At 37.1% G+C, this 72,089-nt stretch overlaps 1 protein-coding gene across 1 annotated transcript; it reads right to left on the reverse strand.

The window, feature by feature from the left end:
• Positions 1-17,108: 17,108 nt before the first annotated feature.
• On the reverse strand, positions 17,109-51,652 carry LOC308631538 (tetratricopeptide repeat protein 8-like). The gene is made up of 13 exons (XM_081262846.1): positions 51,539-51,652; positions 50,307-50,370; positions 50,039-50,198; positions 49,739-49,828; positions 47,498-47,542; positions 40,165-40,250; positions 36,452-36,539; positions 33,345-33,455; positions 24,469-24,608; positions 22,817-22,991; positions 22,396-22,518; positions 19,700-19,783; positions 17,109-17,737 (listed from the first exon to the last, which is right to left on the reverse strand). Exons 1-13 carry the CDS (start codon positions 51,621-51,623, stop codon positions 17,621-17,623), a joined length of 1,368 nt encoding a protein of 455 aa, XP_081118972.1. The 5' UTR covers positions 51,624-51,652; the 3' UTR covers positions 17,109-17,620.
• Between the last annotated feature and the right edge of the window lie 20,437 nt (positions 51,653-72,089).

Here is a 72,089-nt window from a genome sequence, read left to right on the forward strand (position 1 = left end):
TATTCCTGTTGGTACGGATGACATCCCAAGGCCCTAAGAGATGCACTACTCAGTAATGCAAAAAAGTGAACGAACTAATAAATGTGTATTAGAAATGTCAGTTTGGAAGGTTAATAGACAACAATTTTCTTATTTATCTTTACTTAACTAGAAAATCCAGTTCCCCTCCATTATCATGAATTCTGTTAAGAAGGTTTAACAAGAATTCTGTTACTTGAAGTTTAACTTTACTGTGTTTTTAGAAGTGAACAGCTAGAACTCTCATTTTGGTTGTTAACACCACCTATAAGAGGCTGGTCTAATGAAGCATACTCAGTCACCGCCTTCAAATTCCGTGAAATGCCCTCCCTGTTTTATGGTGGATTCTTGATTCCTCTCATTGTCCCACTTGCTTCTTGATTCATGCTCATATTCCAGCACAATGCCAAACTAAAAGGCAAAGGCTTTGCAAAAGTTATGAGCGGTCCAGGTTGTTCCATCCCAGAACGTACTCAGCACGTAAGGCAGGATGGCCATTCAACGAAGGGCATCTGATGTGGCCCAGAAACCTGGTTCCCCTGGGCCAGGGCTGGTCTTAAAACTTAGGACAAATTTTTTCATCTGAAATTTACAGGATGAAATGCTCTGCCAACTCTTCTTCCTCCAAACCATGATGACTGGTCAGCTGCTGCGGAGCCTGTGTTCCCCACCCCGACAAATAGAGTCAAAAGAATGGATTCTACCAAGTGCGTAGGGAAAGAAAGAAACTCTTTGCCTCTGTGAGCATCCCTGAACTTTTACCAAAGAATATACTTTTGAGATAAAGGAATCATCCATGAGGGCAAGTGACTAGTTGAGAAGCACAATTATTAAGGTTTATGTGTAGAGTTGTTTAAAAGTGGAAGATGTTTCAACTTTTGTCCTTTGATCAATAGTTTCTTACATAAATCCCCAAAGCAATGCCTTTTCCTGGATATCTAACAAAACCTACTGTTTCTTTTCTCCTGCTCTTTCCACAACACCTGATGTGACCCTGGCTAAGGAATCACCCTAGATGAGTAGATTTTAGTAACATCTTTCATGTTGATTTTGTCTGATTCTCTGAGCCTCTTACAAAGTTTGATGTGGCCTCTTTAACTTGAGGTATAATGCCTAATTATTTTACATCAGTACCTCATGCTTTAGCTAGCCTACTGCTTGAAGCCACGCTGTCATCTTCATATGAGCTTACACACATCTTTTTGAGTAAACAACCAAAGATCTGCTGTCTATATTTGGTATTTAAGCTTTACTTTAGGAGAGCTACACAAGCTAATCCAGTGCCTGGCACATATACTGAGTGATAAATAACTGACACCTAGGTATTTTCCCCAGATGATGCCTTCCAACTACCAACCAAATACCCCTTTTCTTTTCAATCATTCCTGCCCCCAGAACTTTGAGCTTATGCAGTCACCACAGACAAAGATTCAGGCCCCAATTCTATGATACTCTGCTATATAGGTAATGGCCCTGATTTCTCTCCACAGGTTTTTGTTACCATTACCTGGACTAACATAAACATGGTCCCTGAAGTGGTGTAGTCTTCCTTTGAGCCAGAGTTGTTTATCAAGGACATTAAGAAAAGTTGAGGAGGTTCATTTCTTCTGGGTCTTTCGTGATGTGCAGCCAGTACCTCTTCAATTTTCAAAAATAATCTTCAATTTCCTTTATTGAAAGACACTTCCTACTAAGGCCCACTAGGCCCAGAGCAGCATTCTACCTCACACCATCTGCAAAGACCCTTATGCTCCCATTACCTTAATATCCTCTTCCAGAGATTGCTGATCCCAGTAAAGATGATGAGAGTGACTGACTTCATTCAGACAATTAGACCATCATACCCCAGTAGTGAATGAAGAGTATCCTTCAAATAGTCACATCCACCTGGAACCTAAGCATATGGCTTATTTGGTTATAGGAACTTTGTAGGTAAAATTTGTTAAGAAGCAGTGATACTAGAGTAGGGTGGACCCTGTATTAGTTCATTTTCTGTTCCTACCATTAAATACCTGAAATCAGATATTGAATAAAAAAAAAGTTTCATTCAGCTCATAATTTTGGAGGCTGCAAGTCCAGGATTGGGTAGTCCCATCTGTTGAGCATCATATCATGGCAGGTGGCATCATGGGATTGTGTGCAAGAAGGGAAAAATCATGTGATAATACAGGAATCCAGCCTTGCTCTTTTTATAACAACAAGAGAGAACTTGTTGCAGGAGAACAGCATGAACCCCTGTTGAGGGTGATGGCCTCAATGGTGTAATTACTTTGCAATCAGCCTCACTCTTAGAGACTCTACCACCTCAACACTGCCACGTGGAGGCCAAGCCTCCATTCAGCACATGAACTTTTAGGGAACACACTCAAACCATATTCAAACCACTGCAGGCCTTGGCACCAATGATTGGCATTCTCATGAGAAAAGGCGAGGCAAAGGGAGGGGGGAGTGGGGAATGTCCAGGATTGTCTACCATTCAGGGAGAATGAGGAAATCTCTTCCCCAGAGCCTGGGGAGCGGGGCAGAGGGCTGCTGATACCTGGGCTTCAGTCTTCTAGCTTCAAGTACTGTGAAAGGCCCAAAAAAATTATACTAAGAAAAAAAAAAACTGTTATCCTGGATTCTGTCCCATGACACTATAGAATGGAAGGTCACTGAAGGCTTAGACCATCGTGAGGGGAAGGAAAAGAGAAGGGAAGAGAAGCCTAGCACACTCGGCCCTAATGGGAAGCACAGAGCTAAATGTTTTATGTGTACATATATGGACTTTTATTTAATATTCAGATCAAAACCCTGTGAGCAATTTCAGAGGAGGGAAATTTGTCAGAACCTGACAAATTTACTAGGCAAAAGGCAGTAACTATACAGATGTATCTAACCATAAACAAAATTAAGTGATTTTCACATTAGAGAAAGAAAAGCATCTGATGTCCCTCATACAGAGAATATCCACTTTTATTTGTCCATGAATCATACACCAAGTGAAAGTTAAATCTCCCTGAGAATTCATGACCAGATGTCATTCATCTCGAGAAGATGAACAAGGAAATTACTAATCATATAAGGTAGATCTAAACAAGTATTAGCAACAATAGTATCTAATTAATGTATTTTTTGAGTTGTTGATGGACCTTTATTTTTTTATTTGTTTGTTTGTTTGTTTGTTTATATGTGGTGCTACAAATGGAACCAGTGTCTCATACATGCCAGAGAAGTGCTCTACCACTGAGCCACATTCCTAGCTCTAAATACTGTTTTGAAAGGAAAAAAAAAACAAAGTGAAATTAAAGTACTGGGCATAGAATATGTTAACTTGTGACACTGGAGGATTTTGAATAATTTAGGAAATGGGTGAAAACATTAAGTTAAATATAGACTTAAATTAGGTATACTTCTTAAATATTAAGAAAGCTATAGAAAAGACAAAAAGGGATTGTAAAATTTCAGTGTTAGTAAGCTTTCCATTGCTGTGACAAAATACCTGAGGAAATCAACTCAAAGAAGGAAAGATTTTGATTTTTTGATTTTGGCTCATGGTTTCAGAAGTTTTTATTCATGTTACTTGGCTCTGTCTTTTATGGGCCTATGGTGAGACAGAATGTCATGGCAGGGAGCCTAGAGTAGAGTAAAACCACTTACCTCATGGCAGACAGGAAGCAGAGAGAGGGAAGGAGCTGGATCCCAATTTACTCTTCAGGGGAGCACTTCCAGTGACCCATTTCCTTCAACTCCTAGTTTCCACCACCTCCCAGCACCAATGTATGAGCCTTTGGGGGTCAATTAAGCCCCAAACCACAACTTCCAAAACAGTAGAGAAACTAAACAAAGTATTCCCCAACTCTTCTCCAGAGCTCCTTGGACTCATCTATACCTTTCGGTTGTGCAACTACTATTTGACAAAATCAAATTAGTGGTGCCCAGCCAAAGAATTTGCTATCCCTGGTCCCATTAGCTGTGGCCAAAGGGAGGGGTAGGGACATGTCAAAACAGTGTCTTTGGATAGAGAGCTGATCCCTCCGAAAGTATGTCTGTTCCATGTGGCACATCGATGCAGCTAATATGAAACCCCATGACTGTGAAGTTCGCCTCTACATTGAAGGCAAAGAGAAGGCTGATTTCTCAAGCGGTATTGAAAGAGCAACTTTGAGGATCTGCAGATTCACTTGCAATTTAGAACTCAAAAAGAATATGATTCCCTCCACCATACTTTCACCTACATGTGGGTGCAGGCACGTACACACGGTTACACAAAGAAAATTCCCCACATGGCCCCGAAGGTGTAATCTACGTGGTACCATGTGGGCAGCAGAGGATGTGTGACAAAAACCGGTGCAGAAAGTGTCTCCAAACACTTATTCATCCTCCCACTGCCTTCCAAAAACATTGGGTTGAGTTTACAGCTTTGAAAATGTAATTAACACTTTTACTCCTGGGAGACTGGATCCTGAGAGCTTCAACAGGACGTACCAGGAACAGATTTAAACTCAATGAGCAATGGCTTACTCAAAGGGTAAACCAAGTATAGCCACAATTTTCTGGTCTCCTAGGAACCTGGAGACTAATAGGGGCTTAGGTCAATCTTTCTTTGACTCACACTTTCATTGTTGTTAGATTCCCCTGTTTTAGTCAGCTTTTGCACTGCTGAGACTCAAAGACCCGACCTGAGCAATTTCAGAGGAGGGAAATTTTATTTGGAGGCTCCTAGTTTCAGAGGTCTCAGCCCATAGGCAGCTGGCTCCATTCCTCAGGGCTAGAGGTCAGGCTTAACATCATGTGGAAGAGTGTGACGAAGAGAAGCAGCTCACACGGTGGTCCGGAAGCAGAGGGAGATTCCACTCACCAGACACAAAACATTTTCCCCAAAGACACACCCACAAAGCCTGCCTCCTGGAACCTTCCGTTACCGTTCAGTTAATCCCCATCAGGGAGGTCATTCACTGATTGGGTTAAGGCTCTCATAACCCAATCCTTTCTCCTCTAAGCCTTCTTGCATTGTCTCACACATGAGCTTTTGGGGGACACCTCACATTCAAACCATAACATCCCCCATCCGGTCTGAAAATTAAACGCCACCAAGTATAGCCTCCAAGCAATCTTAAATAGTGAGAGTCTGGAAAAGTTATTAAAAAAAATGGTATCTAAAACCTTGTTTTTCTGCTGTGGTAACTTCACCAGCTGCTCTCTTTTCTGTGGGATTTGCAAGGAAAGTATCTCTGGGAGGCAGTTGTTTTCACAGTTTGAGTCAAGGGATGGCATGAGGCAAAATATCTAGCCCCAAATACCTCTCCCAGAAGACTGCCATGATGCATGAAATCCCCTGTGAAAATGTAAAATCTTTCACCTAGAGAGAGGAACATAAAACCATCCTGAAAAGATGGTAATTTGTCATGGTCACCCAGGACAGAGACACTGAAAGGGAAAATCTTGATGAGCGGAAACAAGGATTCAGCATAGGAGATACTTCTGGGCAGGGAGGGGAGGATCCTGAGCCCCCTTGTTCCAGAGCAACCTGGATCCAATGTGTGAGAGTCAGCTGTCAGGCGACCAGAGGAAGAGGCAGGCAGACCCAGGACAGCCGAGTGCAATTTATCACATAATGAAACATGATTTGGGTGGCAGCAAGAGAGGCGAATGGATCCCTGTGATTTGGTTTATGTAATGACTAGGACAAAAATGACTTCCTCTGAGCCAGAATATACCTAGTTGATGGCAAGCAAGAATCAATGAGTCAGGCACATTCCTGATGCAGTCGGCACCAGGGTCCAGGTGGAAAGGCTTTGTCTATTTATGGTGAGCTGGGAAACTGTGTGGGGAAAGCAGGTCAGGGTTATTCAGGGGCAGTCATGGCCCTTATGACTCGGGTTGGCTTCAGTCAGGTCAAGCTGAGTTCCTGCTCCTGCACAGGAGGAAAGAAAGCTAGAGAAGCCAAAGGCGGGTAGGCATGAGAAGAAGATGGAAAACTTAACCAATTTCACCTACTCCATTCCTCTACGTAGAACTGAGAAGCATCACATGCAGGACTGCTGGGAAAACCTAAGAGCTAAAATATTGACCCTTGTCCTAAAGTAGCTGCTACATACCAACATGTGAGCAATATGTTGTTTTTATTAAAACAAATACAGATTTGCTTGGGGATCATGGCAAGATTTACATGACCATTTTAAGTAGATAAAAACAAGAGACTCTACACGAGTGAGGCCCTGGGTTCGGATCCTCAGCACCACATAAAAATAAATAAATAAAATAAAGGTATTGTGTCCAACTACAACTAAGAAATATTTTTTTATAATATTTTATTGTTGGTTGTTCAAAACATTACATAGTTTTTAATATACCATATTTCACAGATTGATTCAAGTGGGTTATGAACTCCCATTTTTACCCCGTATACAGATTGCTGTGTCACATCAGTTACATTTCCATTGATTTATAAATTGCCTTTCTAGTGACTGATGTATTCTGCTGTCTATCCCATTCTCCACTATCCCCCCTCCCCTCAAGAAATATTTTTTTAAAAAAGAAAAAACCAGGAGACTCTAAATTCAAATTTTATGCTTACAGTGATCTCTTGGATGGTGATTGGGATACCTCAGATTTCCTTCCCCAGTTCTGTTTCCTCACCTGCTCCTGCTAATAAGTGTCACTGTATAGCTAGAAGGACTGGTAATTAATGAGATTGGGGGATATAAAACTCAAGAAGCCTCACTCTGAGAAATCAGTATCAAGAATATAGTGTGGTACTGACAACATGTATTTCTTTTGATCAGATTCCTTGAGAAATTTTTTTTTTGTGTGGAAAAAAGAAGAACAAAAACCAAAATAATCCCACTGTAAGAATGCAGAATACAACTATGCCACTTATTGTCTGTGCAACCATGAACAAGTTATAGAACCTTTCTGAAGTTAGTGCCAGCATAATGGGAAGAAAAATAAATAACTTGCAGAATTGTGAAGATCATATACAATAGACATTTGAGACCCAGTAATTACCTACTATTATGATATTCTCTTTCTATACTATTGTTGCAAATGTTTTATGAAGGTCCCATAGGGGAGGCCTAGATCCTTCTCTTTCTCCCATTACAATGCCTCCATTGGAAATGTATTGACAGATATTCTCTTTAGGCATTAGAGACCATTTAGTAAAGTGGTTCTCAACTTGAGCGTGGACCACGGCGACCACATCCCCAAATGCTAATTTGAATGTCATAACAAGTTTTGCAATGGAGAAAACTATAGCATAGGGTAAATATTAACATTTTTTGTCTTTCTTGACAATTTCTATTTGATGAAATATAAAAACATCACATAACTACTAGTCCTGCATTTGCTTTTTTAAAAAGATAACAATCTTATTGTGAAAACTATTTGTTGCAAACTGTAATTAGTGAGGCACCATCTGTGAGAGTCTGTTCTTTGCATGAGCTGTGACTATCTAGGCAAATTTTCATGCTTTTCAGCACAGATGGGAAAGAGAAAAGGGTGTAACCAAGCAGAAGTGTGGCATGAATTATCTGATCAGTTACATATGCTCTGTGGTTTAGGAATTTTGTTTATCATTTACTGCAAATATATTCATTGTCACATTCTTCCTAGAAAGCTTGATCGAGAATCTCCATCCAATTTTTTATTCTCAACCTGCTTTTAAGTATCATCTCCAGATCAATGCTGAAAAAAATACCTGTTTCCCCTCAAACTTTAGGTAAATCTTAAACTTCTTACCTTGGGTTCCAAACTTTCCAACCCAGTCCCTCCCTACCCCACCACAGCTGGTTCTCATAACAAACCTCCTCCTACTGCTATTGCTCAGCTAAATTCACATTCTAATAATGTCTCCTGAACATATTCAGCTTTGTCTCAAATGCCTCTCCATAGCCTCTCTCTTCTTTCTTGTCAAAACCCTACTGATTCTTCAAGGCAAGGCACTTCATCCAAAAATTTTCCTCATATATTCTCAGTGCTTGTTCATGTAAAAAAAATTATAGAGCTCTTAAATTTTTATAGCACCTAAAATATCTGTAAAAATAGCATGGTACTTTCGGTTAACTGGAATATTTGAATTTTTTAATAATCAGGTGTACTAAGAAATAAACTACACATAGTAAAATGGGACATCATGTCCCTGAATGCCCCTTTCTGCTCCCAAAAACCTCACCAACTTAAGGAAACAGTGAGAGCTAGCCTGGCTGGAAAGTCCAGACACAATTCCTTGAAGAGCACTGACTCTCTCCCATACACACTGTGAACTAGCGCAGTTAGTGTCATCTGTAGAAAGCTCTTTTGCATGCATGACGGGACAGTTACTCCTTGGGACGCTGGGCATTCAAGCAAAATAAGCAAGCTAATATAGATGGTGTTACTGCTTCTTCAGCTGAACATAGGAAACCCTTCTCTCAGTGGGGGTGGGGGCAGAACAGAGGACACTGTGGAGAAGATATGTGTCACTTGTGTCACGGGACACAACACTGTGAGGGAGAGAAGGCACTGCTTAGCAAAGTTCCATGAGGAACAGAGGTGTTACCGGGCCGCCTGTCACTGCCAAACTCTTTTTGGAGCAGTTACTGATCCCTTGTAAACTTTTCCCAATAAACCATACATCTCCCAAGTTGTCTCCAGGCACTTTATTTGGCCTCTCCACAACCTACCCCACTGCCCTGGCAAAACTTGTCTATGGGCAAGATACTGACTTTTGGTAAGGGTGTAGAGTTCTGTGAGTTTTTTTGTTTTTCTAAGAACCAATGTTATTAATGTATAATCAACATGTAGTACACTGCATATATTTACATGCAGTAAAATGTGATAAGATTGACATGTCTACAGTGGTAAAAACATCATCATAATTAAGATAATAAATATATCCATAACCCTCAAAAGTTTCCTCCTACCCCATTCTGATCTTTCCCTCCTGGTATTTCCTACAGTCAGGAGACCAATGATACTTCTTGTCAATATGGATCAGTTTGTGTTTTCTAGAATTTTATGTAAATGGGGTGATGGAATATGTACTGCTTTTTGTTTCACTTCTTTTACTCAGCCTGATTTTTCAATATTTTATTGATCTATCTTGTGTATTATCAATTATTAATTCATTTTATTGCTCAATTAATTCCTTTTCATAGCATCCCAGTGTGTGGATTTTCCACGATTTATTTGTCCACTCACCTGTTGATGGATATTTGGATTTGGGCTTTACAAATAAAGTTGCTATGAACATTCAAGTCCAAGTCTTTTCTTGAATGCATGCTCTCTAGTTGTTCCACATGCTAACCAGCACCTGCCATGGTCCATTTTTTAAATTTCAGCAATTCTAGTTTGGTGTTAATTTGCACTTTCTTGATGATTAATTACATTGAGCATCTTTTCATGTGCTTATTTGCCATCCATATAGCCTCTTTGCTGATGTATCCATTTATTTTGACCATATTTATTGGCATTGTTTTTAAATTGAGTTTAAAGCTACTTACATATTCTCCATGCAAATCACTTATCAGATATAATGTTGTATTTGCAAATATTTTCTCCCAGGTACTGGCTTGTCTTTCCATTCTCTTAACAATGTCTTTTTTAAAAAATATATTTTTAGTTGTTAATGGACCTTTATTTTTTTCATTTATATGTGGTGCTGAGAATTGAACCCAGTGCCTCACACATGCTAGGCAAGCACTCTACCACTGAGCTTCAGCCTTAGCCCTTAACAATGTCTTTTGATGCACAGAAGTTTTTAATTTTCATGAAGTCAAATTTATGATTTTTTTTTCTTTTTTGGATTGTGCTTTGGTGTTGTAGTTAAGAAAACACTATGCCGCCTGTCTTAGTCAGTTTTTTTCAGTGCTGCAACCAAAAGATCTGACAAGAACAATTAGAAGACAGATAGTTTATTTGGGGGCTCATGTTTTCAGAGGTCTCAATCCACAGATGGCCAACTCCATTCCTCAGGGCCCAAGATGAAGCAGAATATCATGGCAGAAGTGTGGTAGAGGAAAGCAACGCAGGACATGTCCACCAAGAAGCAGAGAAAGCACCACTCAACAAGGACAAAATATATACCTCAAGGAATACCCTCCAGTGACCCACCTCCTCTAGCCATCCCCTATCTACATAGTTACCACCCAGTTAATCCTCATCAGCGGATTAATGCACTGATTAGGTTAAGGCTTTCATAACCCAATCATTTCATCTCTAAACTTTCTTGCATTGTCTCACACACCAGCTTCTGGGGGCCACCCCACCTACAAACCATAACGTAACCCAAACTTAACAAATATTTCATGCTTTCTTCTAAATAGTTTTCTACTTACAGGTTATACATTTTATTATCCATTTGGAGTTAGTTTTTTTTTTTAATATGGTGCAAGATATGAACCAAAGTTCTTTTTTTTCTTTTTTTCTTTTTTTTTTTTTTTGCAGGTGATAGCTAATTTTCAGCACATTGAAAAGATTATCTTTTCTCGAATAAACTGTCTTGGCACCTTTGTCAAAAATCAGTTTCCCACATATATTTGGTTCTATTTCTAACTCTTTATTCTGTTCCATTGACCTATTTATTTATATTGACACCAACACCACACTGCACTGATTTTATGGTAGCATTAAAATCCACTTTGCAATCAAATGATATTAGTGTAAATTATGTTCCTCTTTTTCAACACCGTTTTGATTTGTTGATTCTTTGCATTTCTATGTGAATTTTAAAAACAGCCTATCAATTTGCTATGCAAAAAAGTCTCACACTCTGACTGAAACATTGATGAATCTATGGATTAATTTAGGTAATAACATTTTAACAGCATGGACTCTCCCAAACCATGAACATGGTATAGCTCTCCATTTATTTAGATCTTTAATTTTTCTCAGCAATAATTTGCAGATGTCTTGCATATATTTTGTTAAATTTATCCTTAAATGTTTATATTCTTGATGTCATTGTTAATAGTATTATTTCTATAATTTCAATATCCACTGTCCATTGTGAATATATGAAAATATGATTGATTTATTTTGATAATTCTATCCTACAAATTTGTTAAACTCATGTTTTATCTTTGTAGCTTTTTGTAGATTCCACAGAATTTTCCTACATAGACCATCATGTCTTCTGTGAAAAAAAAAATGTCATTTTATTTTTTCCTGTCCAAACTGAACAGTGAATATTTATTTACTTTCTGCCTTATTTCAATGGTAGTGCACCAGTATATTGTGAATAGAAGAAGGAAGAGCCAGCAACCTAACCTTGCTCTTGATCATAGAGAAAAGCAAACACCTTTGGGTAGGATGTTAATTCAAACTGAGAAATTTCTTTTATTCCTAGTTTGTGAAGTGTCAAAAATGGATGTAGGATTTTTTATGGTTGATTAAGATGACCATTTTTTGCTATTTTATTGGTTAATGTGATACATTACATTGAATGACTTTTAACTACTAAAACAACCTTGCATTCCTAGAATAAACTCTACTTGTTCACAATGTATCATTGATTTTATATGTTTTTAAATTTGAGTTACTAAACTTTTGTTAAGATTTCTTTTTATCTGTTTATAGGGATATTGGTTTATGGTTTTATTATTTGTACATCTTTGGTTTTGGTATCTACATGATGCTAGCTTTGTAGAGTAAGTTGAAAAGTTTTTGTTCTTTTTCAACTTTATGGAAGAGTTTATGTAGAATTGATATGTTTCTTGAATATTTAGTAGAATCAACCAATGAAACCATCTGAGCCTGGGAAGGATTTTGACTACAAATTCAAATTTCTCTAATAGATATAGGACTATTTGGTTTATCTATTTCTTCTTGAAAGAATTTATGTCTTTCAAGGAATTTTTCCATTTTGTCTAACTTATTGAATTTATTGACATAGAATTATTCGTGATATTCCTTTATTAGACTTTTGATGTTTATAAACTCTAGATGAATGTTACCTCTCATTCTAGATTTTGGCAATTTGTGTGTTCACCTTTTTCCTTATCTTTTTGACTAGAGGTTTATCAATTTTATTGATCTCTTCAAAGAACCAGCTTTTTGTTTCATTGATATGCTCCATTGCTTTTCTATTTTATTAATTTGTATTAGAATCTTTATTATTCCCTTTATTAGAATTCTAATAAAGATTAGAATCTTTATTATTCCCTTTATTATGCTTACTTTGAATTTAACTTGGTTTTCTTTTTCTTTTTTTCTTAAGGTAGAAGCTAGGTCATTAATTTCAGACTTTCTAGTTTTCTGATACAGGAACTTAAGCTATGGATTTCCATCTAGGTATTGCTCTAGTGAATTACCACAAATGTTAACAGACCATGTTTTCATTTTTATTCTTTGCAAAATAGTTTCTAATTCCCCTCTTTATTTATTTATTAATCCATGCATTCTTTAGAAGTGTTCTTTGATTTCCAAGCACTTGGGGATTTTAAAGATATTTTTCTATTAATGATTTCTAATTCGATTCTATTGTAGTCATGGAGCATATTTTGTATGACTTAAGTAGCTTCAAATTTGTTGAGGCAGGCCTTATCACCCAAAATGTGGTCTAATTTGGTAAATGCTCCATACACACTTGAAAATTATTGTTGGGTGTAGTATTCTTTATAGTTCTTGATAGAATTTTCTAAATATATTTGTACGTCAATCAAATCAACTTTGTTGCTAGTGTTAATTAAGCCTCTGTACCCTTACTGGTTTTCTGCCTACTCTATCACTTACTGAAAGAGGCCAATTTAAATTTCCTGCCATGTTGGTGGATTCATCCATTTCTCTTTGTTTTTTGTTTTGATTTGTTTTTGTTTTGTTTTGCTTCAAGTATTTTGTAGCTCATTATTAGGTGCACTAACATTTACACTTTTCATGTCCTTTGGATAAATTGAACCCTTTTATCATCAAATGTTCTTTCATCCCTGATAACATTCTTTGTTCTGACATCTGTTTGGCCTGATATTAATACATCATTCCAGATTTCCTTTCATTTAATATATCTTTTCTAATACTTTTAACATATTCATGTTTTTATATATAACATGCATTATTTTCTAGTATGTAGCATGTATTTAGGTCTGGCTTTTATATTCAATCTGAAAATCTCTACCTTTTGTGTGTGTGGGTTCAGCATAGTTAATTCTTATTCTTTTTCTTTTTTTTTCTTTTTTTTGGGGGGTATATTATACATAACAGTGCAGTTGATCTTTACATATTCATACACACACAATAAAACAGTATAACTGGTCAACTTCAACTTTGCTCCCCATCAGAGATGATTGCACTTAATTTACATTATTTACATTTTTTTTAAAGAGAGAGTGAGAGAGGGGGAGAGAGAGAGGGAGAGAGAGAGAGAGAGAGAGAGAGAGAGAGAGAGAGAGAGAGAGAATTTTTAATATTTATTTATTTTTTTTAGTTCTCGGCAGACACAACATCTTTGTTGGTATGTGGTGCTGAGGATCGAACCCGGGCCGCACGCATGCCAGGCGAGCGCGCTACCGCTTGAGCCACATCCCCAGCCCCACATTATTTACATTTAATATAATTATTGATATAGTTAGGTTTAAATTCATCATTATTCTGTTTTCAATTTGTGTTATTGCTTCTTTGACCTTTCTCCTCTTTTCTACCAACATTTAATCAAATGTTTTCTACCAATATTTAATCAAATATTATATAAGTTTATATTGTTTCCCTTATTAGTACAGCTCTTTCTTTTGTTATTTTAATAATTTCTTTGAGGTTTATTATACATCTTTGTATCCGTCAGTTTTGTTGTATTACAATAAAATAGCTGAGGCATGTGAGCTTTATAAAGAAAAAGAGGAAAGCATGTGAGGGAATAGTTACTGACGTGAGGCACGGTGCTCTTTTGGATAGAGCAGGGTGGTGAGTGAAGTCCACTGAAAGCACTGAAACAGAAACCTGGAGAAGAGAATATGTGTAGTAAGAGCATTTCCATCAGAGAGAACTGTTCCTGCAAAGGTCCTGGGAGGAGCTTGCTTGGATTGCTTAAGGCAGAGCAAGGAGGCAGTGTGCCTGGAGCGAGGCCTGAAAGGAAAAATTGCTGCAGATGATGAGTGCTGAAACTGTAGGTCACAGGCCATGGCAATGGTGTGGTCATTAGTAAAGCCATCCTGAGGATGTTGTCCTACCAAAAGAACCAAAACAACCAAAACAAGAATGTAAGATTTATTCCTTGTACTACTGCAACACAGCATTCAGGAGATTGCATGGATATGCTGGCAGCTCTTAGCCAAGATCACTGTGATATCAGCAGAAAGCAGAGAAGAAAAATATGAAAATCTTCTAGCTTGGTCAGAAAAGTGCAACTAAAACTGGGGCAAAGGAAGGTGTGGCTGTTAAGGAGAGTACAGCCACTAAAGAGATGCTAAGTACTTTACCTAGACACAATAGGAAAGATGGCTTGAGGGCACCTCAGGAATTAGCAAGCTCACACCCATCTCAGTCTCAAGGGTATAATAGCAAAAATTCCTTTATAAGAGACAAGGGGGCACCCTGCTTTGCACAGGGGTGCCTAGGATGTTGTTTCATTGTACTCAGCCACCCAGTCACTTACGCTATTACAGCCATGGTCCCAGGAGGCTTGACTACTGCTCAAGATGGTGGCAGATCTAGGTGTCAACCACATGTTGCTGGTTCATCAGGAATGCAAGATGTTGGAGTCAGGGGGTCATGGAAGCTTCCACCAAGACTTCAAAGGAATACCTGTGAGGCCAGACAAAGTGTAGCAACATCAGAGTCCCTACAAGCTGTCCTTGAAAGAATGATGAGTGAAGCTCTAAAGGTGAAGCCAAAGCTGGAACCAAGACCCCAGAGTTAAGATTCCAGTAATGTAGACTGCAGAAGAAAGGTGCAGGAATCAGAGACAAACCAAGAGAGAGGCCATGTAGGCTGCAACCAGTAAGACCAGAGGGGCAGAGCTACTCAAGTCCTTTGGAAAGACTTCAAAATGCCATATACCCCAGAGGCTGGCTATTCAGCTATAGGACTTGCTTGCCCAGCTGGATTTTGATCTTGCTTTGATCTCATCCCTTCATTCTATGCCTCTCTCTTTTGGAATGAAAATATTTATTCTGTGTCATTAAACATTGGATGTATGTAGCTTGCTTTTGATCTTTACTCTCACAGCTAGTCTGTGCTTTGAGTCTCAGATGAGATTTTGGACTTGGACTTTTGGGCAATACTAAACTGTTTAAACTAGGAGATTCTTGGAAATGGATTAAATGAATTTTACGTTGTGAGATAGACACAAGATTTGGGGGGCCAGGGGAAGAATGTTATAGTTTAGACATGAGGTGTCTCCAAAAGTTCATGTGTGAGACAACAAAAGAATGTTCAAAGGTAAAATGATTAGATTGTGAGTACTATAACCGAACAATGCATTAATGTGATATGGATTAATTGGGTGGCAACTTGTGACTAGAGGAGGTAGGTCACTGGGGGTGTGCCTTTCAGGTATAGATTTTGTCACTGGTTAACAGAGTGCTCTCTCTGCTTCCTGATTGCCATGTGCTGAACTGCTTTTCTCCACTACACCATTTTGCTATAATGTTCTGCCTCACTTCAGACCCATAGTTATGCAGTCCATGGATTGAACTGAAACTGTGAGTCAAAAAAAACTAAGTTTTCTTTTTAGGGTTTTTCATCATAGCAATGCAAAGCTGATGCAAAACAGGTAGTAAACTCAATGACGTGAATTCTGGTTGAACAATTCATATCTATGAATTGAACACCTAAATCTTTAGCCATGGTGGAATGCAATTGCTAATAGTCCTTCTACAGAAATATTAAAAAAGAAGCCAAGAATTACACAAAAAGTAATTTTGTTTTATAGCACCCACAGCTGCTGGTGCAGTGAAATTATGTCATTCTGCCATCACTCTGCCCTTAGCCATCCTGACTCATTCGTTGCATCAGTGCTCGCACTGAATTAACATAAATTCAAGACATAAATCTCTCCATATCATCTAAGGAATATGAAATCATTTATTTTTGTTATATAACTATTCCCTTATTATTCACTTTTACTAAAGTACACAATGCTCATTTAAAATGATAGTGGTTCTACTTATAGGAGAAACACTGAGACTCGATTCAACACAATGTTTCACAGCTCATACTAAGGAGGCCGTGCTGCCTACATTTGATCATCAGCTCTTACATTTATTAGTTTTATAATTTTTTGTTTGTGCCTCAGTTTTCTATTAGTAAAACGGGAATAATAACAGCACTTCATAGGACCACAGAGGGAATGAAATTAATGAATTCACATAAAGTACTTAGCATCATGTCCAGGGTATTCAACATCCTCAATAAATGTTAGCCATTGTTATTAGCTCTTATTTTAAATGAAATAAGAATTGACTTGCATGTAATTTGAATTTAAATATTGAATATCATATTAGATGACTGGATAGTGGTTGAGGAAATTTTTAGAGAGCTAAATAAGCATGTTACATATCATTGAGATCCAAGAAAATTTCAAGTCTGAAGTAGAGAAACAAGTTGTTGGTTCTGGTTGTGACTGTGCCACCAACCAGCTGTGTGACTCGCTCAGGTCCCCCCTGCCTTTATGTGTTCTACTAGGACTTTGCTCACATTCTCTGAAGCCCTTTCTGGTCTTTTATCCATCTGCAGGTCCTTGTATTCAATTTATTTGTTATTGCTTCTGTCAGCTAAGGAGTACTATTTACACAAATCTGAACATACTGCAAATACAAGTGATTTAACACATTTCCTCATGTGAACACTTTAATGAGACTTCCACTAAATAAGGCTGAGAAAAGTTCCAGTACTTTCCTAGGACTTCATAATACTGTGGTAGTGGGATATAGCCTTTCCTGGGATTGAATACAGGTGGGACTCCTAGTATTGTGACTCTTATTTCTAATCCTGATAGTCTTATCTTAATATGATATCCCATAAATAGCCTTTTAGGAAAAAACAAAATTAATGGCACATCATTTAAATAAGACTTTAAATACTGACTTTCTATATAAGATTATCTGAACTTTTAAAAAACTTGTTTCATCTGAGATGAATAAAATGAAAACTCATGGAAAATGACAAAATTTCGGTGTTTTATATACTGATTTATTTTAAAGCATAATATATATGTACAACATATATCACAAAGTACCTGATAAAAAAATAGTTTGAAATACAATTTTAAGCTCCAAATAAAGTCTCTACTTAGGATAAATACACATATTATTAACCATAAAAGTATAGTTTTAAAGGCAGATTTCAGACCACTTAAGCCATACAATGGCTAATGCTTAAGGACTTTAAAAATGTATATTTATAAAAATTTGAGGAAATGCATCAAAATGTTTGGAAAATATATAAACATTTACCATATAATGCATTATACCTAGAAATGCTTAAATCTGATAATTTATAATATTACCTTACAAAATTATTATTATAAAGTATTCATTATACATTCTGGTATAAACTCTGGTCAAAGTCTGCGACTCTTATTCAAATACAGCCTTCACTAGGCCTGTATAATTTATATTACATTCAGATACATACATACAGACATACATACATAGTACTTTTTCCCCGTGTGTAATGTCTCTTCATAAAAATATATTTGGGCTAAGAACAATCAGAGCATAGCAAAATGCTGCTTTAATTGTTTAATTAAATGTTGTGTATCCACATGATCAGGAAATGCTGCTTCAGACTTCTGAGCAGCAATATAACTTCTCTGTAGATCTCCAATCTGTAAAAAATGCCATAAGAAGAGCAGTATGAGACCAGAAAAAAAATAAATATGGAAGGGGGGTGAAAAAAAAAAGACATCCTGTCTGCATGCTGTAGAAACTCAAAGGGTCCTTAATAGCAAATTACTCACATATGCCACTTAAATTTTAGAACTCTCTCACCTGGATTATAATTCCATTTTGAGGAATTTGAGAAAGATAAAATAACCAATTATATAAATAATTTATGCTCCATTACAGCTATCTAGTTATGAATTCAGGAACCCTTGTTCCTTTCCCTGTCATTGATAGTACTATAAATATAAAATGACATTCGTATGCCCAAACAACCAGTTTTATACAGCTAAGGAAAAACTATAATGTACCACAAATACATATTTTCATTAGGGTATTATCTTTTAAATAGGAAATTCAAGTAAAAATTATTATATTTAAGACATAATAATATGCCTCTGAGAGGTTTTAAATAGTGCTAACAATAATATTGGCAAGATTTACGGTTTTAAAAGTTTACAAAAAAGAAAAAAGTTCATTTTCAATAAACTCTGTTAAAGTCCAGCCCAAAGAAAAACACAAAAATATGTTACTGGAATTTGTCTCAATGTATCGTGATACATGTATTCACCTCTAAAAAGACAACTTTTGGATATAAGCACATGAAAAATCTAGATAGTTCAACTCTGGTAGTTTTGGGGGTAACATATATATGTATTAAAAAGGAATTGTTTCCTTTTAAAAATCATAACATTTCTTTCTAATATACTATTTTCTCTTACAGAAATATGGTCTTCTGTTTAAAGAAACACCTTGAGATGTGAATTATTATAATGTGCTGATATTCCTGACAGCAAATAATCAAGTCTTCTCTGTGGCTTAATTAAGCAGCAGCACAGTGCAGTGAAATACCTGGGCACCACTGGAGCTGGTGTGAATCTGAAACCTGCCACCTCATGTAACTGGGGGTAGGAGGCTCTTAACCTCCATGAGGCTTGGGCTGCATTAGAACATAAGCTTCATAGGATAAATTTACTCATTGCTACATCCTCTACTTCAATGACAGGGCCTGATACATAGCAGAGGCTTTAATAAGTGAAACATCAGTTGCATGAGAAAATGAGTAAGTAAGGATACTGCACATAGGGGATGGGAGAATTTGAGAATTGTATGTAAAGCACCTTGAACAGTGGCTGGTAAACTTATCAATCACTCAAAACATTTCAACACATCAATGATAGCTTATTCTATTTTCAAAACAGAAATGAGTATGCATGGCTTCATATTTATATTATTAAAAAACAAATATTTTTACATCTTTGGTCAATAAAGACTCTTATTTACATCACAAACATTTTTATCCATTTCCTCATTCTCAAGACTGATTTACCTTCCACGTTAAAGGAGAGTTTCCAAGTAATAGGTAAGATATGCCTTTTGTTGGTTTTCATTTTATTAAAAATGGTACATAATTTCTTTTAGCTTTTGGATTTCACTGATTGGCAACACAGCTGCATTCCCCATATTGTCCATAATTAATATCTCTAATATTCCTAATTTTATAGCAATCATATCAGGACTTGGTGACAATATGATTTACAAATAATATAAAAGAATTTCATGCTGTAAAAGCCTTCTACAAATACCTCCCAAACTAAGAATTACTATGGTATTTCTTCAATGATTAAATATTAAATTTTAAAGCATAAAATATTTTATGCTTTAAAAAGCAATGCTTTAAAAAGCAACTTATAATGGTGTTTAGTCAATATCCAAAGAAAAATTAAAGCTTATTAAGTGAAGATGTTTGTGTATATAAATAAGAACTTAAAAAATTCATTTCTTCCAAATTGAAGAATCAATCTTCTGTTCAGGAACATAAGGTTATAATTTTCTTGTTTATTGTAATTTTTTAAACCTAAAGACAAGAAATATTGTATAATATAATAAATTAATAAAGAGAATACCTTATCAGATATTGTTGCAAAATTAAAATGGGGTTCATACATATGAGGTGCTAAAGTTGACGCAGTTTGCAAAAGTGCCCTTGCCTGTGATAAAAAAGGAAAAAAAAAGGCATATAAGCATACAGCAGTTCTGTATCTGTGATTTCCATTGGTAAAAGAAGCCTTTACTGGGATAGGACCTTAATAAACATGGTGCTGGAGAAATACAGATGTCATTCCTCATGAAATACAGAGACTTTTATTGAAATATAATTAACTATTGATGTCATACAAAATTATGTTAACAGTAAACATTTCAAGAGAGAAAATAAGAGAACTGAAAATTTAGAGCAGATTTTTTTTAAAGAGAGAGTGATAGAGGGAGAGAGAGAGACAGAGAGAATTTTTCAATATTTATTTTTTAGTTATCGGCGGACACAACATCGTTGTTTGTATGTGGTGCTGAGGATCGAACCCGGGCCGCACGCATGCCAGACAAGCACGCTACCGCTTGAGCCACATCCCCAGCCCTAGAGCAGATTTAAACCTATTTGAGAACCATTGTCTCATACCATTTCCATTTCAGTTTGACATACAACTTAAAATGTAATCTCAAGGCTTTAAAAAGTCTTCTCAATCCAGGTTTTGTTGGTGGTAACTGATTTAACAGGCTCCAAGTATCTGTACCCTAAGGCAATAACAACAACAAAAAGACCAAGAATCATAATGAATTTCAAAGCCCACAGCCTTGTGCTGGATGACAGTGAGTGAGCCTTTATGGTGCTGCTAACAAGTTTTCTAGCAATGAAAGACGATAGCTTTCTGTTCTCTAAAGTATGCAAAACACAAGATTCACATTTTTTGTCCCTTACAGAATCACATATTGCAGAGAGCGCGGAGTGGCACATGATGCTCATACATGCATCGTTAACACTATAAACCACTCAGTGACACTCCAACTTGTAGCTAAATCCAAAACCCATATCCATGACCTGCCAACAAATTCATGTATTTTTTTAAATGGAAAAATAAGAGGATATCAGTTCACATAGGGTGCTGGATAGTAATTTTCTAAATAATGAAGTGGGGTTAGTATAAAATCTTTTACCAGAACATTTCAAATTAATTGTATCCTTGAGAAAATACAGTATGTAGGAGGGAAAGACAATGACCAAGATGGGGGCAGAGACAATCACAGGAAGTACTTGCCTAACATGAACATGTGCCAAGTTTCAATAGAAAGCGTGCCACTTGAGAATAATGCTTATAAAATACAAATCCATCTTGTTTATTTTGGGAGCATTTATGAAATAATGCTTCAGTCCTTGGTATTTTTGTCATTGTGCTCTGAAGAGCAGGTTTGTGTCCCATGTTTACAGCTCATCATGTCTGTGACCTGAGTAAAGTTACTTACACTCAAATCTCTATGTCCACCTCTCTAAAGTGGTGGAGTAAGATTTACCCTTAATAACCATGAATATTGTAGGAGTATATTTTGCATTGTAAACTTTTTTATATATGTAAATAATAGTTCAACTTATTAAGCACAGATCACGTGCTCAAATCCACCCACCACTGTGCCAAGTGCTTTACATGCATGATCTAATCATCACAGAAACACCTTTTGGTAGGCATTATTATTACTTTACTTTTAAAGATCATCCATTTGTTTCACAAATACTGACTAAGCACACAACAGGGACTGGGCATTTCCTAATGCTGAGAACACACCAGTGACTTGTCAGGTAGGGTTCCTCTTTCATGCAGTCTACATTCTACATGTAAAGTAGGACAGTATCTGGAGCAATGAGAAGCACTGTGAAGTAAAAAATGAAAAGTAGGAAATATTCTAGCCCCCGAGGGTTCCTTTTGATGGTGTTTGAGACAGCCTTTCTAAGGAGGTGGCATTTAAGACCTGAGTGAAAAAAAGAAATGTCACTGTAAGAGCTAAGGGAAGAACATCCCAGAGGCCCTAAAAGAAGACAGAGCATTGCATATCTGCAGAACATCGAGGCAGCCAACATGCCTGGAAGGTAGTGGAAAAGGAGAGGCCAAGGACATGGTCTGAGAGAAGGCAGAGGCCAGTTTATGTGGAGTCTCACAGGTTCAGAATAGCAAGCCAGATTTTTTTTCCAAATTCAGGAGAAATAACTGGAGAATCTTATGCAAAAAAGTAATAATAAAATAATATTGTTTAATAAAAAATAATGTGGGCTGTTCTGACGAGGATGAATCATAGGGTACATTTACTTGCTGATGTAAGTGGGGGGAAAGACCAGCCAGGAGGCTCTTGTAGTTGTCCTGGCAAGAGATCGCAGCAGGGTGGGGAACTGAAGCCAGGTTCAGGATAGGACTTTTAGGCAGGACTGACAGGACCTGCTGAATATGATGTGGGTGTGAGGGGGCACAAGGAAGAAAAGAGGTGTCAAGGTTGGCTCCCAGGATTCGGGCAGGAACAGCTAGATGGTGGGTCAGGGTGGTGAATCTTAGAACAGTTCACTAACACAGGGAAGACCATGAAGGGACATGATGTCCTAATAAAATGAAGTGTTCTATTTTGGACTCAGAAAGGAAGTAACTTGCCCAGGGTCACGCAGCTAATACATGAGAGAGCTGAAATTCAAATCCAGGCCTAGAGTTCATTTTAAAATTACATAACAATAGCCACAAATAATGGCTGTTCTGTGAAGAAAGCAGACTGACTGTCGCTCCCTGACCTGTTCAACATGGCCCTTCCGCATCTCCAGCACAGCCAGGTTGTTGTAGGCCTCAGCATGGTGGTTGTTGTTGACCAGAGCCAGCCTGAAGCACTGATGGGCCAAATTCGTATCACCTATTCCCTGGAAAGAGAAGCACACGTTCACATGTCTGAGTACACATGCTTCCTCTTGCCACCTTCTCCCTTCCTTCCTCTATAAATCTTCCCCAAGACATAGAAAAAACAACACACACTGATCAGAGGGGTCACATGTAAATTCTGTGTAAGTGGAAAATGAGCTACAGTGACTCCCAGAAATCTCTCAAATTCTACATGAGACCATCATCACACTTAGATTTATAATAAATACCTGAAAATTTCTTCAAACTAACTCATGCCTACACTTTTTATTACAGAAATTGTATCAAAAGACAACCCACCACAGCTATATGTCCCAAGTTGTACCAGATGTCAGCTGTCTCTTCTTCATTTTCAGCCAAAGAAAGGGCACGTTCAAATGAGGTCAGAGTCATATCATACTGCTGGGCATAGAAGCAGCACAGCCCCAGATTGTTAAAAAGCTGGCAATTATAAACGCCCATCTGCAGGAATCGCCTTTTCAAACAGCACAAAGAAAAGTTGTGTCACACCAAATTTATCAATGCTAAGACTTCTTTTACAAAGTTAGAAATGAATTAACCTTATAACTAGTAATACCCCCACAAAGATTAGAAATGAAAGGTATTATTGTAAGTGAAAAATGTTTAAAACAAATATAAAAGCACAGCTTTCATAATAGTTAAAACGACTTCTCTCTATATATTTTCCCCAAAAGCTTTTTTAGAGAACAAAAATAAGAAATAAATAGCCACATAAAGTAAAACCCACACAGCTTTATAGAGCCTTGTTACCCACCAGCATTCACAAGACCTTCTAATCTAATTTGGAGACTATATTTTACCTCTAATTTTTCAGTGTTGCATCCTATTTTTGGCCATTTGTATTTCATGGTTAAACTGGGCTCACTGACTTCCACTGAGGAAGCCATGACCATCAACAGACCACTACATTATCCACTTAGCTTTTCCACCGCAATTCAAGAACCCCATTTTGACTCTAGGCATTAAAAATCCTAAGTGAGAAAGGACAAGAAAATTCAAAGAAGCAAATGAACATCCAGTCCAGCTGCCCTGAGAAACCCATGACCCATTTTGAGGGTAGGGAGTTGGGTCAGCTGCACATGCACCGTGCAGCATGTGTATTTTATGTTCTCAACATGTATTTGGAAAGAACCTTTGGCAGCTGCCAGTCATCTCTCCTTCATATTACCCAAGGGCTGAAGTCATAATTTAAAAATGAATTGTAGGCTGTGCACAGTGGCACACGCCCATAAACCCAGTGGCTCGGGAGACTAAGGCAGGAGGATCATGAATTCAAAGCCAGCCTCAGCAACTTAGTGAGGCCCTAAGCAACTCATCAAGACTCTGTCTCTAAATAAAAAATATAAAAATGGACTGGGGGTGTGGCTCAGTGGTTAAGTGCCCCTGAGTTCAATCCCTGGCACACATACACAAAAGAATTTTAGAGGTCACATATAGGATAAAATAAGTATTAACTCAAAAGAGACCCAGTAGCATATTTTACTTAGACTTTGAAAAAAAAATACTTGAAAAACAAATTGATAACATTTCACAAGCAGATGATTCTGTTTCAGGTCCTCATCAAGGTTCAGAACACGGAGTCCACTGTTCCTTGCAAATTTCTTCACTGTTTCTACTCTCCATATCTTTGTGATTCAGTGGTATTCACGGATGCAGTGATGATGAGAAGCATTTTAAGTAATTTAAATGCTATTGTTTGTTGATGAAATGGCTAACTTATACAGTGAGTCAAAAACACAATCATCGGGGTATGTTTCTTCAAAGTGCCAACATCTGAGCATTTTCAAATTATTGACTGTCCCTTTAATGCTCATAAAGCATCTGAGTAATGGAATTTTTAGATTCATATACACATTATAGTTCATTTATCTTCATTACTGTTTTGCCAATATTTCATGAAAGTAGTTCTACAGATTGAATGTAAAGCATACCTGTAAAACCGAAGAGCTATTTCTGGTTGATCAGAATAAAAGTGGTTGCTTCCAATGCAAGCAATGGCTTCCATGTGAGTATTATCTTGTTTTAAAACCTCTTTGTAGTATTCAGCTGCTGATGAACCATTGTTCATTTCCTGCTCAAGACAGAAGAGCAATACTGTATTAATATTGGACAAGAAATTTTTTTGTCTCACCAATTTAAGTTTATTCATTTGGCAAACGCTTACTGAGAGTCTGTCATGTGCTAGACTCTATTCTAGGCCCTAGGGACATGATAGGAATAAAAAGATCAAGTCGGGCTGAGGTTGTGGCTCAGTAGTAGAGTGCTCGCCTAGCATGAGAGGCCCTGGATTCAATCCTCAGCACCACATAAAAATATATAAATAAATAAATAAAATAAAGGTATTGTTTCAAGCTACAACTAAAAAATAAAATATTAAAAAAAAGATGAAGTCACTGTCCTTAAGGAGTTTACAGCTGGTGGAGAAGACAAACAAATAGATATATAATATCAGGTGAGGATGAGTGATATGAGGAAAAACAAAACAGGGCAGGACTGAGGGAGGAAGGGAAGAAGGGAAGGAGGGAGGGTCATGCTTCAGAAGGGTGATCATCTTGAATGAGGGGCTATTTGAACAGAAACCTAATAAAGTGAGGGTTTGGACCTGAGCACACCTGGGCAAAGCTCACTCAGGCAGAGAAACTAGCAAATATATGCTGCTGAGAGGGAAGCACTTAGAAAAACCACACAAATGCAGTGAGGCTGGAAAGAGGGAGAGTAGCACAGGAGACTAGAGAGGCTGTCAGGGCCTTTGTCAGGAATGGGAGGAGCTTCAGATGTTTTTCCTTCTAAATTGAGAGAAAGTTATTAGAGAATTAAAAGCAGAGGAGTGACATAATCATACTGTATTCACATTTTTAAAGAATAATTTGCCTGGTAAGCACAGGACAAACCCAAATAGGGAAGAGCAGCAGCAAGGAGACCAAGAATTCAGGAAAGAAATGATGGCAAACCAAAGTTCAGAAATACATATACAATTAAAGCTGAAGCCACCTTCTACAGTTTTTATATATGCTTTCTAAATACTGATAATCATAAATGCATTTATTATTATTAGAATCATCATCATCATCATCATCATCATTTGTGAGATGGGGCCCAGGCTGGGCTGAGCTAATCTAGTATTATCAATGAATGCTACATATCTCAAATACACTCTCAAGGTCTAGTTCAGGTTCCACACCCTTCATTAAGATTAATTATGCTGTGCCCTCACTGCACAGGGCTCTCTTCCGCCTCTCAACTTACATGACATTTATCATGACTTATGCACTTATTCTTATTAGAATTCAATTTTTGTGAGATTTTAATCATATTTTATCAAATCTAAGCGAGTCCACCAATTCTAAGCAGCACCATACAATGCTTCTTTAAACATAAGAATTTTTATTTGATACTCATTTTGACATTTTATTTGATACTCAGACCTAAACTATATCCCCATATCATTCTTTTGCCTTCTTTATATGAAGTAGATATGCAAAGTAAGTTGGACGTAGTATTTCCTCATGTTCAGAGTCAGTCTTCTGACTCCCTTTCTGATCTGGTCATCCAGGCCCAGGATTTTCCACACAGTGTCTCACATTGGCAATACAGCTTTTCTTTCTTTTTTAAATTTTATTTTTACTGATGATTAATAATTGTGTGTTTATATGGGGTACAATGTGATCCTTTGATACGTGTATGCATTATGGAATGTACAAATCAGGCTAATTAACATATATGCATCATCTCATATACTCCTCATTTCTTTGTGCATAGAACATTTAAAAGCTACTCGCAACATTTCTTAAAAGTGTGCCCCACTATGTTCCCAAGATTTTCTTCCAGGCTATGGACCCTCATTTTGCTGTACTGATGCCTCTGCTTTCTTGATCTTACCAGCAGGTGTCAACAAGAGCTTTCAGCCAACAAGTAGAAACAATTACCATGTTCACCACTTCACTATCTAAAGTATGATGCTGCCAAGAATAACTATCAAGTTCCCATATAAGCAGACTGTGACAACTACATGACAACTGCCACTTGGCCACAAACCATTAGAAGATGCTACCTACTCTAAGAGGCACCCCAATCTCATAGATGTCAAAATGTGGAAAACATATGTTCTTTAGAATCTATAAAATTTGATAATTTCTTTGCAACCAAGACCACGTGGTGTACCTTTTCCTTAGTGCTAAATTTAGTGCTTCTAGATACTGGAAAATTAATAAATCATAATTAAACAACTTCCCAAATTGTCTGAATTTCTCATGTTTCCACAATAACAGAGGTTCTCAAACTTTTTGATCTTAAGATCCCTTCAAAGTCTTAAAAGTTGCTAAGAATCCCAAAATTTTGTTTATGAAGGTTATATTTGAAAATATTTATTAAATTGTTCCATATAATATGTAATAAAACTATTAATATTCTTACAAAAATAATGGACTCTCCTGAATGGAGAAGGTTTGTAGGTTTTCCAATCACGTCTCCATACATGATAGATTTGCCAAACTGAGAGAGACTATTAAGTCCTTTGGTCAGAGATCTAATGCCATTCTGCCAATTCTGTTTTTATCAATAATAAAGTCGATGAATAAAGTTAACACCAAAAGTGAAAAAACAAGCTGCATATTAGAATGTATCAAATGATTCTGTTTATGGCTAAAACCTGTATAAACTGTATGTGTGCCTTTATATAAAGAAATTATTTTTCACTCTCAATGAAGTTAATGGTTTGTCTTCTATTTGTTTAAATCTCGTGGCTATCCCTCAGTTGGTTCTCAATTTGGAGGACTGATGGGCACAGAAATTAATGTATGTAATTTCAAGGAATTTTAGATTTGAAATTAGCAACTTCACATGTAGTTTTTCAATTAAGTTTTATAAACATAAAATAATTTGCCTATGCTAAATAAGTTTATATACTACAAAAGGGTACAAAATTTAAAAGAAGCCCAAATCCTAGTTGACAGAAGCTGTTAATCATTTCTTGAGTATCCTTTAAGAAATTTTGTTCATATAAAGACACATACAAAATCATTCTGTAGATTCCAATACACAGTTTAAATTAGTGTCGTGGCACTCTTTCTATATCAAAACATAGAAATTCACTTTATTACATTTTATATGAAGTAGATACTCTGTACAATACTCCATCAATACATACACCATAATTTATTTAACCAGTCCCCTTTTGATGAACCTTAGTTTATTTCCATTTCCCTTTAGAATACTTACATAGCTGATGGACAAAAATTAGTTTATGCAATTAATATTCTATAAAATCATTTGTATATATCTTTTTGTGCCTGTATGAAAAGACTCTTAAGCAAAATTCCTGGAAGTAAAATTGCCCATGCACTTTTTAAAGTGTCATGGCAGATGTAAACAGCCTCCTAATGGGCTGTATCAAAGTACACTCCCACCAGCAATGCTCATGTGTGGAGCCTGTTCTCCACACCCTTGACACCACGGAACTTTTTCATCTCTGCCAACCCAATTAAGCGAAGTACAGCATATCACTGTTGTTTTAGTCTTTATTTCTTTAATTACGATAGAGGTTAGAAATTGAACACATCAGATATTTCTTTTTCTATGAGTTTCCAATTTACTTCCTTTGCCCGTTTTCTATGCTATCCTATCTTTTCTCTTTTTATCAGTGGCATTTTATGCAGATATAACAGAATACCACTGACTGGTAATTTTAATGAACAGAAATTTATTTGGCTCTTGGTTCTGCAAGCTGAGAAGTCCCAAATCAAGGCTCCACATCTGGTGAGGGCTTTCTTGCTGCATCATAACATGGCAGAAGGCATCACAATGGGGCAGCAAGGAGTGGTAGGGACCAGGCAGTCAGACAAAGGCCAAACTCATTCTTTTATCAGGAACCTACTTACAATAATAGCAATTAATCCATTCTTGAGGACATCCCTCTTTGCCTAGTCACTTCTTAAAAGCCCCACCTCTCCACTGTTGCATGGGATTGTTTATAACAAATAAATTTTGGGGGGACACATTCAAAACCTACAGTAGTACATGAGGGGGTTGGGTAGGAAACTGCCTGGATCTGGAGGCAGACATATGGCTCAAGAATCCCTGGGCACCAACTTTGCTTTCTCATTCCAGGTGACATAAGCCCGTGCTGATATTGTCTGTAGTTCAAAAACCAGAAAAGTCCTGTCTTCATAAACAAACATGGAACATACATGGATCAATTAAGTTCCTCCAGATGGATATCATCAAGCTCTAAGTATGAAAAGCTATCGGTGTAGTCAAAATGAAGCTATAAGGGCTGGGGGCATAGTTTAGTGGTACTGTACTTGCCTAGCATGTTTGAAGTCCTGAGTTTGATCCCCAGCATCACAGGGGTGGGGGTGTGCAGGGTACATTGGGGGAGCTGGAGCTTGGCTGTTGTCTCATCTCTGGGAAGTGATTTCTCATCTCTAGGAAGGCTGACAAGAAAACAAAAGCCTATGGAAAAGCCACAAGATACATTGATCCAAAACTTCTCTGAGGAAGCATCTACTTTCCATAGTGTTTACATTCTTGATTAAATAAGCATATATGAGGGCATGTGTATGGACATTTGTTTATATGTGTGTGAGATTTGTAAAAAAGGTAAAATAAAACCAAAGTTTGGCTTTATTTAAATTTTTGTTTTTGCTATTTAGTAAACTTAACTTTTATTTTCTCAAACTTATCAGTCTCTCCTATTAAGTCTTTCTGATTGTCATGTTTAAAAAACTCCCTCATTCCAACTTATACAAATAATGCATCTGTTTTTTCTTTTGGAACTTTCACAGTTTCACTTTTTGAAATTTTAACTTTTTCTTTCTGTTGTTTGCTTTGTTTCGTTTTGTTGTTGTTGTTGTTGTTGTTGTTGTTGTTTGTTTGTTGGTTGGTACTGGGGATTGAATCAGGAGTGCCCTATCACTGAATTACATTCCTAATCCTTTTTCAAATTTACTTAAAATTTTTTAACTCACTAAGTTGCCCAGGATGGGCAGGAGCTTAAGATTTCCTGCATCAGCCTCCCAAATTGCTAGGATTACACCCACACACCACCCACACACCTAGAAGTAGTAATAGATTTTTTTAGTAAAATAAATCATTACTCGTCCACTGTAATTTTAAACTATTTAATAATCCAATAATCCACCTGGCTTCTTAGGCAATATTTATCACATCTTTAATTTTCACATGTATGAATAAATACAGACTATTTTGGTCCATTAACTTATTCCTGTATCAGAATTGTTTAAATTACACCAGATTTCATTAATGTAGATTTAAAAATAACATTTTTAAGTATGTAAATGTTACTTCAAGTAAATGAGAAACTTAATACAATCTCAGTGGTTTTCTAGCAATTATTTTTTTTTAATTATTTTATTGTTGGTTGTTCAAAACATTACATAGTTCTTAATATACCATATTTCACAGATTGATTCAAGTGGGTTATGAACTCCCATTTTTACCCCGTATACAGATTGCTGTGTCACATCAGTTACATTTCCATTGATTTACAAATTGCCTTTCTGGTGACTGATGTATTCTGCTGTCTATCCCATTCTCCACTGTCCCCCCTCCCCTCCCCTCCCCTCCCCTCCCCTCCCCTTCTCTCTCTCCATCCCTTCTACTATAAATCGTTTCTTCCACTTATATAATTTTTCTCCTACTCCTCCTTTCCTCTTATATGTAGTTGTCTATAACCCTGAGGCAATTATTTTTGAACCAATTCACAAAACACTATCTATACTTAGGTCTTAATTATTTAAAGTGAAATTGCAAATAAGGAAATAAATGTTGCTCTGCTTCTCAAACTCTGTTATGCCTCAGAATCCCCCTAATGAGCCTGTTAAAAATACAAATAAACACCTGAGTCTCCCTTTCCAGGACTTCTGATTAGTAGGAAGAGGATGGGTTGTACTTCTTACACATTCCCAGGGTAATTTTCACCCACAGTGAAGTTCAGAAAGCCACCAGAATAACCTTTTAAGAATTAGGTTTCTAATCTCAAACCTCTTTCAATAAAGAACAACTAAAAATAAGGGCTGGTCTTTCAAACAAAATGCCTCAAGAAAAATTAAAACCACCAAAAAACAATTTAGCAAAGAGAAATCAATTTTTAACAGTATCTGTACAAAACAAGCAGTGAACCGATGGCAGTACAACATGTTCATTTTAAAACAGGCAACATTTAAAAGATATAATACCAACATGAAAGTGGTAAATAAAAAAGAAGTGAACATAACGGAAGAGAATTCCCTCCAGAGAATAGCAAGACGCACATAATAAAAGTCCCTAAACGCACTTGCAGTGTAGGTCACAAGACTACGGAACAAACTCCATTAATTAACTCTAAATCCATCCTCATGTAAGAGAAAAGAATCTGCTGGAAATCTGCCTTTGGTGTAGTCAGCTTCAGCAGAAAGGAAGTGAACTGTGCACATCCAAGGGAAAATACTGCACCCAACTATTTCACATCTGTGCTTCGCCCTTGATCACCCTACCTACAGGACAGCATATTGTCCCTGCAGTTAGGATGCTTCCCTTTCTAATTCCTTTTTCCTGAAGTTTAAACTCAACTCAGAACAGCAAAAGAAAGAGGCAGCTGATAAAGACTACCCCAGAGCCACTCCCTATCCCAGCCATAGCAACTATCACTATGACAGGCTTGGGAGAAATTCTTCTGAACAGCAACCACACGTTAAAGATGCAATTGTCCTGAAGCCCTTTCTGCTAGCACTCACTTTCTAAAAAGCAAGGTGTGAAAAAGGACTGAGAAGTACAAAAGGCAAAGCCAAAAGGTCCAAGGGTGCCAATGGCATCAGGAAATCACCAATGGAAGCAGCATGAATTTCACTGATTTCTAAAACTGATTCCATTTTATATCTTTTCTAAGCTTCTTGGTCAAAGCTTTGTTCATATTCAATAACTAAACAAAAATATTGATACAAGTATTTATATTGACTGATCCAAATCTTCTATGTATCTATCAAAATTATATCTATCAAAATTATACTTCAAAAGGAAAATACATTTTATATGTAATTAAAAACAATATTTTTCATTTAAAAAGTAAAATACACAATCATGGAAAATTTGGAAAGCATAAAAAAGAAATAAATGTCAATCCTACACTATAACCCAGATATACCAACTATTACAACCTACAACTCTTTTTCAGCAAAATTTTAAAATCTCATACCTAGCATTTTCTAGAAATGTAAAGAGAACTGAGGTGCATCTGTTCAGTATTGTACTGGAAGTTCTAAACATAATGATATATTTTTTAAAACAATAAGAATAACTAAAGAAACAAAACTGTATTTGCACACAATGATTAGTTTATTTACTTAGAATATCAAAGAGAATCTATGGACAAGGTCATAAAATTTAAATAGTAGAATCAAATCAACTTTTAAGAAGTAATACATTCACCAGAAATAATCAAATAGAAATTATAAGAGAAAAAAATAGGGACTCCATTCACAGTTATACCTGGGAATACACCTGTACAGAAAAGCCCTGAATCTGCTATCCTTGGAAAGGCTCATGCCTGGGAACTCACTTGGTTCCCTACATCAGTAGAAACTTTCTCCAAATAACATGAGCAGTTTGCTACACCTAAACTCTTGGTACAAGCAGTATGGTTTTTGCTGAATACCTGTTTACTTGTGGGAGTCTGGAACTCTGATACTTGGTAGGCAGAAGTGTCTAAAAGATCAGCGCCCAACAGTGACATCGTATACTGAGTCTCTTGTGTGCTTCCCTGCCATACAATACTTCTCAGAGTTATTACAGCTTACTACAAGAGGTGTCACCTGTGTGACTCCACTGGGAGACTCTTAGAAGATGGTAACCAGTCATCCTCTGAACTTTGCCCCATTCATCTTCCCTTTTACTGATTTTGCTTTTGTATTCTTTTGTTCTAGTAAATCATAGCTGTGAATATAATTCTTTGCTGAGTCCTGGGAACCCTAGGATATCATTGAATCTCAGTGTGGTTTGGGGGACCCCCGCAACAGCCTCTTTCAGGGGATAATTACAAAAACTTCCTGAAAAAAAAATACCAATGCTTGAGAAAGGAAGAAAGGCAATGTATCTGCCCAGCCTCCACATATTCAAAGTAATTCCAGTCAACATGCCCATAAGGTATTTTTATCGTTCTTGTAAGTCAACCTTAAAACCAATATGGACTAGCAAAGAGTCAAAAATAACCAACTGTGAAGAAGAAAAACAAGGTGGTAGAATTTACCAATCTGATTTTAAGAATTAGGATAAAGCTGTAATAATTAGGTAGCAGGGAAGATAACTAAGTGAAACTTACCATAGAATAAGACAAAATGACTCTAAAATTTATAACAATAAGGAAAAGTACAAAGACACTTCTGATAAAGATGAACCCTACCAGATGGTCAGTATCATACAGATATAAAAATTAAGTGATACCATATTGGTACAAAGATGGACACATAGGCCAAAGGAAAAGAGTAGAAAGACCCAATGTACCCCCACCATAAATGGGAAAAAATTATATTTGAGGTTACATATTTTGGGGAAAGACTGATAAATGAGGTGTGGCAACTGGTCCACAAGGAAAATAATTTAAATCAGTATCATGTACCATTCTCTATACTCTTCTGTGAATCTGAAATGCCTCATAATAAAAACAGCTTGACTAAATGCAGACACTAAAATCTCTTATTCTACCAGTGAATCACAGGCCAACAATCAAAATTTTATAAACTGTTCTTCCTAACCCCTATTTAGTTAGCACATAACCTCAATTTTATATCAACTTTTAAAATACTACGAACCTTACCTCATAGATCCTGGCAATTCCACAAAGCAGGCTTACTTCTCTTGGAAACTTATCTAAGCCTTGTTTGAAAAGATTTAAAGCAGTCACAGGTTGATCCAATGAGATGTAAAACTAAAATCCAGATACATTTCAATAAAAGAATCAGCTCTTAAAATAAGAGTATTTGTATAGCAAGTTTATAATTATTTATTAGATATTAAGTAAAAAAAATTCATAAATATGTAGAATTTCCAATAATGACAGCTTTATCTCCACATGTTGTACATAAAACATTCATTCATTCATTTCTCCACCAAGTACTAATTATAGGCTTACTGTTGTCACAGGGACTGAGCAGTAACTAGACAGGAAAGGATCCAGGGGAGATCCTTCTAATAGAACAGACACATGGGCATGGTCATAAGCTGGCATTAAGGAACTAATTAGGAGGCTGAAGTTAAAGATTCGAGGGAAGGAGTGGATGCCCCTTGAAGCAAGGCCTGAGGAAACAACAGTAGAGAGGGTGGTTTTTGAGAAGACCCTTCCAAAGTAGAAAGAGACAGGTTTGTGAGGCATGGGGTGAGGGGGTTGAGTAAGTTAGCACTTGAGGGTGTCCACTTATTAGCAATTAGACAATTAGCATGGAAACACCTATACTTAATAGGAATTTCTAAAATAGAAAATTATGTTTTTATGTATAGAAACATAATATTTTAATACTTGTCTTCATGATATTATATCAAGTTTTTCTTAATGGTTAGGCTGTGCTTTGAACAAGGCCTAAAACTATTCATAATGTTTATTGCTAAAGTATGAGTAGAGGGATGGATATGAATGAAAACTGTAAAATTTTTATCTTACAAACTTCTGAATGGATTTTTAAAATATGATAAACAATACAATTAATATACTAATATAAAATATTTGATAAGATCTATTTTGAGGCAGGGTTTTGATAAATTGCCCAGGCTAGCCTCAAATTTGTAATCCTCCCACCTTAATCTCCCAAGTAACTGGGATTACAGGCAAACACCACCATACCCAGCTTTAATTTTTAACTGACAAAAACTTTTAAAAACAATGTTGTTCTTATAATCTGGTTGACTTATATTGTATAGCAAGCATTCTTTCATATAGTAAAGAAAACCAGGTTTACTCCTTGATAGTCATACAGGCAATAATGAACTTAAATAAACATGTAAAAAAATAAATAAAACCATGTACTTAACTATAATTTTAAAAAGTTTTTTTCAATTATGTGGCCAAAAATTGTCAGTTAAGAAGTTAAGAAGATGACGTCAAATAGTATAATCTGAGCCTTAATTTCAAGCTCTCCTCCAGAAAAGTTTACTATGATGCTTAGAAAGTTCTTTAAGAATATAATATAAAAGATATAGAAGATAAATTTAGATACCAAAGAGCTCCAAACATTTTTGAAAACCATTGTAAACATACTAAAATCAGAACAGCAAATTCATATAGTAGAACTTTCATTTTCTCTTTAGTGTGCTTTTATTATCATATTTAGGAACCAGGAGCACTCCCTTTTACTTCTTGGTTTAATAAATTTTATTTTTCAAATACACAGTTGGCAGTTGGTTGCCCTTTTTCAAGTGTCTTCACCAGCTGGAGAACTCCACCTTGGTATTTCTGGCATAAATTAACTCGGGCTCTGCGCTTTGAGACCAGTTGGATGAGTCCTTTAACTGAGGCACTCCTGGCCAGGGAACCATGAATATTCAGTCTCTTAGAGACCACAGCTGGGCTTACAAGCTTATAGCTGGGAACTTCCTTACAGAATCTGAAGTTGTGTCAAACAAGACTAGGTTATTGAGCTTGTCCCAAACTTTGCCTTTGGACCACTTCTTTTTGGCCTCACCCTCAGATTAGTTCACTGGGTCTTTTTCTTGGCCAACTTTCTTCTTGTAGTCCTCGGGTGGCATCCGAACCACCGTAGGCTAACTGAGATATCATACAAAAAGCTAGTGCTTCCTTTTGTAGCTTTTGAATCCTCTTTTCTGTACTTTTAATTTGAAAAATTCTTAAAGATAGAGCAAGATGTCATGACCACTACTAAATCAAATGTTTTTCTTTCAAAGTAACCTTGATGAAGGTCAAGAAACTTTATCCCAGTATAATGTGAGTATACCTTAATTTGAAATGCTTGGGACCAGAAGTGTTTCAGATTTCAGATTTTTTTTTTAATTTAGAATATATGCATAACGTGATGAGCTGTCTTCGCGACAGAACCTAAGTCTAAATGTGAAATTAATTATATTTCATCTATACTCTGTACACATAGCCCGAGGATAATTTTACACAGTATTTTTAGTGCACTTGGATTTTGACTGCAATACATCACAGGATGTTAGGTATGCAGTTTTCTGCTTGTGATATTCAAAAAGTATCAGATTTTGAAGCACTTCAGATTTCAGATTTTCAGATTAGGAATGCTCAACCTGTATTGAAAATTCTAGGTGGTCCTTCACTTCTGCTGTGACTATGAGGGGCACAGTGTAGTAGTGGGTAGCCTCTGGAGTTCAAAAGACCTGGGTTTGAATACTGGCTGTTAATAGTCCAGCAACTCTGAAAAACTTACCCTCTTGAAGTCTCTTTTTCCTTAGGAGTACAAAGGAAATTATAAAACCTATTTTGCAAGATTATTGTAAGAATTAAATTAAATTTTGTGTACAATGAACCTAATCCATTGACTTGCACTGAGTAGGTAGGTGCTCAATAAAGGGGAAGTAAGATTTTTATTTTTACAGTAGAGCTGAGTAATTAAGCACCTACATAAAAGCAGTCCCTGTGCTCTACAATCTGCTCAAGCATGAGACAAATGTGTTATAGAAAAGAGCCCTCTCTGGGGCCTGTTACACACGGGTGGTGAGCTTATGATATTTTCTTCCATTCTAATGAGCAATATTCCAAGGGGTTATCTTATTTTTCATGGCGATCAGTTTCTCTTGAGGTAGTTACCCTCCATATGTTATTTTTCCCTTGCTATAAAGAAAAACAAGTTAAATCTGAACATATTAACTTGCCAACTACTCTTGAAGGAACTGGCAACTCTTTCCATGCAATGGCCAGAATTTTGAAAAGAAAGATTTCACTCAATATTTACTTACTTTTGCCAAATAGAGAAATGTATGTATCATTTCCTGCTGCTTCAGAGAGGATTTAAACTGTTTTTCTGCTTCATGATACATTCCTAACCTAAAAACAGTCATTAAAAAAAATCAGACATTCAACTTAAAAATAAATACTATATCATTTTTCAAACACTGAGGATATAAATAGAGACAAATTCCATCTATATGAGTAAACATATGCCAAATAAAATAGTGTTGCACACACACATACGTTAACATGAATGTTAACAGAGTTTAGCAAAAAGTTGCCTGTTTCCCATACTCACTGGCTATCTAATTGCCAAATGGTGTGTAAAGAGTCTGTCTGCAGCCTAGTCGCAGCAGGACTAAGAGATGCCAGTAAGCCAGGTCATATCAGTTCACTGCCCAAAGAGCTTATGATCAGATGAACATATGGCAAGTGACCTGAATAAATGCTGAGAGTCTCCATTTTCCTGGAAGAACTAAAAGATGATATTCCTTTGAAAACATCTTCTGCTCTAAGATCAGAGCCCATTTTTCAGTTATCCTGAAACTATTTTAATTCAAGCAATAATTTCTACTTGAGAAATACAGCTACACCATTTTATTATTCTAGTAATCTTTTTTCCCCTTTATTAGGTATTTGACACTTATTGTCCCAGTCTATGAATCTGAGATTTGCTCCTTGTCTAAATGAGACTGTCCTGACACCAGTGGCCACTCCTCTGCCTGGGAAACATGTTATTACCACTAAATCAGCCACTAACACTCACTCAGCTTTCACTCAGCCTGTTATTAACAGAACTACTACACTTTCTCATAACTACTCATTCTTAGCCACCTAAGAACTTAGAGATGATAATGTTTTATTTTGTGAAATAAAATCAAAATGATGCACAATATATTCCAATGTGCTACTTTCATTCAAAGGCTTGAAAGAAGAGCTTTGATCATTTTTCATAACCTAAACCACAGGCATTGGTATGGCTGATACCCAAATAGCTGTTGGAAGATGGGATTAAAGGGATTAAAGGTGACCCCAAAAGGCTAGCCTAAAGTCAGATGACATGCAATGTGGCAAAAAGCCTCTACCTCTTAAAGGTTCCACAAATTTCACAAAGAGTATGTATAAAATGCAATCAAAGTGCTCTGAATTCTGAAAAACAATGTAATTTAGAATATAACATCAACTGAGCATGCAAGTTCTAGTCATGTGACTCAAGTACAGTCATTAAATTCTGTAAGCGCCAATTATCCATGAGAGTCCACATATTTTTATGAAGATTTTATAATTTTAAAAAATTACAATAAATGATTTTAAAGGATTACAATAAAAAGATACATGTAAAACAATAGGAAAACATAAATAGATTATTTTTAAGCAATAGAGATAGAAGGATAATCAAATTGAAAAACAAATAAATAGGGAACTAGAAATACTGAACTACATGGAAACCAAAGAAAGAAAAAATATGGATCATTTTTTCATTACTGCACCCTTAAGAGAGAATTTCTACTAGAACTATCAGGAAGGAGTTTATTACATGGATTCTTGTGCAAAAAAAAAAAAAAAAAAAAAAAGTGGAGTAGGCCATGCTCAAAGAAAGTCTAGGACTAATGAAAATACCAAGTTCATAAATCAGGCCAATATAAGAAAGTTACAGTCCAAAGAGATAGTTCCTTCCAGGGGCCAACCTCTTCTCTGATTTAATTCAACAAAATTGTCAAGCAACATCTGCATGCACATTTCAGAAAAGAGATGGAAAAATGAAGGAAATAAAACCAGGTTCTTAAAAGTAATGATAATCAAAGAGTAGTGGTAGGGAAACGTTTTTCTAGAAGTTAGTAAACTATGATGTAAGCACACAGGTGGGAAAGTACACAGCATGATAAGGAAATATTGAGCAGTTTGGTTTAATTGAGAAGGACACAATAATGGGAGTAATGAGAAACAGGGGCACACATGTAGACTGGGACCAAGATCATGATGTCACATTCAAATTCAGAATTCACTCTAGAAGTAACGGGCAGTTATTCAAGGAATCCAACAAGAGCTGTTTTTTTCACAAGAGTTACTCTCACTGGATTTAGGAAGGACAGATGGGGCAAGAGCCTGGAGGTAGACAACCCAGGTAAGAAGCTACAATCAAGCAAATGACACTAAAGGCCAGAATTCAAGCATTCGCATGGGAATGAGTAGTAAGGGGGACTTTGAGAGCTACTGCAAAGGTAGAACCAGTATAGAACTTGATCAGGACAAGGGAGAGAAATCTATTTCAGACTACATACCATAATCTATCCTTGGCCTCTTGGCCTGAAGTCAGAGGTCTGACTGGGCTCTCAGTGCATTCTGCATTTGCTTCTCTCATAATAAGAACTATACTTATAACTATTAACTGTCTAAATCATTTGAAAGAAGAAGCAATCTAATAAATCTTTGTGACCCCACTTAATGAGAGCAGTTTCTTATTAAATATTTTACCAAGTGAATGAATACCAAATACATAATAAAGATGAGCAAGTATTAAAGAACAGAGAACAATTATTTAATATGACAAGGTGTGCTCATTTAAATGCCAACATGAATGGGAGGCAGAAGAAATCAGAGTTGTGCTTTCCTTTAATTATTAAAGATTTCTGAAGGTTCTACTTAGAAGCTCAAGATTTCAAGATTGTCTTTAAGAATTGTATTCATAAGAGTTAAGTGTTTGGAAGGTCTAAATTACCTTTTGGCAGAAAGCACTTCCTCAACTAATAGAAGGAAAAAACACTTTAGAGTTCTGTGTGAGTTGCCTAAATGGAAAGTAGTCTTAATTTCAACAGCAGAACAATAAATCCTTTTTATCCCCTTTATATTCTTCTTTTCCCCATAGGTTTTAATGACAACTAAAGATTATAAATATTGCAGGGTATTCACAGTAACTGAACTCCACCTTGTTTTTGAACAAAAAAAGACATACTTACCTTTTTGAAATACAATTGTTCATCTGTCTCTATTTAACCAAATGCTAATTGAATTTCAATATCAGCAACAAGTGTTAGATTTTATTTATGAATCGCTATGCAAATGTTTCATAAAATTAACTGTGGCTTTTCTGATCTCTCAGTTTGCTTTGAAACATTTGCACATTAAGAGAATGTAAAAATATTCAGGTTATACAGAAACGATATGGAATTGTGGAAATAGAAAATAGTCATCAAAAAGTAGACCAGAAATTTTTTTCTCTACCACTTATTAGCTATATGAATTTAAACAAATTTCTCTCTTTGTGACGAGGCTCAATTTTTCTCATCTGAGAAAATCACCAATTACATCAACTACTCAGAGTGCTGTGAAATTTAAGTGAGATGATATAACATACAAACTCTTAACCACAAAGTGCCTTACAGATGGGAAGCATTAGTATAAATGAAAAGACTTAAGAGCAAAGAGATTAGGACCTGATTCAACAGGCTCAGTTCTAGCCCCAAACTAGTCCCTGATGAAAATCACAGCCACTCTCTGGCCTCAGCTTCCTCATTCAGAAAGGGAAGTTGGATCTGATGATCTCAAAGTCTGCCTCTCTCTGCTGTAGTTCTTATTGCTACTATGTGATTGTTAAGTAAATGCTTTCTCAAGTCAAGTTCTTATTTCTTCATGAGGAAATGTATCCAGAAAGGGGGTGTCAGATTTGACATTCAAAAACATATTGCCACTTCTAACCCTTCACAGATAATCGAAATTTTACCTGCAGTAACATTTCCCAATCTGCACCTTCCACCACCAGTCCGTGTACTGAGAATGCTCTGTGGAAAGGGCAGCCAGATCCAAAGCCATTGAAAACAATTCATTTTACATTAGAATTTTATTTTCTGACAATAAACAGAAAGATAAATAATGAAATAAACCATATAATTATAAGCAATCAAAACACGCATTAGAAGTCAGACAGTTGCTCATGTTTCCAGATGGCTCCACCAATTTTCCCTAAATAATCAGTTCCAGATCAGAAGGCTAACAGCAGATGAGTTAGAAACACTGATCAAAGGGAAGCAGATGTACAGTATATGGGGATACAATTTGAATATACAAGCCACAAAATTGATACTAAAAACTCCATAAGTTTTTACCCTTTCCCCACTATTTCCTGTCTAATAATTCAAAATGCCTCCAAACATAGTGGCAATCAACACTTTGGTATATCAGACTGGTGCAATCACTGTCTGCAATTTAAAGACAGATGTAGAGAAATAGAGAAAGACCAAGTAAGCAGCTAGAAAGTTTGGAGAATGGAATTATGAAGAAGAGTAAAAGGAGTTAATGGGAGTAACCACTACCTTCAATAACCATTATTCCATTATTCTGATATCACCTTAGCTTCTAGCAATTCTAAAAGTCAAACTTCTCTTTGCTGCAAACTGAGGAAGATCTCCTCCTTAACTACCTTCACTGTTTACCTCTGTTTATCCCACATCATTAATGTCCTCTAGATCGGTCTCTTCCACTACTCAAGGTCAGACAAGAGATGACCAAATAAGAATTAGGTTTTTATTCAGATAAAGTGGAAACCATTTTGACCAAGAGGAAACAAAATAGTCTTTATACATATTTATAACTCAGAAGTTTGAAGCCAATGGGCTGGATTTGTAGCTCAGTGGTAGAGCACTTGTCTTGCACATGTAAGCACAGGGTTCAATACTCAGCACCACATAAAAATAAATAAATAAAATAAAGACACTGTGTCCATGTACAACTAACAAAAAAAAAAAAATTAAAGAGAAAAACTTGAAGACCATACAAAGATTTTGTGACTAGAAGATGGAGTTATTAAATGAAAATTCTGATTTTTTTAATCTTATTCTCTCAAGGTTGAATTTTTTTATTCTGTAGCTAGTGTTAATATAACAATAATATAACAATAATATCCAACAACTCAGTTAAACTTACTCTTAGATTTTCAGTTGTTATCTCAAAATGCTTGCCTTATTACCAAACACTTCTTAATATTAACTTTTTTTCTAAAATGAATGCCAGAAGAGTGCCCTCAATCTCCTACTGCAAAATTAATTACTTTTCCATGTGTTCTTTATCTTTTCTTGCTCCAGGGGAGATCTCTAAATATACAAACCACTTACAAAGAAATGTTGTTGACATGCTGAGCCCCTAATGGACTTGAAAAAAATCAACACATTCACTTGAAAGCTATGGAAATTAAAAATAAATTACATACTACTTTCATATGCTTATTTTTCTGCCCCTCCCCTAGATAAAAATGAAGGGATAAGTATAACTTCAATTAGCATTATCCTTGGAACTACTAGGAAAATATATTTTAAATAAGTTCAATTCAGTCATGCATTGAATTTTAACTCAAACTTTATAAAGACCTTTTCCATCAAATAGTCATGTTCACTATCATATTTAATATAAACAGAACTTGCATTTTTAGCAAAAGATGTTATTCAAAAAATGTTTACATATCCCAAGGCTGGATTTAGTGCTTGTAACAACAGGCTCCTGATTTTGCATTCAAATATGGTCCTGAAACAAGTCATCTCATGGAAGACCAATGTGTTTGTGCTGATTCAATTAAGCAAAAACATAAATTATTGATTCAGAATAAAAATGGGTTTAAAATTAATTTTAATTGTCATACTTCACATGAAAAATCAGGCTGAATTAGAGAAAACATCTGTGGCAATTTCAGATGGACCCTAAGCTCCCTATGGAGAGACACCTTTCTTTTACATCTCTGCCGTGTTTTGGAATGTCACTGTGTTCACAATAGGCACTCAAGAATTATTTGTTGAAAATAGCTTAAGAACCCAACAAAATTGTCATAGTAAAAGATTCATAATTAAAAGCTACTAGCATTAAACTTTTAAAGTGGCAACAGAAGACCTATATTTTTAGAGCCTTTCCCAATTTCTACAAATGATTAACTACATTTACATTTTAAAATATTTGAATTTACAAATCTCTATACAAGGAACCTTGGTAGAGCTAGATGAGGTTTGTGTATATGTGCAACCTGTAAAGTTTTAAAAGTCATCCTTTTACTATCAGTATGCTTCTGACAACTTCAGGATGATGAAATTAAAGAGCATATGGAAATAAAGATTTCAGAATCATCAACCCATATGCCATTTTAGATTTGTCAATACGGCCAATATTGGCCAAAAAGAGAATAGGGAAAGAGAGTAATTAAAAACTCAAAGGCAGAAATACATTTTTTGTATTTTACTTTTTATTAATATTTAAATACCACTTTGAGGATTCTCTATAGGTATATATAGCATTCTCCCTGTATGTTTTTAGATAATTACAGAATTATCAAAACACATGTCACTTTAGTTTTGTCCATAGTGCCCCTGCCAAATTAGAAAGTACCAAGAGCTCAAGACAAATTTAGGTTTGATTAAAGATCAAAGATTTTATTAATAAAGGTTATTATTTATTATATTTCAATATCACTTCACAGTATTATTTATATTTATCTATAATGATGAATGTGAAATACTTTATTTAAAAAAATTGGAGGCTATCCAAAGTAACAAACATAAAAGCACTCCTGATTTTTTAAGCACATTAAGAAAAAAAAATTCCTGTTTTCTTTTTCCAGATCATGTTGCAAAATACATGGGGGGAAAGCATGCTTTGTGCTCATTATCTAAATCCTTCTTCCATTCAGAAAATAACATTTGTGGTAAAATCTAAAAATGACATTTTAATGGAACAAGCTGATCCACAAGAGCACTATAATGTGGCAAGCCAGTGAGAGAGTAAGAGAACAGCCACAGGCATCGGTCCTGCTCAGAACTCCCAGCACCAGTCATAGGATCAACTAGTAGGCACTCAGTAATTATTTGTTTAAAGAATAAGTCAATTAGTTAATTACTCAGTAAATGAATTGTGAATAAAAAGGAAAACAGAGGAATCAACAGTTTGTGCTTTTCACTAAGAAAAAACAAAACAAATTGTTTCATTAGATGTGCCATGATATAGTTACTAGGGGAAAGAAGATGAAAACAATTATTTTAATTTATTCTTGTCCCTAATTTATAGTTTAATTTATGTATAAAAAGTTATAACATTATTGTTAAATTTGGGAGGGGGAAAAAAGATAAAATTAGACTCACTCTCCCTTAGTGTCATGAGGAGCAGCTATTTCCTTCACTATTGTCATCAAGGTGCTGATGCAATGCGGGAATGTGACAAATATTTGAGGCATGAATACATCTTAATCTAATAGTACCACTATTTTCATTTTAAAGTATATATATATATATATATGTGTGTGTGTGTCTATATATATACATATATTGGTAAGTTTATATAATTCATATCAGTATGTATTTATATATACACATATGTGTGTGTGTGTGTGTGTGTGTGTGTATCAGTAAGTGTTTTTACTTTGCAGTTTTTTCACAAATCCAACTTAGTCTATGAAATATTCTATTGTTTGGTAGTTTAAAATTTTTCACTTCCTTACTTATCAAATGTCTAAAACGAATTCTCTACACAAATTTTCTTTCTTTTTTTTTAAAAAAAAAAGAGAGAGGGAGAGAGAGAGGAGAGAGAGAGAATTTCAATATTTATTTTTCAGTTATCGGTGGACACACATCTTTGTTTGTATGTGGTGCTGAGGATCGAACCCGGGCCGCACACACACCAGGTGAGCGCACTACCACTTGAGCCACATCCCCAGCCCCCACAAATTTTCTTAATATTGTCATTTAATTAATTATAGAGAGCTATCACAAAAAAAAGTCAAAAATTGTGTTTGGCACTGCTTGTTTCTAATATACTGAGTCCTTCATTATTTCTAAAAATAAAAATAAAAAATTATAAATGGGAATTTCCAGTTCACAGTAGTATTTTGTACCATTTTTTTGTTACTTAGATATACTTGAAGGCATTATTGTTGCTTCTTTTCTATTAATTCGCTGATTTCTTTCATTGGGCTGGACACGCCTCCTCTTGTTATGTGGAACTTTGGCCTTCAAGGTCTGCTAAGCCTCCTTGCTGTAGGACCCCCACTACATCCTCAGCTCCGTTTTCCTACATTAGAAGAAATACTTTCTAATGTTTCTATAGTTTTTAAATTGTACTCTATAGCAAGTAGTTCCTAATCTTGACTGAAAGTTATTACTGCCAATGGAGTTCTTAATAACAACAGATTCACCAGATGTCCCCATGGGGATTCTGATTCAGGAAGTCTAACATAGAGACAGAAACCCATTATTTTAAAATTCTCCAGTTACTTCAGACAATGAGCCTTTTTTAGCATAACAGGCCTAAGGTTTGAAGGGCTCTTGGGATAGATGGAGCAAGAAGAACCCAGTAAGTAAGTTCTAGTTGCCACACTTGAAGCACCACTTGTGTCTGCTTTAAATATTGGGATGTGGATAAAACTTCATTTGAATAAAAACAATTTGCTGCTTACATAAAAAGTTTGAAAGTCACTGCTCTCTTTGTTTAAGGTCAAATTTTTAAAAATCAATATTTATGAAGTTCTATAAATACATTCTATAATATTATTCACATAACACATAAAGGTTAAAATTTTCTAGTCCTTAGATTGTTTAGAATATAAATTCAGATGGAGCTCAATGATAGAGCACTTAGCTAACAAGCACAAGGCTCTGGGTTAGATCCCCAGCACTGCAAAAATAGTATACACACACACACACATACATACATATATGTATGTGCATATAAATACATATATATGCATACACACACACACACACATATACACACACTCATACAAATTTGGTACTGCAGGGCATTAATGCTATTTTTGTTTTGATTGAGGTTTTCTTTTGTTTTCTGGTGCCAGGGATTGAGCCCAAGGCCTCATTCATGTTAAGCACATGCTCAACCACTGAACTATACTCCAGTCCTCTGTTTTTCTGAATGTGACTCCTATTCCTCCACAAAAGGTAGGAAACATCCTCAGGATGACTTTACTAATGACCACACCATCGCCATGGCCTATGACCTACAGTTTCAGCACTCATCATCTGCAGCACTTTCTCCTTTCAGGCCTCGCTTCAGGCACACTGCCTCCTTGCTCTGCCTTAAGCAATCCAAGCAAGCTCCTCCCAGGACCTTTGCAGGGAAAGTTCTCCCTGACAGAAATGCTCTTACTACACATACATGCAGGGCTCCCATCTTCCCTTCTCCAGGTCTCGGTTTCAGTGCTTTCAGTGGACTTCACTGACCACCTCTACTACATCCAAAACAGCACCATTCCTCACGTCAGTAACTATTCCCTCACATGCTTTCCTGCTTTTTTGTTGTTGTTATTGTATGTATTACCGCAAGTCACATTGCATATTTTTGAATTTGCTTTTTCTATTCCTTGCCCAACCAGCATATAATATCCAAAAGAATCAATATTTTGCCTTCCTGCCCCTCTGTGTGATCTTAGATCTGGAATAGAGTCTAGCACACTCTTGTTGCTCCATTACAATAAATAATGAGTTAATTTTCAAAAAAAATAGTGTATATACCTTATAAAAATGTAGCAATTAGAAATTTACTCATTTATAAAATACAATCATATTAGAACATTTCCTTTGAAGACAGTACCTCTTATATGATGCATGATTTCATACATCATCACACTGAAATCCTCTAACAGCTTTATTAAGAGCAATGTGCATGGTTTCTCAGTTGCCCCTGCCTTACTTTTCCCTCTTCCCTGTGACTACATCTATGAACATTTCATCCTACTAACTCCCATACTAAACCTGGCGCAGGTTCTCACCTACATTTTAGTACCACATCTCTCGACCCATGCAATAGTGTCACCAGTTATCAAAATATCTTTAAGTGAATTACTGAATTTCTTCACAAACTGACCACGTCCCCTAATTATCCCACTTCAAATAGTAAAACCATCATTCTTATAACATCTTTAGGTAGCAGACTTGAACTGTATCTCTGCTTTGTCCCCAATATTAAACCTATCATCAAGTATTCTCTCTTCTTTCTTTGAAATATCTGTTTGGTGCTCTCATTTTTTAGGATAATAAGGCCTATTTATTTCTCATTCCAGTTTCTTCTCATTTTTGCCATTTCTTTACATTTCTTTTCCTCTGTTTCCATAAAATTCCACTTAAGTTTGTGGATCTTCCCTAATATCACCCCTTCTGAATTTTTCCCTTTGATACTTGGTAACAATTTCAGTTTGGAAATTGCTCCTTTAATTGTTTCATTTACATCAATTTTACTTCCTCAGCTAGATTGCCTGTCTTACAGAGGAAAGACAAAGTATCATATTTTAATTAGTTCTCCTACTGTAGTATGGCATCATGGTTGACACACAGAAAATGCAATTAAGGAAAACATTTTTATTTTCCTTAATATTTAACATATGAATATAAAAACTTTTTTTCCCTGAACTAAAAGGAAAATGCAGAAAAATACTACCAGATAGTGAAGAATTAACTTCATCTAACTTCAAGAAATTCATAAGGTTTCTATAATTTACATAATTTCATATAAAATTTTAAATAAATTTGAAAAGTTGCATGCATATAACCTCAAAATTCTTTGTTGAGAAGCTACCAAGATGATTAACAATTGCTGAAATTGGATGATGGGTGATAAGGGACTTTTATACTATTCTTTCTACTTTGGAATGTTTAAAATCTTCAATCATAAAATGTTAAAGGTGAGAGAGAGGGGCACACTATAAAGAAATAAAAAATATACATATTAGTAAACCAATAATACACTATACAGAATAACAAGAAATGGATCAACAGTGCTGACTATTTGTGTAAAGAATAAACTTTAACACAAGCATGCTATGCTGTATTCACAATTATCTATGTCTGGCCCTTTAGAAAAGAGCTACATTATCTATGAACCAGGCATAGTTCTTACCACTTTTATATTTATACAAATGTTCCCACTGAAACTTAAAAGTGGATTTGAAAGTATTAGTTACTCTCCAATATTTAATAATCCCATATTTTTAAAGAAAAGAAATGAACATTTTAGAATCTAAACCCCCAAAGTCAGAAAACTACAATAAAAGAAAATAGCATGAATTCACAACTTACAGTCTTAACATCATTTTCATGATGAAAGATATATTCAAACAAATCCTATAGATAAAAAAATGACAAAAACACATTAGATTGTATTTAAATAAAAGCACTCTTTGGTTATAACAAAACTCAAATATAGATTGAACCAAAAATCCAGAACACTCTAAAGTGCCTGGGATTCATAAGTAAAGGATCTAGCCATCATTTGTTAGAATCTCCCATTTTACAAGTTTTCTATTTGCAAGTGATTCCTGTTCCTACAGACTACAAACTAGAAAAAGCTCAAAGAATTGATCTTTTTTCTTGCATATTTCACATACTATTTTATTAGAAAGATACAAATGAAAAGTTCATTTTATTTCTTAGACTAAAGTTAGGATTGCAATAAAACAGTTTTTTATACTCTCTATCTTATCTAGTGATTGTGACTAGATAATGGCAATTTAGAGATGGAAAATCTGGAAGTTCCTTCTGAAACAAAGTAGAAATGAGTGCAAAGTAAGGGCTTTTTCAAATTAATTTTTAAAACTATACTTACATGGCATTTATAGTAACTGTGTGACTCAAAACACTCAGTTTCTTTAACAGAGGGCTACTCAGCCTAACTGCACACTGAAATTACATGGGGGTCCCAGAGCAGACCAATTCACTCAAACTCTGGGAGGTCCATATAGCCACTATTTTATACTTGCAAGGAGACTAGGGCCCCTGAGAGATATCAAGTTTATTAACAGAAAAGACCTGGAGGCCAATAAAAAGAAAGAAAGAAATCAGGACAAGGCCCTTCTAAAAAAAAATCATAACAATCCTTGCATTTGTCCTGTTACAAATACAAACAAAAATTAAGAGTGTAGTTGATACTACCACTGTCATGAAAAGAAGGTTACAACTCTCAAGACTGTCAAAGCATCACTGTAGATATCCCAAGAAATGCACAAATATTAGAAAGGAGTCCTGATGAGCCAAGGCAAGTTGGGGACCAAAAACAGAAAAATGTGGCATTATTTCTGTGATACACTAAAAAAAAGCACAAACTCGAGTTCAGGTTGAATTTAGCACTTAGGCCAGGTCTATCCCGCATGCATCTTAATTTAATTGTGGGAAATGCCTCCACTGACTGCACTAGCTAGCCAGTCACCTCAAGCAAATGGATGAACAAGGTAGGGAAATAGATATTCTACATGATATGTTTTTAACACTCCACTCTCATTAAGGAGAGGAAAATAAGTAAAGCTTTACCATTCTGCCAAATGCAGTTGACTAGACTGCCATCCAACAAGAATTGAAGAAAAAAAATCATGAGACTTTATATTATAGGTTGATTACCTGTCTACTTGTCTACCAAAGGCATTTCTTTTTAGAATGGAAACTTCAAATCTGTACAATTAGTGTCCATTTTTATTTACCCAAGGACATTTGATACTTGGGAAATATGTTCAACACCCTCAGAACTGGGATCAGGAATGAGTGCATCACTGCACACAGAGTTCAGAGACTTCAAGCTAAAAACTGGGCCAGGCATCAAGCACTCCTGTCTCCAAATTATTCCAAGCCCAACCCCAAATGTTTTACACTGGAAAGTCACACACATTTTCATTTTCTTTCTCTTTTTCAGTTTTTTTCTTTTTTCTCTTTCTCTCTCCTTTACACTCCCCTCTCCCTCCCACTCTTACCTTCTATCCCTCTTCTTCTAATTTTCTTTTTAAAGGAATATTTTATCTCTGAGTAATTAGAATTACCAACACAGTTGACTTGCCCACTGTCTGGCTTGAGTAATCTTTATTGATATGTCTGATTCATTGCTAATTAAAGGTACATATTTGTATTATCCTTTTGAAAGCCTTATAATCCTACAAAGAGAAAATTATTTTTCTGAGAATGGTCCAAGATGTAACACACACACACACACACTCACATACACACACACACACACACACTCACACACACACACACACACACACACACAAATTCTAAGCTTCATCCTATGATGAAATACTGCATATCTGCTTTCTTTGTTAAAAATTACTGTTCTTTATTATTTGAAAAAAAAGAATTTTCTATAATAATGGTATATTTTTTTCTGGTTGACTTTCCTTAAGACTGAGAGAATTTTTACATATTATAGTAATTGAACGTTTCCATTTCAATCAAATTGTGGCCTTTCCTTCACAAATTTTTATCTATTTCCTACACTGTCAATATCATCATACTTCTAACATTATCTTATAATTTACAATCATTTTAAGTAAATACCTTTGCCAATTTAGGTTTCTGGGAATATTTTGTTAAATTCAGTCTAGATAAATGTATAAAAGGTCCATCAGGACTTGTAAGCATGGAAGCCTATGAGGGAGGAAAAAAAAATGATAGAAGAAGAAATCTGAAATCTTTTCTTGAAATACAAATTGACTTTAACGTGCATAAAAATTATAAAGGCAACATAAGCACAAAGAATCCCTTCAAAATTTCCATACAATTTTTTTTGTAAGAATAGTAGAAAATAATATAATAAAGTTACTTGGGTAATACTATGGGAAAGCTGACAGAACTTACTGTCCCCAGCCTGATGTATCTTCCAGATGAGCTGGTGATGGGACGTGCTGTATAGGCAGTTCTGGGTGTTCTGATGGCCTGTTCCATGGTACCAGGCCTTCCACTCTGTGTGTTGGGCCTAAGGAAACCTGTAATGGGCCTTCCAGCTTGAGTAATTGGCCTGTAAAAATTGTAAGTTATTAAAATACAAAGTTGATTGATTAAGGAAAGACTCTCAAATAGTATAGTCAATCATTAGTGGCAGAGGGTATGACACAGAAGTACATACCTGACAGCTTGACTAGGCCCTCCTGTCTGATTAGTTCTAGGGAGTTTCAAAGATGTTCCAGGGCCTAGGGAATGAGATGGCAAATTCAATTTATATATTATCTATTAATCTATAAAAACTGTCAGCTAATCTAATTTTCAGAATTGTGCTGTCCTGGTGAAAAAAAGACATTATTGGCAGAAAACGTATTTTAGAGAAATGAGTTTGAGATTAATATCCAATGAGTATCTTTCATATTACTTATGCTATCACATTAACTCTTCACATTAAGTCTCTGTAAGGTAGGTAGTACGAATCCATCCATTCAATAAAGGTTGACAGAATTAAGTAAACAGGTCAACCCATTAGTAGAGCCTGGATTAAAATTCAAGACTAGCAGGCTCCAAAGTTCAAAATGATGGTCCTATACTCACAGGTTAATTATCTTTCATACAAACGTCTCTCAGTAAAAGATCGTTTACCAACCACATCTAGAATTTAGGTATTTTAAGTCTAAAATATTAAAGTAATGGGGAAGAAAGACATTTTAACATGAAACATGTTTTCTTTTCCCCCAACTACCTTTTGGAGCTTTAAAATAGTTCTTATCTTCTAAATTATAACTGTGAACTGTAACAACTAGTAAATTACCAGCAAGACCACCATAGTCATGGTAATTACCCAATACCATTTGCACTACTTACACCTGCAAGCTGGGGACTGGGCCCTGTGACAATTCCAACAGACATTTACTGACCAACAAACATATAATCTCATCAACTCACATCATGTATCAGAGCAAATCATCTTTCATTATAACAAAGAAGTGATGCTTTTAAGTGATTGTTTTCAAAAAAATTATTTTAGAACACTTCTGTTATTTGGAAGCTTAGATTCCCAGATAAACAATCTTCTGATATGTTGATAAACATTTTAAGGAGAACATATTTTATAACATCTTAAATGCATAAAATAGCTTTTACTGGAAAATTATTATACATCAATCTTACACCTTAAGATATAATATAACTGAATAGTGGAAGGAAAGCCTTTGTTTTATAAGATAGAACAGAAACCCTGTACTTAATTTTTTCATACACACACACACACACACACATATGCTTCATGTATACAATGTTTATATACAGACAGGTTGACATAAAGCATAGAAATATGTATGCATGTCATCCTGTATGTATGTAATATTCCTCCTAATAGCGTTCCATTAATTTGACCAGAGAACCAATACTTACGGGGAACTTGGGCAATAGCATTTTCATCCAGAAGCATTTCTGCAATTCCTTCCCGATCTATATCAATTTCATCTATGTATACCATTTCAGTTAAGGCTTGTGCTTTTAAAATCCAAGCTGCCTAAAAACCATGGAAAAATAAAATATGTATTAAAATAGCATTAGAAATACTAGATAGTTTACAGAAGCTAGCCATGATTTAGTACTATTTTACTTTTTATTGAACATGTTTACCATTTAACACATTATGCTAATTTAAAGGGCTATATCAAAAAACTAATGAAAGAAGGCAAGGTCATTATTAACCAAGAAACCACTAGTATGTCAATTAACTCACAAATAGTCTCCTAACATTTCTTTTTATAAGAAAGATCCTTAAAAAAGTTTTAGAGAATAATAACTTGAGTGGAAATTAATAAAGCTACAACCACTGTGCTCTTTCTGCCTTCCTCTTTCAAGGCCAAGACTTTCCTGAAGCCTTCCCTAATTCTACAACTTAAACCCATAGTCCTCTTGTCTTTCTCAAAATCTTCTCTGAACACCTCTAGTCTGGTGAATGTACTATATTTGACTACAATTATCTGGGCATATGCTTATCCTTTTTTATATTCTCAGAATGCAAGTTTTTTTTTACCTTTTCGCTTCTGAGTTTTCCATAGTACCTATCCCATGGTTTTGGTATACAATAGGTATTCAAGAAATATTGGTTTGAATTAAGCCAAGATCAATTTCTCTTGATTCCTAATAACTAATCAACCCTGGTAATTTTGTAATCTAGTCAGCAGAAAACCTGCTAGTGTGGGGATGAATACATGGAAAAGGAAGTTAAGGAATCTGACCTAGAAAATATCTTATCTGCTCTGCATTAGTTTGAGAAATTCAGTTCCCATTAAACATACAAAACTGCTTTACCAGAAACCATAACTTCTTGCTTCACTAGAGAAGTAGTGAAAGATAAGGTAGGTGTCCCATGGAGAACTCCCAAAGGAAGAAGGCAACTCTTGAAGCTGCAGCACAGACCTGACTCTAGAATCTAGCGAGAGCAGCAGCAAGGGACATTTGGGAAGGGATGAGGGCTAAATATTCTAGGGATCTGGCTGTGAAGGAGGGTGAATGAAGGCAAAGGAGCCAAGATAGGAACAGTTGAGAGCTACAGAAGGTCCAAAAATTCCTTGCATAAAAAACCCAACATGGATCCTAATTTTCCTGAATGTATCATCTAGTGGATTGAACGGCAGAGCAAAGCAGTGCTTGACAGTGCGAAATGTGTGTTAGAGGAAACAGATTTTACAGAAATTGGAGAGTGGAGATCCTTGTGAACTAAAGTTATGTGAATACACATATGAACATTTTTTAAAAGAAAATAAAAATGCTATGCTTTCATTTTAATGGGAATAAAAAAGGCTGTCTTCACAATACATTTCAGTTCCTAAAGTTAAATTACATTTGGTTAGATGACTGACTTGGGGGGTTATGCTTTTCTGGATGTGATTTGCTGATTATCAAATAACTTTTAACAAAATGTGGCAAATGTTTTGTGTGAATTTTATACAATTGAATAAATAGAACATGGACTCAAAGAACCAATTTGTTCTTTTAAAAATCAATTCCAATTTGAACTGCCTCTAGCTGTGTGAGCCACCAAAGATAAAAATGATCTGAGGTTTTCACTCATAAAAGATCAGGAAAGATGCCAGATCTTATATAGTTATTCCCAGGGTCCAGGGAAGTCATCACTGGCTTGAACTAATGGTTTAATTTTACTTCAAAGATGGAAATAAGGCATTCTGATTTATCTTAAAACTCCACAGTAGCTGCCCTGAAAGTATCTGATAGCTTAAAATTTTCAAAAGGATGTCCTTTGCTCAGGACTCTGGTGTGCAGGAAGAAGGACTGCAATACTTTCTGTTGAAACAATAAAGCAGGACATGGACTCTGCTGGTTTTCATGAATACCTACTTTAGGGCCACATCTGGGAATACAAAGAAGAAGTCATAGTTCTAGTTTTAGCTCCAAAGAATTCCAGTGTAATGGGAAGATGCAATAATAAAAATAAAAACTAAAAAGAAATATACCATGGAAGGAGAGAGGAAAGACTCCTAGCGGCCTGAAGGCAGACAGAAGTGTTTAAGAGGAAGAGTGTGGAGCTGTGGCCAGGAAAAGAAGCCACGAGGTCAAAGGCAGGCTAGTTCGGGAGCTAATGTGTTTGCAAACTCTTCAAGAATAGAGTATGGTTGAAGAATCAGGCTGCACAAAAGGAACAGTCAGGGAACAAGGCTGGAGCAAAAAGCAGAGGCCAGGTGATGACTGTATGGCACATCAAGTTTTGGGTTTTCTATCCTGATAAGGAGCTAATGAAGCTCTCAAACTATGATTTAGAGTCCTAGTTAAATTAGCTCTTTAAAAGCCAAGTTTTTATAATTAGGTATCATTTATACAGTCAGTTATTAGTCACCCAAGCACATACTTTATTTTGAACTATTTTAATGTTTGCACTGTTATCTCATAGTCTATTCTACCATACTTCTTACATCCACGCCCCTGCTAATCTCTTAATATTCAAGAGATGCACATTTTTATATTAAGCTAAAAGTGAATAATAGAAAAGCAAATCCACTATTCCTTCCCCATCAAATGAATAAATACTTTAGAATTCAAACAAAAACATCTTGTTCTATTCTCAGAGTTCTATTCACTTTTTCAAAAACAAAATAGATTTATATTTGTTTCAATTTTTAAAATCTAATTCTTAAGAAATGGATATAATAATGTGAATTTTTTTAAATTTAAAGATCTGTAATAAATTTTTAAAATTTTATCAGTTTGAGAAAAACTAATCTTCCTGATTATTCTTCTGTCCTACCAAAAAATGACCTCGAAAATCACATATCACTGCTTGATTAAATATCAAAACTACACTCAAAGAACTATGCCTGGCAATATGAACTATTCTTGAGGTTTTAATAAAAACAGCAGATGGGGCTTTAGCTTTAAAAAATGATAATTTTTTTTATGTTGGAAATAAGCCAAGTATGTTTTACAGCCCCAAATCATCTGCCTGTTTTTTTTTTAAAAGAATAATAAAACACACACAGTAATCTCAAATTGCCCCTTGAATCTAAATAAAACTATACATTTCTTTTATTAGCTATGCTTAAAACATTAATAAATGGTAGCATCATGCAACTAAAAATAGTCATTTGTGTAAATATAGTTGCATATTTATGTACTAGAAATATTAAAAAATCAAAAGTTTCTCCCAATCTACATGAATAATCATCGTATCAATTATTTCCCTTATGTCTGTAAAAAACAATCCCATTTCATTCACCTACTGAGCTAAGTCTCTAGGACATTACTTTTTTTTTTAGAGAGAGAGAGAGAATTTTTTAATATTTATTTTTTAGATTTTGGTGGACATAACATCTTTTTTTAATTTTTATGTGGTGCTGAGGATCAAACCCAGTGCCCCGCACATGCCAGGCGAGCGCGTTACCGCTTGAGCCACATCCCCAGCCCCAAGGACATTACTCTTGAGGCATATTCCTGCCAGCTAACATCAGGAAATATATTAACTTACTGGTTCTATCTATTGTGAGGGTAATCATATTTTTTAAAAAATATTTTTTAGTTGTTGATGGACCTTTATTTTATTTATTTATATGTGGTGCTGAGAACCAAACCCAGTGCCTCACACATGCTAGGCAAGCACCCTTCCATGGAGCTACAATTCTAGCCCCCAGTAATCAGATTTTAGTTATGAAAATAAACATGAAGAGGTCGAAACTACTGGCTGGGCAAAATGCTTTATTCTGTTTCTTTTTATACAGCATACAAGACAGGGACTTTTAAGGTATGTAAGAGATAATTTTGATAGATTATTATTAAATAAGTATATGAAATGAATATTATCTCTGATCTATTCAGATATCATATAAATCAGTAGTAATATTTTACACTCTGCTTACTGTATGCAAACAAAACTTTAGGCACAAGATTTTGAAGTGATATTGTAAAGTCTCATTTCTTTTCAAGTTGTAAACATGTGCAAAAAAGAAAAAAACATTTTAAGTGTGAATAGTAAGGTCAAAAAAATCCAGCCAGCCTTGTTCCCTTTTAGATCATTATCCAGTGGATAATTAAGTCTACAGGAAAAGACCAGGAAGAGAAATTTAGGTGCTACATGAAGCCTATGTGCCACTTACAAACTTTTAAATGCCATTTACAGTGTTCCAGTCATACCTACAATGCATATTGTTGGTGTTTCAATTTAATTTTAATCAAAATCTTACAAAATTACTGAAGACAAAAACTTTGTCTTTTCATAATTTAGATCCTTCTTGAATAATAAAAAAACAAGTTTCCCCCAAGCATCAGTTTGTAAACCAAGATTATGAACATACAAAAGACAAATGTCATCCTTTCAAAGAACAGAGTGCTACATTTTAACCTACTTAACCTACTTACAGTGTTTAGTACTATACAAACCTACATGAGAGTACTTTGTATATTTGCTGTTCTAAAAGGCTTGGTCATTACTCATGTGATCTTCAGATGAGGCTTAAATCCCTTATTTACTTCTAACACACTGGGAGCATTCTCTCTCACTTGGCAGGGCAAACACCTGGTAACATTTAAGCTCTCTGATTCGAAGCTCTTCTCCTTTTTCCCAGACTCACTGGGAACCCACGTGGATAAGAGCATGGATTGGCAGGGGGCCCCACACCAGACTTCTTCTCCCAGAGTTTCCTCCTGATTCCCTGTCTTGTCCAGTTAGCAGGTCTCTCTGGCTAAATCTAACCACGTTGGTTTGGTCAACTTGGCTTTCTGGCCATTGTCCCTTCCTTCCTTTCTCACTGTGGCAGCTTCCTCCCTCCTAGAGCCATCAGGTCACTTAAGACTCAGACCTTCCAGGCAGAGCTGGCCCACTCTCTTTAAGACCTACTGTCCTAACCATAATGTCTTTAATGACACTTGTGGTGGTGCTGACTCCAGGTCCCTACGCCCATGCCTCCCCTTGCTTCAGTCTTTATTTTTTTCATCCTCTGTTCAATCTTGACACTTCTATTGAAGCCCTAAATCTTAATGAATAGAGCACATTAGTTCTACAAGGCTATTCACATATACAAAAGTTGGAAATGTAAACATTTATTTACATAAGAAAGTACAGAATGCCTGTTTAGGCTTATTTTCTAATCTACAAGCCAAGTAGCTATACAGCAAATTTTCTACTCTACAGCAACAACTAAGCAATCATTAACTAAAATATTCTCTAAACTAAAAGCTACAGCTAAACCTTTACCTGAGACACTGGAAATTCAGGAGCAGGTTCCTGGAAAGCATTAAGAAGGCAGTAAACATTTTTAAGAAATGTAACTCCTAAAATAAAAAGTCGGAATGACTACCCAGGCATCTGTAGAGGAACTCTATTTCATTCAATAAAAATCCAAATATTAACTTAAATCATTCTTCCCAAGTGGTCTCAAGAGTTCTATAAAACTAATGCAGATCAGAGAGTTCTAATGAATGTAACCTCATTCAGAGCACAAAGAGAAGATATCTCAACATCTTATTTAATGAAGACAATAGCTCAGAAAGTAATGATAATTTTATAAATATATTAAGAAAACATTTCCTTATATTCAAAAATATTAAAATATTCAGGCTCTAGTTAGGGAGGAAATGGAAAACTAAAGAATATAAACCTTTCTATGACTATTAATAAGAAACTAATTCAAAATGTAAAATTCTTTGTGAAATTTTTATAAATAGACTATGAATACACATTAGTACAAGATGCTAACGAACTCACCATCTTAAGTTGCTATCCAAATTAAATAGAAAATCATTGGTTAAAAAGAGCAAACAGAACAAATTCACTTATAATATATCTACATTTGCATGTCTAGGAAGCAGCATCTGTTAAGCACTTTATCTGTATCATGCTTTCTTTGGAAAACTACTAAGAAATAGAGGGTGGGCTGGGCTTGTGGCTCAGTACTAGAGCACTGCCCTAGCACATTTGAGGCACTGGGTTCGAGCTTCAGAACCACATAAAAATAAATAAACAAAATAAAGGTATTGTGTCCATCTACAACTAAAAAAAATTTTTTTTTAAAGAAATAGAAAGGGGGACCCATGCTTTCCTATGGTTCTAAACCCCCAAAAGAACACCCCAGATACATTTTAAGAATATTCTTTGAGGAGCTAGGACTGTGGCTCAGTGGCAGAGTGCTTGCCTCACATATGTGACATACTAGGTTCGATCCTCAGCACCACATGGAAATAAATGAATAAAATAAAGGTATTGTGTACAACTGCACCTAAAAAAAACTAATTAAAAAAAAGAATATCTTATCTGAGGGCTGGGGTTGTGGCTCAATGGTAGAGCACTTACCTGGCATGTGTGAGGTACTGGGTTAGATCCTCAGCACCACATAAAAATAAATAAATAAATAAATAAATAAAATAAAGGTATTGTGTTCATTTGCAATTAAAAATTAAATATAATATATATAATATTTATATATTTTCTGAGTAAGCAATGTGTGAGCTATATAAATCATTTATATAGCAAGGTATATGGCAGGAACATCAGAGGAAAAGGTTAAGTAAGGAAGGTTGGAAACAGTGAAGGCAGTGAAGAATGGGAGTTAGAGAAGATATGGCAATTGACTGAAACAAACACAAGATGGCAACTCGTGAACTCACAGCAACTGGAGGTTTGCAACTCCAGTGCGCCTAAGGATATGGAAAAAGTGCAGATTTCCTAAACACAGTCCATCCTTAAGGAAATAGGCATATGAGAGTGACACTTTGTATTTTCTTTCTTCTGTCTGTTCACCTCCAAGTCTGTATAGCCCATTATCTTATTTGAGCATAAAAACCTCTCTGAAGGAAACAAGTAGGTATTTTTATCCATTTTACAGGGTAAGGATCAAACTCACAGGTATTAAGTAATTTGCACAAGGGCATGCAAACGGTTGAAAGAAGCAAGAGCTCTTTCTTGCCAGTGCCTCTTGGAGATTAAAAAATATATATTTGTTAAAGAGCTGCAAGTAACAAGGCAGGACTAGAGGGTAAAGTTTAGGTGGGGGCTGAAGGTGTAGCTCAGTGGTGGATGTGTGCTTAGCACGAGTGAGGCCCTGGATTCCAGCTCCAACACCACAAAAAAGTAAAACACTAAAAAGTAAATAACTTTAAAAAAGTACCTTTAGGAGAGATACAAAACAAGCCCAATATGGATAGAGGGGCATTTGTCAGAGGTGATTGTAGATAATGCTCAGAAAGGAAAAGAACATAACTAAAGAAGACAAAAGCCACTAGTAGTAAGTAAAATCTGAAGGATGCTTGTTATTCTGCCCAGGACTGGTAGATTCTTCCAGTGGCCTAAACTGAAACCACCAGTTCAGCCTCACAGGAATCTGTGCACTGATGAAGGGCTTGGCCAACACTCTCATGTTCTTCTGCCCCTTGGGAATATTTCTGTGTGCAGATGAATAACAGGCAGGGGAATGGTGTGAAATAAGAAGGTCAGAAAAGAAAATGAGGGACCTAGAGTAGGGAGGTATAGAGACAGCTGAGGGGCTCTGTGGATGGAATATGGAGTCAGGCCTGAACAGGTGTGAGGCAGAGGGCATGCAATTCCCACAGCATGCTCCTGGTGTCCCTCGAACCCATGAGGCTCTGGAAACCTTCTCTGGGGAAGACGCATAAAGTATAAGACAGTGTGTTACATGTAAAACTTATAGTTCCGAACAAATTATACATGAATTAAGAAGAGGGAGAAAAGCAGAAGGCATGGCAAATAAGAAGGGAATCATAGACAAAGGAGATTATTCTGGAAATTATCAAATGCCTGTGATTTATGATCTATATCAACATTATTTCACCATCAATTTCACTGAATATTTTCCTTATAAATGCTTTCCAAATCACCAACAATCCTTTCAGAAAAATGTACATATGACAAATCCTACATGCAAATATCTCCAGAGTAGGGGCTGGGGTTATGGCTCAGTGGTAGAGTTCTCACCTAGCATGTGTAAGGCACTGGGTTCGATCCTCAGTACCACATGAAAATAAAAGGTATTATGTCCAACTACAACTAAAAAATGAATATTAAAAAAAAATCTCCAGGGTGAAAGCGGTCAGAATCAAGATGGGTCAACTTATACCAAGGCCTAACAAAAATAAATAAATAAATAAATAATAAAGTTGGAAGGTTATAACAGCGGGGATCTCATGCACACATGCCTGATAACAAGAACTATGACAAAAGAGTCTGCCAGAACCACAACCTTGAACAATGACCACTGATACCTTAGACAGGAAATATTTCTACAAAGGACATCTGTCCAGTAACTGTCCATTCAACCTTGAATGGACACCACTTTTGTTATGAATCCTTGAACACCCTTATTATTAATCCTATGGCCAAAGATTATTGTTTCAAAATAACTTTCAAAATCCTCCTCATTTTGCCTTTACCCCATCCCCTTTGAATCTGCCCAGGGTCTCCAACACATGCGTGTTCTGTACTATAATGCTCCCTGCTTATTACCAAATAATCATCAATTTGACATTAGCTATATAGAGACAATAGCAGCTAACAATTATGGTTATTAACCATGTATTAAAGAAAACCCTTACACAACCCTTTTTGGTAGAGGTACATGACCATCTCCATTACAGCTGAGAAAATGCTGAAGCCAAGGTGCGGAATTAGTGTCTGAACCTCCATATCCTGGGTCAAGAGCATGAGCTTTGTTGATCATGTGAGACAAGAGTAAGGTCATCCACAGGTCTTCATTCCTTTTTCTATGGCTATCAATACAGTTAAATAGAAAGCACCAGAGCTGGGGTTGGAGCTCAGTGGTAGAGCACTTGCCTAGCTAGCGTGCATGAGGCACTGGGTTCAATTCTTAGCACCACATATAAATAAATAAAATAAAGGTCCATCAACAACAAAAAAAATATTTTAAAAAAATATAAAGCACCAGGCCTTGTCCTTGACAACATATTGCTGTAGGATGAGGGGAGACCAAGGATAGGTCATGGCTCGGCTGGATAATTAATCTGGAGCAGGACTATGAAGAAGAAAAGTCAGGATGTTTCAGTTTGGAGGAAGGGAGAAATTTTTTTTCATGTCCCAGAGGAATCTACTTGCATTGATGTAAAACAGGGTCAGTTACTGTAGAAATATTAGGATTTCAGCACTAGGAAAAAAATATGTAATTCAGGTGGATGACTATTTCTGAGAATAATCTTGTGAAAAGTTGATTATAAATCCACATATATGAACATGAATGAATTTAGGGAGTGTATAATAAGACTCATATATTTCATACTTTGAAAAATCTGGAGAGTGTGTGTGTATATATATATATATATATATATATATATATATATATACACACACACACACAAAACACACACACAGACATTAAAGAGTAGAAATATATATGCAAATCGAAATTCATCATGAAATATATATCATCCACAGATCCAAAAATATTTATTTTACTGAACATGGATTTATGTATCATGTTGTTCAAGTAGGAAGCTCACCTGGAGGTTGAATTTTCAGTTCCAACACCGTTTAGGAGGAGTGATCTCTACTCACAATTTGTATCTGCCAATTCAGCCACCTCACAAGAATGTACGTGGGATAGGAGGTAGGATTCTATATGTGCATGTAAAAATGCATGTTGCTGAATAGGCTACAGAGAAAGGGAGACAGGAATTCACATATTAACTTTCAAAACACATGGAGAACTATTTCTATTAAATTGGACTAGATTTATAACACCTACCCTTTGTAAGGCAAAAGGCAAGTCCAACTATACACCAGGCCTCCTCTGAACTGCCTGTATTTCTATTCTGTTTGAGTTATTTTTCTCCATAATATTAGTATTTGTAGTCACAATCTAGTAGGGTATGGGTTAGTGTCAGGGATTCAGTATTTCGAATGGAAAATAGGAAAATGAATCCAATGTGTAGGCAAATATGTGCTACACAAAAATCTTCCCACTCTCATCCAGAACAATGCCTTGACATTACCTTCACAATAAGTAAGTCACAATTTGAGGGGAAGAGTTAGAAAAGCTGTGAATACATATGTGGAATGGAAAATGCTCAGGAGTTCACAACCTTGGAGGTGGTAGAGGAGTTTCCATGAGTAAGGGACAGGGTAAACACTCCACAAACATGGAGCTCTGCTGGCCTAAAGACTTTGTGAGAAACTGCCTCTGAGGTTGGGCACTTGAAAAATATGTTGTTGTCAGGAGCTTTAGCTTCCTTTGTAGTGAGACCATCAAACCTGGTCTGCATCTATGTGACCTGGAGGACATGGTTTCTGATTTTCCAATGAACATGAGGCAGAAGTGCTGAATTCTCTCTTTGCAGGTAAACTGTGGCCACTGGGGTCTAAGTGTCTCCCTGTGTGGACTGTGAAGCCATTTGGTCACCCTCCACTTTTCGAGGTGTTTCTTGCTGCTGCACTGGGAGTTTGGAATTTGCTTCAGGAAATACAAGGAGTTCAACAGGGACACAGTGCTGGAGGGAGTTCTGTCACGTGTGGTGGGTCAAGGTCCTAGGAGAATGCACCAGCCAGGCTTCTATCCCACAGAGCTTGCCCCCTTGACCATAGCAACCTGATTCTGAACATTGCCCTGAAACCTCTCCATATAACAAGATGCCTTTACACAGAAGGGTCTGCTCACTGCACCATGTCAGTCACAAGCCATTTGGAAGCCAGTGGCAGATCCACATGGCCCCACCACAGATGTTTTATCACACACCTGCACACCACTGCTCTAGGCCCACTAGTCAGCAGGCCCCAACTTACTGGCATCTCTGTTTTACACCATTTTCATGAAAGCCAGTCAATCAAGGCACTGTCTGGTACACAAATGATCAGCAACAGGACATCCAAAGGTTCTCCAGTGCCACCTGGTCATGGGAATTTCAAAAATTTCATGGTATTTATCTAGCTAGCCATTTTTAAAGGATGAAGTTGGAGGCACTGTGGGTTTCCATTCCTTCAGGAACCATTAAATGGTGAGGAAGCTCATTTCAACAAAAGCTCTGGAGAACTCTCACAAACAAGGCTTCCCAAAGAGTGGCAAAAAGGTTACAGGAAGCCAGGCCCATTGAGGTCTACAATGTGAGCTCCACGTGTGTTTGGACTCTCCACTATGGCTGCCAGGTCTTTAAGAATAAAATCATGTGATATCCGGGCTGAGATTCCAAGTGCTCTGTGGAAAGCCAGCCTGGGCCTAGATCTCAGTTTCCAAGGGCGACTCTCATGCGGGGCCTCCTAACATCCCGACACAATTCTCGGCAATACTTCTCTGAGGTCAGTTCCAGAACTCAGTCTCCAAGGGGAATCACACCAGAGTTCAAGCCCAGGTGGACCCAGTCATCTCTTCCCACTGCCACACCAATGACCACAATTCAAACCAAAACACTGCCACATGGCCCTCATCTTCTTCCATATAGACACTCATGATAACCTCTGGCTGGAGTTTTCCATGAGGGGCACAGCCAGAGACAGTGTCCACAATGAGCTCCCTTGCCTCTCATCTGCCTAATGTCAGGGAGGCCTGGACACCCTTCCAGTGGACCTGGAGTGATCAAATAGGCCTGCCGTTAATATTGCTCTACTTCTCCAATTGGAGGCCTACTGACTGCCGGGTATAGATTCTTTGTGTGAACTGGAGTCATGAGAAAACCCAAGCACCTATGGGCTAGCCTCTGCAGGGCTTAGAAGGACTAATTTGACACAAAGGATCCCTATTCTCACTTGATGGAGGTCAGGAACCTTACAGAGGAAGGCGAGACTTCATCCATGATGACTGCCTTTGTGCCAATTTGGCTTTGGATGCACACATGGGATCTTTCTTTGGATCCATCAGGTGCTGACAATCTAAGCCACAGCCTCACACAGGGCCAAGAGGCTGATTCAGAAACATCCCTTTGCAAAGCAATTAAGCAAAGAGCCACAGGTGATGCCCATTCATTTCCATTTGAAAACTGTTTTCTTCAGGCTTCACAAAGGGGTGCCCTGAGGCAAAGGCCTTCCTGACATTCAGGGCAACAGAACAATAGGTAAGCCAACAGCCCAAAGCAGGGTTTCTCCAGGCAGACTTTACTGGTCACACTGATATCTGAGTTTTCTGAGATGCTCACCCTTCCTTTCACATATTGTATGGAGTGAATGTTAGTATTAGATGTTATATGGAGTGAATATCAGTCAATAAGCATTAGATATTAAGTTACTATAGTGTGTGGAGTGAATATTAGTTAATAACTATTAGGTATTAGTATTAGGTATTAAGGTACTTTAGGTAAAATGTGCTTTAAGTAAAAATGCTTTGACATTAGCTATAGCAAATGTGCTTCAGGCAAACATGTTTCTCTGTTGTAAAAACATGTTGGGACAAGTATACAGCGTGTTAGGTATAGATAATATTAACTCTAGGCAAATGTGTTACAAGTGCGCAGTGTGGATAAGATAGTGATGAGTGCGAAGTGTGTTGGGCATGGATAAGGTAGTGAAAAAACAAATGATGTAAAGGAAAAACCCCAAGGTTTAAACTTAGTATAAATAGAAGGCACGGAGGACAGGCAGCACCTCTCAGGTTAGGCATTGACACCAGCCGCCTGATTGGTCCGTCCGGTCTCTGCTCCGCTGCTGCTGTGTGGACTGCTGTGAGAATAAACGAAGCATTGGAAAGACATCTCCGTGAGTCGGTGTGGTGTGTTCGCGTCGCCGGGATTCTGGTCCGGGTAGGACACGGCCGGGGACCCGCCTGCGGTTGACCTCCGAGACCAAGGCCCGCTCTAGCTTTGGAGCTGCTCGCGACAGTTGGCGTAGTCGGCAGGATCCAGCAGGAGCCACAGCAGAAAGGGTAAGACTCCCCTTGCAACACCAACCGCACTTGGCCTATCCGAGCCCGAAGTGACCGTGACCGTCCGGCACCAGGGCAGAGGATAGTAACCAAGGAGGAATGCCCCCGCTCGAATCCCTTTAAGGGAAGACGGCGGACCTCGGCAGATGGGCTGGACGAAAAGAAGAATAGGAGCCTGGGCAGAAGTCAAATACGATCAGCTTCTCCACGAACTAGTGTCAAGCATAGAAAGAGACAGCATATTGAGTTGGAACTTTAGGTTGCTCAAGTTAGAAGCGTACGCTAAGATTGTAAAATGGACATTAGGTCAAAAATGAAGCAATTTTTTAAAAGGTGCACCAAAATAACCACGGGGCAGTCGACTAGCGAGCTGAAACCCCAGTCTCCATGGAGGCCACTTGAGAGAATAGTACAGGCCAAAATGCCTGAGTTCCAAAAAGGAACCAATGTAGAAATACTAATGAGCAACCCTAACACAGCAAAGCCAATTATGCAGAGAGCAGACAAGAAAGAAATCCCGGGAATATTACTTAAAATAATAAATGATGTAGATTAAGATAGAATGCGAGGGAAAAAGCTAGTGGCAGAAGCCATAAAAAAGAATAGCAATAACCCATTCCTCAAAGACATCATGGAGGAGATGGAGAACCCAGAAAGCTGCCCAGTTTCAATAATAAAAACCTCCACACCCGGAAGGGGATGCCCGGATGGGTTGGAGCAGTCAATGGAAACAAGGAGCTTAAACAGAGCAGAAATATTACAACTAAGAAATGACTTCTCTCAGAAAGGTCAAACAGACGGAGATTTTTTGTTTATGCTCTGGTCAAAAGGAGGAGAGAGTATAAGGCTGTCTGGAGATGAGGTCAAACAATTAAACCTCCAGATTGATCAACCATCAGTACAGGAAGCATTATCCAGAATTGCGGATGCAGATAATTTAGAGGTAAGGACCCTATTCGAATGGGTCAGTAGAGCTTGGAGAGAAGGAATTCCCAACATGGATTTAGGTTTCCTAGAAGGAAAGATAAGATGGAACGGACCATCGGAAGGTATAAAACTGGTGAGGAAGTTAGGAGTAATCTGTTATGTATATAGTGACGGAGCAGTACCTCCGCTCCGCAGCCCCTTGACAGCTATGTTAAGGAGGATCATTTTAAAAGGAGCCCTGGAAAATCATAGAGTTGTCCTGTCTACTGCACTAGCAGGAGCAAACACTCTGTGGGATGTGGTTGAATTTTTAAAACAGCACCGGGAGCTGCAGATAGAGAACAGGATGTCATTTGCTGCAACCCTGTCCTTCGCAGGAAAAAACGAGGCAGGGCCGACGCCTGGCCAACGTCGGCCCGGAAGGGGAGGGCCACTACCTGGAGGCCCCAACAGGTTCGCGTTTCAGAACAGGGGCCAGCCAGGGGGTGGACGCCCAAACCAAGAAAGAAACAGGGAGTACAGGGAGTACAGATGGCAGAACGGTCCCAGACAAAACCCCAGGAATTGGGGGCAAGGGAACCAGGATTGGAGAAAAGTCCGGCCAGGGCAGCCCTGGCAAGGACAAACAATGCAAAACATAAGGAGAACCAACATCAATGTTGGACAACACAATTTTGGACGGAGTGCAGGCCGTTCATACAATTGACATTTAGGATAAATGACAACAAGTACAGTGATTCCTTCCTGATAGATACAGGAAGCCAAATAACCATAATAAGGGAAGATTTTATTAAAAACAAGTTAGGGAAAAATGTAGAAGTTAAAGGAATCACTGGACATACTTTAAGAATGAATAAGTTGAAAATTAAGTTGTGTATATATGAGAAGGAGATAGAAGTCAGTGCTCTGTGTGGAAGTGTGCCCCATTCAGTACTAGGAATAGAAGAAATAAGGAAAATTTATGGTGATTGGCTACCCTTAAAAAAGGTAAAAGATTGCCTGGCTGGACAGTTATCAAAGGTGAAGGTGGAACCGGTCAAATTACCTAATGTTACACCGGTATTCACTAAACAGTACCCAATAAAGGGCGGACATGAAGAGGTAACGGAGACTATTAAGGAATTGGAAAATAGGGGAATCATTGAGAAAACAAGTACATTTAAATATAATAGCCCGGTTTGGCCAGTCAGGAAACCTAATGGAAAGTGGAGATTAACAATAGATTATAGAAATTTGAATAAGATGTCTCCGGCAATGCCTGGTACATTGCCGGATGTAGAAAGTATTTATAATGAGGTAAGAAATTTTGCACCCAAATTGTTTTCAGTTATAGATTTGTCTGACATGTTTTTCGCTATCCCACTTCATGAAGAAAGCAGAGAAATGACAGCGTTCACATGGAATGCCACACAATACCAGTTTACCAGAGTGCCCCAGGGATATAAGAACAGTCCTATAATTGCACACCAAGCAATTCAGACAACCTTGGATAAACTCCAGCTACCAACAGGGGTTAGGATATGGACATATGTAGATGATATTTTAATTGCTGGAAAAGAAAAGGGTGATATGGAACTGGCAACAAAATTGGTGGTTAAAACCCTGAGGGATCAAGGATGGACAATTAATGAGGATAAAGTACAAGGGCCACAAGAAACAGTAAAATATCTAGGGGTAGTGTGGACAGCATCTGGACCTAGAGTTCCTGAAAAAGTGCTGGATGTAATATTGAATTTAAAAACCCCTGGAAATAAGGAAGAAGCACAGCACGTGATGGGAATCCTAGGATACTGGAGAATGCACATTCCTTACTTACAGGTGCTCCTGGCCCCAATATATAGGGTGTGTAGGAAGGCGGCGGACTTTCAGTGGACAAAAGAACAGGAGGAAGGTTTAAGGCTGGCCAAGGAATATATTGGTTCCTATGCCCAGTTGTACATTCCCCAGGAGGGTGAGATTATCATGATTGACATGGTTTATATCAATGACCACGGTGTATGGGGTGTGTACATCAAATCAAGGGGACAAACGAGACCAATGGGTTTTTATACCAAGAAGTTCCCATTTGCAGAAAATAGATACTCATTATTTGAGAAACTAATCTGGACCGCGTGCACCGCACTACAATCATTGGGCTTTGCGCTGCTGGGAAAGGAAGTGGTAATTAGAACACCGGTCCCAATTTTGGACTGGGTAAAGATGGGAGATGATAAATTGGCTGGACTCCCAATTGAGAAAAAAGTATTACAGTGGAAATGGTATTTGGACAACTTGTGCCGAGAGGCACATGTAACAAGTAATTCTAAAATTATGAAGTTAACAGAGGATGTGGCATCACAACCATTGGTGCCAGTTCCCGTGATCCCTAAGCCAGCGGCGCAGAGGCCCATTGGTAAATGGGGGGCGCACGCCGATAGTAGCAACACGTGGTATACGGATGGGTCTGCAATCATTAAAGATAAGGTGGTCCACTGGAAGGCGGCTGCGTTAAGGCCTAGCGATGGTACAGTTTTGACTAAGGAAGGTAAAGATAAGTCAGCACAGGTGGCTGAGCTTGAGGCAGTCCGTCTGGCAGTAGAAAAATCGGTGCAGGAAAAACAAAAATATGTTCATATATTGTCAGACTCATGGGCAGTCTGTAATGGTATAGCAATTTGGTCAGGAAAATGGAAAATGACAGATTTTAAAATTAATGGGAAAGATGTGTGGAGTAAACCCACCTGGCAGTACCTAGCCGATGCACCTATTCATATTTTGGTTGGTCATGTCGATGCACATACAGGACGCACAGACGAGATGTCCAAAGGAAATGAAAAAGCTGATAAATTAAGTAAAATCACGTCAGCAACGATTAAATTGACCAACAAAAACCCGTGGGAAGTGAAACAAAAAGGGGACTTAAAGTTAAGATTCACCAGGAAGCCAATCTGGCAACTGGAAAAAAGAGCAGGTGAGACTAATCTCAGTGCAGCCGAATTATTATCCCTCCATAGATATCTGGGCCACCTTGGAACACACGCACTATACCAGTGGTTACAGACCAGGAACCTAAAAGGGACATGGCATGCGTGCAAAACTGCAATCCAACAGTGTGGGCAATGTGCAGAGGCGGGGACTCGTTTCCGTCACATTTATGCCCATACCCTGGGAACTCCTAGAGGATTCAATCAACGAATCCAAATGGATTATATTGGCCCAATAAGGGACACATGGTATGTATGTACCATGGTGGATTGCTGTACTGGTTTAGGGATGGCTCTCCCCTCTAAGCGGGCGGATGCCCGCACAACCGAAGGGGCGATGTGGAACTGGTGCTCCAGGTACGGGGTTCCTTGGGTGATTAGTACCGACCAGGGTACACATTTTACTAGCGCCAGAGTAAAACGATTGGCTGATACTCTGGGCATAAATTGGGATTTTCATCTGAGTTATAATCCAACGGCAGCGGGGAATATTGAAAGATTTAACGGATTGATTAAAACAAAATTACTGATGTTACATGATACCCCGCTGCCACAAGCGATACTAATTGCAGTTTTTGAACTTAATTCTAGGCAAAGACTGCACAGGAAGTCACCCTTTGAGGAAACATTCCCAGGGGAAACCCAGAACTTGGAGAACCCCAGTGAAATTGACCCTCCACGACAATCCAGGGTTTGGATTCGGGATCGTAAGGACAGGTCAGTTCAAAAGGGGGATGCACTGGCACATGGACCAGGGAACACAATTTGGACCTCAGGAGAAAAAGGGCAATTAAGACTAACTAAGGTTAAGGATGTGGTGCCAAGGTAGAATTTGGATTGTTGTTCAATGTTTATGGATTTTTGTGATAATTTATGGTTGTGTTGTAATTGGTGGTTACTTCCACTGCGTGGATTGGAGAAAAGCTATTGTGAATAATTGTACTAATAGCCCTAATAATAGCTCTACTCATAACATGACACAATGCATACAAAACTTTTTTGGATGTTACGTATTGAACTACACTGTGTGTTTTTGGGGATAACTGTTCTGAGTGTTACTAGTATTTGAGTTGATTTATTGTGTGCCTATGTTTGTGGAGCCTATTGGGAACTTGTGTAAAATTTTTCAGAGATAAAAATTGTGGCTGTAGGGCTACTGTGCCATAGCAAGCCGCATGTTACTTTCTCAAGTGCTGTTACTGTTCGGAACTCTTTTTGGGTCTAACAAAACTGTTAGGAAAACTATTATCACTGACGTGATTGGCGAAGTCACTGTGAGCATCATGAAGATCACAAATACCACCCTGACCACCACACTTCTTGTCACCACGTTAGTGGCTAATCAAACTTCAACTGGCGTCACTACTCCAACTGGCGTGACGACAGTGCCCCCCACAGTATGGATCCAGAAATACAACCTTACTGAACGAGCTACTTGGTCTATGGGACGATGGATAACATCTTACTTAAGATTCCCTCAAACCATTCAGGAATGGAATGCCACTGGTGGGGGCACGGTGATCCCAGGGTACTGGAAGCATGCACATCGCCTAGGGCAAAATCTTTCAGCAATCAGATACCTATATTGGCACACCCATGCTTTTTGTACCCACTACAACAGATGGTCAACACCTCAGAACTGTACTGGGTACTGGGAGTTATTCTCTGATGATGTGTATTCACCACTGTTCAGGACAACAACTGAAGGAGGAATGCCTAACAGGTATGACACCAACCCTCTGCGATGCCATTTGATTCAAGGAGTGTTGGACTTATGGGCACAGAAACCCTATTTTGTGTACCATTGGAGGAAACTTAGCAAAGTAATGAGAGTGGAAAATTACAATGCTACGGCAGCATTGGAAGGGAAAGACTGGTCTCAGGTGTATGTGATGAGAGAAGAACTGGAGGATGATGAACAATTCGAATGCGGCAAAGCATCTGAATTGGACCTTCCAACAATACAACTCGAGTTGTGGGCCCAACGGGACCTCAGTCAAAGATATATGAGATTTGATTATGAATATGAAGCATATGAAAAAGAAGATGATGCTGAAGAAGGAGAAGATGAGGAGACCAGTACCACCCCTCCACCACCTACAACAGATGCTCTATGGCTACTTCCATACAATGAATCCAAACCTGTAATGAACGATTGGTATGCGCAGCCAAGGGGACCACTAAAAGGGGCCAGACCAATTGCGGCATGGCCGACAGACTTACGACCCCCTTATGGTGAGACTTGCCCAACAATATTGGAAGATTATTTAGAACACATGAGTACTAAGGATAGAAATATGACAATATGGTTGGACTATCTCCAGAACAAAACTCTCAAATTTACACATTATGTGACTTGTGTCATGGACTTTCCTAATTTGCCTATTTTTGGGAAGTTTGAAATGCTACAGTCACCAAATAAAGACTGGCTGATCACTAATACTTCCTATCCACCAATTGATGCCTGGTGGAAGATGGCTACTTTAGGTCTGGAGACATGGAGAACCCCGGTGGTGTTGACCGACCCACTGCCACAGCCGTTTACACACAATAAGGCCCAGCCCAACTATCGATGGGCTGACGGATCTCCAAACCCTTTGGCAGTCTTGTGTGTCAGAGCAATTTTTGGACATATGCAAGATATGACACAAGGATATGCATTTGTGGGGCGAGTTTGTTTCACTATGCTGAAAGAAGAACTTACGACTTGCAGATATAGATTTTATTACATAAACCAAAAAAACCAATCAGTGAACGGATTTGGGAACTTTGCATATAGACCTTGTGCTTTCAAAACCCATGAGGATGTTTCACGGAATAGTGCGTTCCGTCAATTCCACCACCAGGGGTGGATGCTACAGGACAACAAGACAGGAAGATATATATACAAGCATGTGGAAGAAGGAAACAACAAAGAATGGAACCTCGGTGACATCAATTCAAGATTTCAGCAACCAACTTCTTCATACCCGCTGTTTAATGCCGAGACACTGTTGAACCAAGAAGCCAATGCCGCCCTAGATAAGATAAAAAACTTCATGATATGGAACTGGACGTGGTGCTATAATTTTGACAAAAATAATTGTGTTAAAGAACCACACCAAGTATGGATGAATGCAACCCACGTAAGACTAGTGACAAATAACACACATAACTGGTATTCATTTGAAAACCAAACTTTTCAACCAGTTCTGATTGTCCCACCAGGAGATACGAGGAAATGGAATGTGACCTTCCTACAACCCGTATTTTCCATGAATCAATCCGCGCAGACTTGGAGAGGTCAGGAACTGTCATACTGGAACATTGGAGGTCGAGGATATGATGATTTCTTTTCCTCCCTCATCCCAGTGTTCAACATATCCAACAGCACAATCTGGTACCACCTACATAATTTGTCAATCCCGATGTCTAGCCCTCGGGCTGCTTTCCGGGACACGAAGGGTGTCCCTATGGACCTATACCATTCTAACTGTGCCTGGCACCCAAACAATATGAAACTGGTACAGGGACTCCACAGACATCTATGGCACAATGATACCTCCGTGTATGACGTGCCCATGGATGCGGTGGATGATGGGTCCCTGTCTAGAGTCTGGGTCCCGGAGAGTGCTAAGTATGAAGAATTCTCCAGGCATCCGGACAAGGAATTTGAAAACACGATGCTACGACCCCACATCACGAGACTTCGGTGGGCGTATCCGGAGATTGAAGAGATTGGTATCCTAAACCATAGAACCTCATCCG

Source organism: Spermophilus citellus, assembly GCF_964194105.1.
Source record: "Spermophilus citellus genome assembly, chromosome: 12".
Classification (NCBI taxonomy): Eukaryota; Metazoa; Chordata; class Mammalia; order Rodentia; family Sciuridae; genus Spermophilus; species Spermophilus citellus.

Coding starts and splice junctions, on each gene's coding strand:
- LOC308631538 (XM_081262846.1), bottom strand. CDS start 51,623: ATGGTATACATAGATGAAATTGATATAGATCGGGAAGGAATTGCAGAA. Junction 50,371..51,538: donor TGCTATTGCCCAAGTTCCCC/GTAAGTATTGGT, acceptor CTCATTCCCTAG/GCCCTGGAACATCTTTGAAA. Junction 36,540..40,164: donor ATTGGGAAATGTTACTGCAG/GTAAAATTTCGA, acceptor GACTGTTTTTAG/GTTAGGAATGTATCATGAAG.